General features: G+C 37.8%; 7 protein-coding genes across 7 annotated transcripts; 2 read left to right on the top strand and 5 right to left on the bottom strand.

Moving 5' to 3' along the window:
- Positions 1–19639: 19639 nt before the first annotated feature.
- LOC138876921 (secreted RxLR effector protein 161-like) lies at positions 19640–20330 on the bottom strand. Its single transcript, XM_070156167.1, has 2 exons — positions 20153–20330; positions 19640–20046 (listed from the first exon to the last, which is right to left on the bottom strand). Exons 1-2 carry the CDS (start codon positions 20328–20330, stop codon positions 19640–19642), a joined length of 585 nt encoding a protein of 194 aa, XP_070012268.1.
- A 10606-nt stretch (positions 20331–30936) lies between these two features.
- On the bottom strand, positions 30937–31356 carry LOC138876917 (uncharacterized mitochondrial protein AtMg00710-like). Its single transcript, XM_070156163.1, has one exon. It carries the CDS (start codon positions 31354–31356, stop codon positions 30937–30939), a length of 420 nt encoding a protein of 139 aa, XP_070012264.1.
- A 518-nt stretch (positions 31357–31874) lies between these two features.
- LOC138876916 (uncharacterized) lies at positions 31875–33205 on the bottom strand. Its single transcript, XM_070156152.1, has 2 exons — positions 32702–33205; positions 31875–32297 (listed from the first exon to the last, which is right to left on the bottom strand). Exons 1-2 carry the CDS (start codon positions 33203–33205, stop codon positions 31875–31877), a joined length of 927 nt encoding a protein of 308 aa, XP_070012253.1.
- A 2580-nt stretch (positions 33206–35785) lies between these two features.
- On the top strand, positions 35786–37912 carry LOC138876914 (uncharacterized). The gene is made up of 2 exons (XM_070156147.1): positions 35786–35809; positions 37532–37912. Exons 1-2 carry the CDS (start codon positions 35786–35788, stop codon positions 37910–37912), a joined length of 405 nt encoding a protein of 134 aa, XP_070012248.1.
- A 2815-nt stretch (positions 37913–40727) lies between these two features.
- On the top strand, positions 40728–42136 carry LOC138876913 (uncharacterized). Its single transcript, XM_070156139.1, has 3 exons — positions 40728–41086; positions 41338–41398; positions 41834–42136. The coding sequence occupies exons 1-3, from the start codon at positions 40728–40730 to the stop codon at positions 42134–42136; spliced, it is 723 nt and encodes a 240-aa protein (XP_070012240.1).
- A 16474-nt stretch (positions 42137–58610) lies between these two features.
- On the bottom strand, positions 58611–59918 carry LOC104239110 (uncharacterized). Its single transcript, XM_009793641.2, has 3 exons — positions 59862–59918; positions 59589–59783; positions 58611–59051 (listed from the first exon to the last, which is right to left on the bottom strand). The coding sequence occupies exons 1-3, from the start codon at positions 59916–59918 to the stop codon at positions 58611–58613; spliced, it is 693 nt and encodes a 230-aa protein (XP_009791943.1).
- A 4751-nt stretch (positions 59919–64669) lies between these two features.
- LOC104239109 (probable protein S-acyltransferase 14) lies at positions 64670–70114 on the bottom strand. The gene is made up of 7 exons (XM_009793639.2): positions 69640–70114; positions 68672–68891; positions 68493–68584; positions 67397–67520; positions 67212–67297; positions 66205–66270; positions 64670–65171 (listed from the first exon to the last, which is right to left on the bottom strand). The coding sequence occupies exons 1-7, from the start codon at positions 69853–69855 to the stop codon at positions 65046–65048; spliced, it is 930 nt and encodes a 309-aa protein (XP_009791941.1). The 5' UTR covers positions 69856–70114; the 3' UTR covers positions 64670–65045.
- Between the last annotated feature and the right edge of the window lie 1975 nt (positions 70115–72089).

Below are 72089 nucleotides of genomic sequence, written 5' to 3'. Positions count from 1 at the left end.
ATACAACTCTCAGAACCATTGCACTTACTCACAGCTGCTATCCGCACGCAGTGTCCCCAGTAGACACAGTATCCCCAGCAATCGCAATATCGCAATCCGCTATCAGCTAAGAAAATTCTATTATCATTTGCCCTTTTACTTCTTGCATAAGGCTACCATTCTACCTTCCGAGGTTAAGCTCTATCTCCATCTGCATTTCTTGTATTGCATAAGGCTACCATTCTGCCTTCCGAGACTAAACTCTATCTCCATCTGCATTCTTGCATTGCATAAGGCTACCATTCTGCCTTCCGAGACTAAGCTGTATCTCCATTTGCATTCTTGGATTGCATAAGGCTACTATTCTGCCTTCCGAGAGTAAGCGCTATCTCCATCTGCATTCTTACATTGCATAAGGCTATCGTTCTGCCTTTCGAGTTTAAGCTCTACCTCCATTTGCATTGGCTGAAAGATCGCCCCCTTATTTACATTCGCATCGGTTGAAAGATCGCCACCTTATTTACATTCGTATCGGTTGAAAGATCACCACCTTATTTACATTCGCATCAACTGAAAGATCGCCACCTTATTTACATTTGCATGGCTGAAAGACCGCCACCTTATTTACACTTGCACGGCTGAAAGATCGCCACCTTATTTACACTTGCACGACTGAAAGATCGCCACCTTATTTACATTTGCATTGGCTGAAAGATCGCCACCTACTGCATTGCATAGGCTAAAAGATTGCCAGACACTGCATCTCATGGGCTGAAAGATTGCCAAATTATCCAAAGGTGTCATTGTTCGTAGGCACCATTCTCATAGCCCGAGAATACCATTTTATGGCCTGAGGATCCCTTTTATCTTTTGCATAACATTATTCAAAGGCATCATTCTCATAGCCAGAGAGCATCATTTCATGGCCTGCAAATCCTTTATTATATGCTTCATGGCCTAGGACGTCATGGTCTAAGGACATCATCCTAACCGTCCAAAGTCAACTTTCATGGTCCAACGGGAATTTGCATCATGTTTAAATTTACGCACAATATATTCTTATATCGCTTACTTGTAGGTAAACCAGCAAGAAACGGCCACCTCGTCAGGAGCAATCCCGCTCCAGTTCCTGCAGCCCTGTCAGGTTCCAAACTATGCACCCCAACCTGAATATTGCCTCCGTTCTTGAAAATTTCCGCCGACGGATCCCGAACTACATACGACCCGATTCCTATAAAATCAGGAATATGTAGGCAGATCAGAAACCAATTACGGCCTAAGTCTTCTCGAACCATTTCGTTCGGTCAAAATTGGCCATCATATCTTTACCCGACAACCCTTTCATCCTTCCCGGGTAAAGAAGGGCAGTTTTTGATACCCAATTTTTCCCTGTATATTTTTAATATGCAAAATACTCTCAAAATAGCATGTATGTGCATATATAAGTATGTCCCAAGGTTTTACTATTTTTCTCTTAATTTTTAAAGATTTTTAAATCAATTTATTGCCCTATTTTATCAAGAAAAAACCAGTAATTATCCCCAAAATTATAATTTTGGGTAATTCATTTATTGTATTCTCACATTTATATTAAAATATAGCTAGCATAATTTTTGCATATTTTTACAAATTTATTTAGTATTTTTAAAACTAAATTGTATATAATTGCAATATTAGCCTCTTTCAAGATTTAATTATAATTATATTTATAAAATTGACTCCAGTATTTGTAATTTGATAACTATGTATTATTAATCATTTTAGTACCTTTAATTTATTTCCAAAAATTATTTTAAATTTTTTATAAAATAAATGAAGGAAAATGGCTATTTAAATGATAACCCATGTTCATTTCAATTGTAGCCTGATTTGGCACCCCAATTGAACCCAATTTTTAAACCCAATCACCCTGACCCAATCCCAGTTTGAACCGACCCAAACCCAACCCTGTTAAACCGCCCCACCTACCCGATTAATCCAGGTCGTTGATCAAAATGATCAACGGCCACCAAACAGCCTTTCCTTTTTTTAATCCCGACCTACCCCCTAACCCTAACCATTTCACAACCCCAGCTGCCTCTGAATCCCTTTATCTCTCAATTCTCTCTCAACCCCCTCTCAAACCCTAGCTGCCTTCCTTCGCTTCCACCCTAAAATCGCCATAATCGATGGTTTCCAAAGTCATTAAAGGTCTGTACGTGCCTCCTACGACTCCTACATGCTCGACTACTATGGTTTCAAGGTCAGACCTTGAAGAAGCTTGGCCCAGACTTCGTTTCATTCGATTTCTATGGCTGTCTCCGACCTTGCTCTGGCCAGCCATGGTTATTCAAGCCTGATCTTGACTTCTCCTGCTTAGATCAATGACTTTCCAAGCCTTTCTCACCATATGGGTTCTTCCGAAACCCTAACCTTCGAGGTTCCTCTGATTCTTTTAGATTCTTTGTAGATTTGTGTTCTCTCTAAGATTTTAAACGTTTTCTCAAAGTTTCTTTCAAAACTTTACCTTCAAAACCTTTACCGTTTCCGACTTAGGGTTCTGTTAAGTCATTTCAAAGTTTTTCTGATTTTTAACATGTTCTACTATGTTTCTCGTGTTGACCTTCTACTGTGTTTCTTATGTTGATTCTTCTACCGGGTTTCTTATGTTGTTCTTCTACTGTGTTTCTTATGTTGATTCTTCTACTGTGTTTCTTATGTTGCTCTTCTACTGTGTTTCTTTATGTTAAAAGTCTTGGTTCTTTCTTAAGGTTTCTGATTTTATTTTCTTTGTTAATATTTTATTTTGCCGGATTCTCTTGTCTTTCATCTCTATACTCGATTGATGGTGAAAACCCTAAAATTTGGGGGTTCGTTCGAGTTTTGAGACTATTAGCTATGTGATTTGCTTGTTCCTCATCTCTGAACTTGTTTGGTTTCAAAACCCTAATCTCTTTGGACCTATTCGAGTTTCTGAAGTTGTTTCATCTACTGCTCGACTGAGTTTCAAAATCTTTGTTTCAACTTCTGTTGCTTCATGTGATTTTGATCTCCAGCTATCATTGAAACTCGACTGTATTTTCAGAAAGGTCTTTCTACTGGACCCTTTTGCATGTTTCTGATACTCTCCCTTTTCTCTATTAACCTATGTGACTGTCATGTGATTATTCTCTTTGTCATGAGTTCAGCCTCGCATGCCTAATATTATGCGCTCTTTTATATGCTAAATTTCCCTCTCAAAATAACCCTTTAATTATGGACTGATTTTAAACATCTTTGTGTAATTCTGATTGCACTCTTGTAATTGATTCTTTCCTTGTTGTATTGATTTCCCTGTTTCTTGGACCAATTTGAATGCTTTCCTTTGAACTTTCGACCCCTACCTTTTTTACTCAATTTGATTAATCCCCTTACCTTGATTACATTGGTATTGGATTCTTACAAACCTTTCCTTGATTAGAGTCTGGTGAATCTAGCCTCTATTACCTACTGTGTACTTGAGATACTTCCTTATTGGTCAATATTCAGCCCTATGTGATTTCTTTCCTTATTTAGCACTTGCATGTTACCTTTTGATTTTAACTCCTTAATTAAAGGAAGTTTTTATACTGATTGATTTTAATTGATACACAGTTCCATAATTATTTTCTTGCCTTATTTTTCTGCTTGTTTTCACATTATAAATACCTGGATTTTCATTAACACAACACATACAGACACTCTTAGTTTTCTGAACTCACACTCACTTTCAAAAAGCATTCTCTCTTGTTATTTGTATTGTGGCCTGCTTTCAAGTCCGGCTACTTGCTTTTATTGTACTTTGCCTCTTTGAAACTGGTATGTTCTGATTAAAATTTTCAGCAATCACAACAATGTGTTTACTTAATACTTTTACCTTCTTGTCTGTCCACTGCTTATGTATGTTTCAATACTTACTTTAGCATGCTGTAATTTCATTCTGCTTGTCCTGTTAGTTATCAATTTTGTAGCTATTTCCCAGTACCCTTTTCCCTTTTATTTACTTCCCTAGTTCTTAAAGTCATGTTTTTGCACTTGCACTCTCTCTTAGACTTTAAGTTCTGCCCCCCTCTTGTGATCTTTGCCTTGGGACCCCTTGAGCTCCCTCTAAACTTGGACACTTGAGGGTTGGCCCTTCCACACTGCACTTGTTCCCATTTTGGTGATACAATTTGGGTGTGAGCACTGCCCGGAGTCCCATCGAGGCTCTTACGGAACTCTGACACACTCAAATTAGAAAAAGGCTTTGGATCAATGGCCTTTGAGTTGGTCTATCTTGCAACTCAGCGAGGAAGTCAGAATCAGGCTTCCTCTAGTTGTACTTTCATTTGTATTTTTGATGTAATTTTATTCATTCTGACTTGTAATAAGTTGTAATAAACATTTGGGGTTGGCTAGTGAAAAGGGGTGGGTTACTATGCATGCAAAGGGTAGAAATCATGCCTATAGGTTGTTCTAGTTCTGCATATTCAATTACATATAGAAACCATGCCTATAGGTTGTTCTAATTCTGCATATTCAATTACATATAGAAACCATGCCTATAGGTTGTTCTAATTCTGCATATTCAATTACATATAGAAACCATGCCTATAGGTCATTCTAATTCTGCATATTCAATCACATATAGAAACCATGCCTATAGGATCGTTCTGAATTCTGCATATTCAACTGCATTAGATACCATGTCTATATGTTTTTAAACAGCTTCTGCATTTAGATACCATATCTACAGGTTTTAAACAGCTTCTACATTTAGATAACATGTCTATAGGTTTCAAACAGTTCTGCACTTAGGTACCCCATCTATAAAGGTTTAAAATCAGTAACGCCTAGAAAGCATGTCTATATGAGTTTCTAAATGAATCTGATTCGCTTCACTCAATGTTAGATCTAAAATGAGTAATAATGGTTGTCATCATTTGCAGAACTTGTAATCAATTCGTTTAAATCCTGCTTCTCTTTAGTGATTTGAGTCCATCACTTAACTAGTTTAGCAAGTATGCATATAGGACTTTAAATAATTGACTCCAAGTTTTACTAGCTCGTCACCTTCTGAATTCAGTAGATATCATGCCTATAGGACCCTTGTCCAAACACCTAGGCATGCTTAAGAGTAATTAAACTGAATCTTCTTCTGTTAATAATTACAACCAGCAGGCAGGCCTGATTCAGACTTCTTATCTGAGTTACATGATAAACTGAAACTGTCTCAACAACCTCTTTTCACTCGTCTTTAATACCTTTTAAATCAGACCTAAACAGTATGTGTACGTCATGCTAATTGTATGTTTTCTTTGTTTAAGGAGGTATATCTGAGTCCCTGTTTGTTTATATGCTTTCCCCCAAAATGTGCAATATGTGTTTTGTATGTCGCCTTAGAGTTTTTACCTTTGAAACTACAAACTAAGCCTAATATCCCTCCCTTTGTAGGATTAATAGTCCTAAGTGCCTCCGGGACTGATAGGATTGGGACGGATAATAGCATGCAATAAGTAATCGAGACCAATCCGCACTTTAAATATCTTAACGAGGTGGGAAGGGTAGATATGGATATGATGACCACGCGTTAATGTCACATGTAGCCCCTCATTGAGGAGTGATTACCGTACATTGTGTGGGATGATCCATATTTTTAATAAACCTAGGACCCCTCTCTTTATTCTTTATTTCTTTTCTTTTAGCATTTCAACTCTTTTTTTTAAAATCAGCTTGTTCTTTCAAACTTTGTTCACTTTTAAACCATTATGTGAAATCCCCTCTTATCTGAGCCTTATTTGCTTATATGTTAATTGCACCCAAATTTACGATAATTGTCTAGCCGGGAACCACACTAGTGGATTCTGAGGGGTGCCTAACACCTTCCCCTTAGAATAATTTCAAGCCCTTACCCTATCTCTGGTTATTCAAATCAATCTCTTTTGGTGTCCTAATGCACCTTAAATCATTAGGTGGTGACTCTTCAAATGCAAACCCAATTCTCAAAAGGAATGAGTTGTCCCTAAAAATGTCATAAACCCGATTTCGCTCTAGAAAAAGGGGGCGCGACAGCTGGGTGGCAAAGTAAGCTCATAAGCCACCTCCCCAATACTCTGAAGCACCTCAAAAGGCTCAATGAACCGAGGACTCAATTCCCTTTCTTCCCAAATCTCATAACACCCTTCATGAGTGAAATATTTAATAGAACCTTCTCACCAACCATGTAGGACACATCTCGAAACTTCCTGTCACCATAACTCTTTTACCTCGACTGCGCTATATGAAACCTCTCCTGAATCGCCTTCACCTTTTCTAAAGCATCCTACACCAAATCAGTGTCTAATAGCCTAGCCTCACCGGGCTCGAACCAACCAACTGGAGATCTACACCGCCTCCCATACAAAGCCTCATATAGAGCCATCTGAATACTCGACTGGTAGTTGTTGTTATAAGCAAACTCTACAAGTGGTAGAAACTGATCCCATGACCCTCCGAAATCAATGACATAAGCATGTAACATGTCCTCCAATATTTGAATAGTGCGCTTGGACTGCCCGTCCGTCTGAGGGCAAAAAGTTGTGCTCAACTCAACCAGAGTACCCAACTCTCGCTGCAAAGACCTCCAAAACAGCAAAGTAAACTGAGTGTCCCTATCTGAAATGATGGAAACTGGGACACCATGCAAATGAACAATCTCCAGGATATAGATCTCTGCCAAACTCTCTGAGGAATAGGTAGTACACACAGGAATGAAGTGCACGGACTTGGTCAGCCGATCCACAATCACCCAAATTGCATTGAACTTTCTCAAAGTCTGTGGAAGTCCAACAACAAAGTCCATAGTGATCCTCTCCCACTTCCACTCGGGAATATCCATCCGCTGAAGCAAGCCACTCGGTCTCTAATGCTCATATTTCACCTACTGACAATTGAGACACCGAGCTACAAATCCCACAATGTCTTTCTTCATTCTTCTCCACCAATAATGCTGCCTCAAATCCTGATACATCTTCGCGCACCAGGATGAATGGAATACCGCGAGCTATGGGCCTCCTCCAGAATCAACTCCCGAAACCCATCCACATTGGGCACACAAATCCGGCCATGCATCCTCAATACCCTATCATCGCCAATGGTCATATCTCTAGCATCATCATGCTGAATTCTGTATCTAAGGACTAGCAAATGTGGATCATCATATTGGCGCTCCCTGATGCGATCATATAAGGAAGACCGAGAAACCACACAAGCCAATACCCGACTGGGCTCCGAAATATCTAACCTCACGAACCGATTGGCCAAGGCTTGAACATCAACTGCAAGAGGTCTCTCCCTAACTGGGATATATGCCAAACTCCCCATACTCACTGGCTTCCAGCTCAAAGCATCGGCCAATCCTTAAGCAACTCCAACAATCTCCGCTGCCTCAAATTAAGATCTTTTTGCTTGAACAAATGCTGAAAACTGTGATGATCAGTTAACACCTCACAAGACATGTCATACAAGTAATGCCTCCAAATTTTCAACGCGTGAACTATGGCAGCCAACACCAGATCATTAACGGGGTAGTTCTTCTCATAGGGCTTCAACTGACAAGAAGAATAAGCAATAACTCTACCCTTATGCATCAATACACAACCAATCTCAACTCTCGAATCATCACAATACACGGTATATGAACCTGAAGCTGATGGCAAAACCAACACTAGAGTTGTGGTCAAGGCTGTCTTGAGCTTTTGGAAGCTCTGCTCATACTCGTCCGACCATACAAATGAAGCACCCTTATGAGTCAACTTGGTAAAGGGCGATGCGATAGATGAGAATCCCTGAACAAACCGGCGATAATAACCCGCCAAACCAAGAAAGCTACGAATCTCTATGGATGGGGACGGTCTAGGCCAACTCTGAACCGCCTCTATCTTCTTCGGATCAACCTAAATACCCTCGCTGGACACTACGTGCCCTAAGAAAGCTATTGAACTAAGCCAAAAATCACATTTGGAGAACTTTGCATAAAGCTTCTCCTCTCTCAATCTCTGCAACACAACTCTTAAATGCTCTGCGTGCTCCTCCTGACTGCGTGAATACACCAGAATATCGTCAATGAAGACTATGACAAATGAATCGATATAAGGCCGGAACACGTTGTTCATCAAATGCATGAATGTTGCTGGGGCATTGGTCAGCCCAAAAAACATCACCAAGAACTCATAATGACCATATCGGGTCCTAAAAGTCGTCTTAAGAATATCCGAGTCCATGATTTTCAATTGGTGATAACCTGAACGGAGATCAATCTTGGAGAACACCCTCGCTCCCTGAAACTAGTCGAATAAATCATCAATGCGAGGCAAAGGATACTTGTTCTTAATTGTTACCTCGTTCAATTGCCTATAATCAATGCACATTCTCATTGCGCCATCCTTCTTCTTCACAAACAGAACTGGCACACCCTAAGGTGACACACTAGGCCAAATGAACCCTTTATCAAGGAGTTCCTGAAGCTGTTCTTTTAATTCCTTCAACTCCGCTGGTGCCATACGATACGGCGAAATAGAAATGGGCTGAGTGCCCAGCACCAGGTAATTACCAAAATCAATATCCTTGTCCGGGGGCATGCCCGACAGGTCTGGAGGAAACACATCGGGAAAATCCCTCATAACTGAGACAGAATTAATACTGGGAGCCTCAGCTCCGACATCCCTCACAAACACTAGATATGAAAGACAACCCTTCCCAACTATACACTGGGCTTTCAAGAATGAGATCACTCTACTGGGAACATAATCAGTCACACCTCGCCACTAAATCCGTGGCACACCCGGTATAGCCAATATGACTGTCTTAGCATGATAGTCCAGAATAGCACGATACGGAGATAACCAATCCATGCCCAAAATGACATCAAAATACATCATGCTTAATAGTAATAGATCCACTCGGGTCTCCAGACCCCCAATAGTCACCACACACGACCGGTAGATATGGTCTACAACAATTGTATCGCACACCGGGGTAGATACATGAACAGGTAAAGAAAGAAACTCACGAGGCATACCCAAATAACGAGCAAAGTATGATGACACATAAGAAAAGGTGGAACCGAGATCAAATAATACAGAGGCATCTCTGTGGTAGACCGAAACAATACCTGTAATAACAGCATCTGAAGCAATAGCATCGGGTCTGCTCGGAAGTGCATAGAAACGGGCCTGACCACCACCTGATCGACCTCCCCGTCTGGGGTGACCCCTAGCTAACTGGGCGGGTGGTGGTGAATTAACTGGCGCTAGAGCCAATGACTGATTCACCCGCATGCCTCAAATTGGAACCAACATAGCACATAACCGTGTAATCGACTAATTAATAGTGGACTCCCCCACTTGGCTCGAAGCCATAGACCAAAACATACATAGTAACTCATAATGCATATACTTTATTGCTGCCATAATACCAAAGTGAGATTAAACTCAATCTGTTATAAGCTCGTGAAACACAGACCATCTGGTACTTTATATCTTCTGTAAATCTCGCATTCACTCTCATAGTAGTCAAGCCTACTCTCTTGAGCAACCCAAATTCACATTGTAAAACATATATTTCCCTGGAGAGATCTTACAATAAATGACACAAGGGATTACGCAAACTTCAGAACAATCCGCAGGAGATAATCCCACATGTTTTGCCTCAACCTAACATTTTTGTATACCTTCCACCGTCATAAACATTACGCAGTCACTTAAACTTCCTGAGTCTGAACTCAGACCGCAACATGAAATTTACTCCACTCCCAACTAGGAAACATGGGAAGATTCTTCACATACCCATAACTCGGGGCTATACCTCAAGTCAAGATGAAAATCGAGCACCTAATAGTCCTCTTATCCTCCAACAAACCCTTTTCATCGCTTCCAAATCACATGAATACATCTCGCAGTCACATCACACTCATCACGTAACTATCCAGTCATCACCTCCCTTAATAGGGACACAACAGAATATATGGATCCAGAAACACGTGCTCACGAAATCAATATCTCAGGGCACAAACTATAGGCAAAAATCCGGCCTCGAGTCCTCCAGACTGGCCCAACATCAACGCATAGAGATCACATCTCGCCCCTCGATTAGGGAATCATAAGCCATCGATGCATATCTGATACCAAGCGCTCATGCGCGTATACGAATGCGTGGAAGGGATTTAGAGAGTTACTTTTCAAGCTGAATCAAGGACGCACGATAAGAATTCAAGAATGTGAAATTGTTCCTAAAGGTTCTGCAGCCTCTCGAGGATAAATACAGACGTATCTGTACCGATCCGCAAGACTATACTAAACCTGCTCATGACTCATGAGACCTATGTAACCTAGTCTCTAATACCAACTTTTCACAACCCTAAACCCGAACCCGGTCGTGATGGCACCTCTCGTGAAGACAAGGCCAGCTAACTAGTCCCAATTCAATTTTTAAACAGTTAAACATTAATAAATAGTCTAAGCATGAGTAAATAAACCAAAGACTAAGAAAAAGATTTTATAATGTGCGAAATACAGTCCAAACACAGCCCGATACCGGGGTGTCACAAGTCACGAGCATCTACTAGGGTCTAAATACAACTGAAAAGTCTGAAATGTACAAAATATAGACTAATAAAATAAAGTGGGAGAAAAGCAGTGCTGTGAACGCCGGTAGCTACCCTGCTAAACTCCGATGACTCTGCCTCCGGTCAGCCAGTACCCGTTACGGGGTTCAGAAATACCTGAATCTGCACAAAAGGTGCAGGAAGTAAAGTGAGTACACCAACTCAATGAGTAATAATCATAACTAAAGTCTGAATGGTAAGAAATCACGAAAAGTGCATCAACGTGCTGTATATAAGTAGTACAAAACCAGTAAAAAAGCAGTGAAGCTGAAAAATCTCTTAAAAACATCTTAGCTCAGTTTGACTTCTTTGAAAATGACTTTTCAACAGTTATGCAAATAAATGTCAAACAATTAGTACAAATAAGCACAGAAAATCCACCCCTCGGGCACAAATACATAATTAAACAAGTAAATGACAGGAAAATAAGAAAGATAAGCACATAAGGTTCGCCCCTCGGGCACAGTGTCAACAATCCGCCCCTCGGGCAATATCTCAGAATAATACCAGCCCCTCGGGCAATCACATAGAACAATATCAGCCCATCGGGCTATATCTCACATCACAATGGGTACCCGCGCTCACTGGGGGTGTGCAGACTCCTGAGGAGCCCCTTACAGCCCAAGCGCAATATCAAGCCACCTCGTGGCATCATAAACAGGCTCTCGACCTCATATCAATATCAATAAGCCACCTTGTGGCGTACATATCTCAGGCCCTCGGCCTCATAATCAAATCAGTGTATCACCATTGTGGCGTGCAACCCGACCTAGAAGATATCCTCACAACACAGGCCCTCAGCCTTACTCAGTCAAAAATCACATAATCCTCTCGAGCAACAGTAAAACAGTGTTTCTCAGCCCAAAACATCATTTAAATATCATTTAAGTATTAAAACTGAGTGAACATGGCTGAGTTTTGAAAAACAGTGTAAAATAACATGACTGAGTTCAAGTATAAAGTCAAAATAGTGAGACTATATCAACAAAAATCCACGAAGGGTTCAAATAGTTGGCACGAAGCCCAAATATGGCATTCAGCCCAAATAATGATGATAGCAAATAGATTTCAGTCAAATATACCGTAAAATCATCAATTGGGATGGACCACGTCACAATCCCCAATAGTGCACGATCCAACGCTCGTCATCAAGCGTGTGCCTCACCTCAATATAGAACTACGATGTGCAATCCGGGGTTTCAAACCCCCAGAACATCATTTACAAACATTACTCACCTCGATCCGGTCCAAACTCTAGCCCGCGATGCCTTGCCCGCATGAATCGACCTCCGGATGCTCCAAATCTATCCACAATTAGTACATAATTATTAAAATATGCAAAGGGAACGAAGCCCACTCGAAAATATCCAATTTTACATCAAAATCCCGAAATTGCTCAAACCCGCCCCCCGGGCCCACATCTCGGAATTCGATAAAATTAACATCAATGGAGTCCTCATCCTCACACAGTCTATACATATCAAGAATATCAAAATCGGACTTCAAATGGCCCCTCAAATCTCCACTCAAAGGTTTCTTAATCTCAAGCCCTAATTAACCATTTTTGCTACTGATTTTTCCATGGATTTCAAGCTTACAATGATAGAATTCATCATAGAAACAAGTTTAGGGACCAAAAATCTTACCTCCATGAAATCGTCTTGAATTCCCTCTTCAATTAGCTCTCCCAAGCTTCAAAATCGCGGAATAGCCCTTTTAAATCATTCTGCCCAGGCATAAACATCTTTCTTCGCGAACGCGGTCAAAGCCTCGCGTTCGCGAAGCACAAAATTAATTTGACCAAATTTCCTTCACCGCGAACACGTCCTACCATTTGCGAACGCGAAGACTTGGCTCCTTAACCCAGCGCGAACATGACTCCCTTTCCGCGAAGGCGAAGAACAAATAAATCCTCAAACTCAGCTGCTCATTTCCCCTACGCGAACGCGGAGCATCCCTCGCGAACGCGATGCACGACGAACCCAGACGTTCACGAACGTGGAGCTTCCCTCGCGAATATGAAGGCTAAAATCTCCACCTCACCAGCTAACCCTTCACGAGCGCGAGAGCCTACTCGCAAACGCGAAGGCCAAATGCCTGCAGCACTGAACAGAAATTTTTCTGAAACTTTGCAAAATATCAAATGGTCCGATTGACCACCCGAAACTCACTCGAGGATCTCGGGACCTCAACCAAACATGAAAACATATCCCATAACCTCATTCAAACTTGTTCTAACCTTCGGAATGCTCAATACAATATCAAAACACCAAATTCGCATCGGATTCAAGCCTAAGAATTCCAAAACCTTCTAAATTACGCTTTCGATCAAAAACCCAACCAAACCACGTCCGAATGACCTAAATTTTTGCACACACATCCCAAATGACATAACGAAACTACTGCAACTTTCGTGACCCCTATATCAAAATCTCACCTATCAACCGGAAAACGCCAAAACCTCAATTTTGCCAATTCAAGCCTAAACCTTCCACGGACTTCCAAAATGCATTCCGGTCATGCTCCTAAGTCCCAAATCATCCAACGGATCTAACCAAATCATAAAAATTCTGATCCGAGATCATATACAAACAAGTCAAATCTTGGTCAAACCTTTCAAATTTCAAACTTCAACTGAGGATTGTTTCTTCCAAATTCATTCCGATTACCTTGAAAACCAAAACTAACAATTTACATAAGTCATAATACATCACACAGGACAAGTCACACTCGAGAACTGACGAGCAAAGTGCAAAAGCTCAAAACAATCGGTTGGGTCGTTACATTTTCTAACATAGGGTCTCCACTCCCTAGTTGATTTGATCTTAAATGCAGGGTACACCACTCCCTGATATCATGGCTAACATAGGGAACAACATTCCCTCACCGCATTTCCCCAATATAAGGTACACTAATCCTTAGGTTAGACACCACTTAGACAATCACAGTACACCATTCCCAATGAATCATATTTTCCCAAGGTACACTAATTTCGACCTTTTATTGCTTTAAATAATGAAGTAGTATAGAGTTTTGTTATAAATAACTCAAGAACTTTTCCTATTGAAAACTGGGACAGAAAATTTTGTTTGTTTGTTTGTTTTGGTGTCTGAGTAGGTTTTACCTCGAGGCACGGGGTTCGAGATGACCAAAAGAAGACATCTCCATCAAAACTAAAGAAAAGAAAAGAAAAAGAAGTGAATCTTAAATGCAGAAGTGGATGAAAAGATGTGGACTTCTCAAGACATGACTGAAGTCACGAGCATTGCATGTCCCACATTAATTAGAAGAAGCCATAGAAGAATGAACTAACACATTTGCAGCTAGCAAGCATCAAGGTTCAAATCAAAGTCTGCATGAAGAACCATTCAAGACTCAAGATCAAGCTTCAAAAGACTTATAGATAGGAATCTTGTAACTCATAGTTGATATGCTTGTTTAGTTCCATTAGATTTTGATTTTGATGTAATAACAGGACCACAGACCGAAGCCTCAACGGAACCTAACTCGACTCTCGAACTTACCATTTCATTACTCTCTCAGAATACACTGACCTGATTCCTTTATACCCAAGGATATGTAGGCAACCTCTGAAGCAAGGTCCGGTCAAACTTTTTTTTAAAAAGAATGTGTCTCATGGAGTGTCGGGCATAAACATTTTACCCCACATAGGAAATTACTCCTGAACAATAGTCCAAAAATAATTTTAATTGCTTTTATAGAATTTTAGGAATTGTTTTTATTTGTTTTACATTTATTCACATTGTTCATGCATATTTAAAAATGTTTTAAATTATAAAAATCATCAAAAATATTTTTATCTTTCATTTAGTGTGTTAATTGCATTTAAGAATTAACCATAGCTTAAAAGGATGATTAAAACAAAAATCACAAAAAATACATATTAGCTTTAATAAATTAGTTAAAATGCTAATTAGGTCGTTTTGGCAAAACAAATTCAATTAGATGTAATGTGGCTATTTTTTGAAAGATAAAATAAAAGAGGAATAAGGTCTATCGTTTCTTGTTTCAAATTGGCCCAGTTTCAGCGGTCAAAAAATTACACCAACTCAACCCCCATCTGCTCAACCCTCCTGGCCCAATATCTCTCTCTTCACTTACTTAGTAGACCCTTTCTCTGAAGAAAAACCCTAGAGCTCTATCACCCCAAAAAGTTGCGCTACTCCTTCCTCTAAGAACCAAAAACGCAGCAGCCCTCTTCTTCCTAAAAATGATAGCATTTTCTCATCATTTTTCAGCCACAAAAGACCCAGAAGCTCACATTTTAAAATACCCAAAACCAGCCATCTTTTTCACCACCCCAAACACACTTAAAAATCATGAAAATTTCATGAAACCGTTGACTAAAGCTCCAAAAATACCCTTAAAGTACCTCTAAAAAATAGCTTCATTCTCCTCCTCAAACCCAGCTGATTTTTCATCAATTTTTTCAGCTACAAAAATCAGCCAAAACCTCCATTAAAACACACCTGAAAATTGCTCCAGAAATAGCTCATTTTCTCTACCCAAAACTACATCAAAACTGCCCTTAAACCACCCAAAAATGCCCTAAAATCCATCCTTGAAACAGCCCCAAATGAGCTGCCAATTCCAGCTCAAAATAGCCCCAAAACTCACCAAAACACAGCTTAAATTACTCCCTAAAAGTAGCTCAATAACAGTCCAAAATTCCGTAAAAGCATCTTGAAATTAAGCCCCAAACTCCCCAAAATACAGCTCCAAAAAAACCCCAAAACCACCATGAAACAACAACACAAAACATCACTAACATACTATCAGAAATCATCTTTAAAGTGAGGTGTCGTTCGAAGTTGTCGGGTTCGTCGAAGTCCTAGTCTACAGATTGTTTTAGGATTGTGATTTGGGAGCTCCTCTTTCATTGTGAATGTGATTGTTTATATGGGTCCACCAAGTCTTAGAGTACCTAGTCCTCTACAAGTTTCTGCTGAGAGCACTTAGTAAAGTAGTAAGTAAATAAGGCAGAGGATTTTTACATTGAAAAATCCCGCACAAGGGGATCAAAAAACCACGACCTACACCTGTAGGCTTTTAACTTTACTAACCTGTAATCTTACCTATTATAAGCCACTTTACAATTCTTTTGATTGCAAAGGATTTACTCAACTAACTTGTGGTACCTTTACCACAAGCCACTTTGTGACTATCCTAGTTACAAAGGCTTTTTCTAACTTGTGGTGCTATCACCCCAAGCCACTTTGCAACACTACGATTACAAAGACTTTTCTTTATGACTAAATCGAGTCACAACCTAAACTCAGCGAGTTTGAGGATTTACAAGAGGACTCCTAATCAGTATGCTTCTAAGTAAGCGATTTAGGAGATATACTAAGTACAATAACAAGGTTACAACTCAACTAGGACAACAATCAATCAATCTTTTAGGAACTGGTCCGTAGTGGCGTTCAACCTTGTTCTTCAAGCTTGAGTGGATGATGAGTTTTCTGTTTTTGCAAAAGCTTTAATGAGAAATAGAAACCTTCCAGTGATGTCTTTGTCTGAAGTTTCATCGGGTATATCTTGATCACATCACTTGAGGTGATGTGAGTGCTTTGTTTGGTCAAAGAGTAAGTGGGCTAACAGTGTATTGCAGTGCAGCAGAAACAGTGCCGTCAGTCACTTCAGTTCCAGCGGTGTCCACATGACTTTGTACTGCTACATAGGAACCACAGGAGCACCAGGTCCTTGATTTTTTCTTAGCTCCTGAATCTGTAGTAGTTCATCCTTAGCTGGAATCCGTTTAAGTTTGCAGCAATCCAAGTAGGTCAGGTTCCCTATCTAGTTCTTATCAATAAGTTTGTTAGATCATCAAAATACAAGGCAAGAGTATTTAAGATCTATCAATTTCCCCCTTTTTGATGATGAAAAACGTAAACAGTTATAAGATCAGAATTAAGGCAGCAGAGAGCAGTGTCAAAGAGTTTCCCCTGAGACAATGCCTTTATATATAAAGAACCAGTTCCCCAATGTGATTCCCCATGAGTCCATATTAATCTTCCCCTTTTTGGCATCATTAAAAAGAATAAAAGCACAAAGAAGTCCAGCCAAGCTAATGCATGCCACATATGTGCACACTAGCATGAGAAAGAACAGAATGCAAAGAGAAAGTAATAGACAAAATAAAAGAGGATTTAGATTAATAATAGTTTCATATGCCCCTTCCTTTGAAAAAGAAAGAGGCAGCATTGGGACTTGATCATGGGAGCAGTAGTAGTAGTACATCCCAACCACAACGAAAAAATAATAACAAAAAAATATCCACCGATCATCAACAGAAAAAAAAAGAACACATCCAGATAATTGGTTACTGAGGGGAAACTTAGGGGAACTAGGAGGAAAAGGCTTGGAAGCAGCGGCAAGTGTTAGGAGAACAAGGTCTATTCGAGCATTTCCCGACTTTTGCTAGTTGAGCAGTTCCGCTTTTAGGTTCTCAACTTGCACCCTAAGGTCAGCATTTTCTTGAGTCAAATGGATCACCTCAGCATTCGACATGGGAACCGCTCGATCTTGGTGGCCTTCCAGGATGGTATTCCTGGCCTTCAGTCGACGTATCTCCTCAGCTGCGCTGTTTTGGGAATTGATGAGCTGAGACACAGTTGAAGTGATTCCTACACCTCCTATACTTCTCAATACACTTGCACTCTTCCAAGGTTGTCTGTGAGAATGTCTGCTTGCGGGTCCCTACTTTACATGTTCCCAGTGGAGCCTCAAAGTAATTGAACACTTGCGTGAGCAAGAATCTATAGGGAAGCCCGTGATTGCCATCTTTGAAATCAACCACTTTCTGCATGTGCTCAATCATTATGGCAGGCAAACTCACAGGGTTGAAACAGTCCAATTGCTCCATTAAGAATAAATTAGATATGGAAGTGATAGATCTCCTTTCTGTTCGACGCAACAGGACTTTGTTCACCAGTTCAAACAACAACTGGTAGACGGGAAGCAGTGCTTTCTTATAAACCTGGTCCCCCTTTTGATTAGAGTTATCTTTCACAACTGCATTTCGGAAGTTGTATTGACAAACATCTCTCACACTAGACACCCCAACAGTAGCAACTTGCAGAATTTCCCCAAATAATTTCACGTCAAAGACAATATCTACCCTATTTACTAAAGCACACACATGGTCAGTATCCACTGGAAAGAGACTGGCAAAGAATCTCTTGACCTCCTTCTCATACACTTTAGGAGTGTCAATGTAGAACAGACGCGTTCATTGCTGAAACTCCACCATTTCTAGAAGTTGCTGCATTCCTGCCATCTCAGAGATTGTTGGGTCAAACATGCGACCCATCAAAACCTTTTGATGCCTTAGTCGCTCAGATCCAAGGCAGAAGTCGCTTCTAGCTTTCTTCCCAGAATTGGGTTCTTCAAATGTTTCCCATTTGCGTTTCCTATGTTTTTCTCCACTAACTTTACCTTTCCCCTTGGACTTGACAAGAATATCTTCATCACTCACTGCCTCTTTTGTCTTGGTCTAAGAAGTAGATCCTTTTTCTATGGAGACAGACTCAACCTTTTTCGAGGACCTCCTAACAAAGGAACCAGGTTCCTCAGGGGTTCCTTCCTCCACCACAACGACGGGGATAGCTTCATCACTTACAGGGCCACCATTTTTTACCAACTTTCTCCTTTTCTTTTTACTACTTTTCTTGCTCTTTTGAAGTGCGGAATCGTAGGCTGCTTTGACTTGAAGCCTGGTAGTAGGCCGCTTACTTTCAAACTCAAGAGTGGTAACAACCCTGCGCTGACTCAAGAATGCATCTAGGGCCACATTGTCCAGGTCTTCTTCATCACTAGACCTCATTTCTAATACTTGAATATTTAGGGGCACAACATTGAAAGCAGGTACAACACTATCCTGGGGATGAGAATCCTTACCTAGGTCCTCCGGAGAGGGATGATGTTCCTCATGAAATGCCCCAGTAGTGTATACTTTTGCATCCCCTTCAACAGCCAGAAGGGTCCCTTCTACCCACACGCTATGTGACTCTTGTCTCTAAGAAATAACTTCATGTAGTATGCCATCCGCGGATATGACAAACACAGTCTTTTCTTCCTCAACAGGTGCTTCCACGACCATGGAGTTGACGGTAACGATGGCGGATCCTTCTGTGAAGTCAGTATTTTCACCTTGTTTTCCAGTTAGGGTTTACTGGTGTGGGCATCAGATGACGTTGAGGATGGAATAGTGGTTTCAGGAGTTTCAGAGTAGGGAGGAGGTTGGGAAACTAGGTAAGGAGTGATTGTAGTAGTGGAGGTGATAGAGGGTAACACGAACTCAGTGAAGGGGGGAGGTTCCATGGATGGGTCAGAGGTTTTCTCAGCCATTGGAGGTGTGATTATCCTTCCTTTTTTGGTGAATCTAGAATAGGGCTTATGGTTAGGAAGAGCATATGAGAAGGGTCTTTAAATGGAGAGGACAATTATGAAGTGAGAAGAATAGGTACCGGTTCTGAAACGGCAGTTGGGCATACAGAATCGTGATGTTTTAGAGGGAGATGAAATGTTTTGAATTGAAGAGATGTGACAGTCAGATCTAAAAAGTTAATGACATGGCAGTTGTATTTTGTGCCTTTTAAGACGTGTATTAAAAGATGTACAGAACTACTAACCTTTAGTACAAGAACCTGGTTCTTGTGAAACATTTTCTTCAAGCCCTCCTTCATTAATCCTCTTTTATCAGTCATGTATTGCATCTACTGCTTCTATGCTTATCATGCGTGTTTACCTGCAACGGTATTGAAGTTAGTTAGGCAGGGCCAGAAATCACTTTCAACCTATTATTTCTTAATAACTCTAGCCAACTCTATCAGGTTCTTAGTTTGGCCTAAACAATCCCAACTTTATTCTGTTTCTTTCGAATTGTTCCCTACTTAGTGCCTTGGTAAAAATGTATGCAATTTGATCTTTAGTGCTGCAGAACTTCATGCATATCAAACCTTTCTCCACATTATCTCTCAGAAAATGATGTCTCGCATCAATATGTTTGGTCCTTTTATGTTAGAATGGATTCTTTGCCATGTTGAGTGCACTGGTGTTGTCACGTAGGAGAGGCACACTCTCAGTGAGAACTCCAAAATCCTCCAGTTGCTGCTTGATCCACAGAAGCTGAGCACAGCAGGATGTTGCAGCCACATATTCAGCTTCAGTTGTTGAAAGAGCCACCGAATTTTGCTTCCTTGTACCCCAAAAGATAAGACATGATCCTAAGAAGTGAGCCATCCCAGAAGTACTTTTTCTATCCACAAGATAACCTACATAGTCTGCATCAGTATACCCAATTAGATTAAAATTGTCACCTGATGGATAATATAGCGCCAGGTCCTGCGTGCCTTTGAGATATCTCAATATTCTTTTAGCAGCCTTCAAGTGAGACTCCTTGGGGTTGGATTGAAACCTCGCACACGCTGAAAACAATATCAGGTCGATTGGCAGTGAAATAGAGAAGAGACCCAATGATGCCTCTATATATTGTTTGATTCATAGGAGATCTTGTTTCATCCATGTCCAGACGAGTGGCAGTTGCAATGGGAGTGTCTATCACCTTTGATGCTTCCATGTCAGACCTCTTCAAGAGTTCCTGGATGTATTTTTGCTGACAGATGGAAGTACCTTTTGGGGATTGTTTTACTTTAAGACACAAGAAGAAATTTAATTCCCCCATCATGCTCATTTCAAATTCACTCCCCATAAGTTTTGCAAATTCTTCACATAGAGAGTCAGTTGTTGCTCCAAAGACGATATCATCAACATAGACCTGAACAATGAGTAGGTTCCTTCCTCGTTTCTTTAAGAAAAGAGTGTTGTCAATCTTCCCTCTCTTAAAGACATTTTCTAAGAGAAATTTTGACAATATTTCATACTACGCTCGAGGAGCCTGCTTTAGCCCATACAGGGCTTTGTCCAATTTGAACACATACTCAGGGTGCTCATGACTTTCAAACCCAAGAGGTTGCTTCACATAGACTTCTTCCTTAAGTAGTCCATTCAAGAATGCACTTTTGACATCCATTTGGAATAGAGTGAATTCCATATGAGAAGCAAAGGCGATCAGAATTCTGATGGCTTCCATGCGATCCACTGGAGCAAAAGTTTCATCATAGTGAAACCCTTCCTCCTGATTGTAACCTTGAACCACTAGCCTAGCCTTGTTCCTTGTGGTAATTCCATGCTCATCGAGCTTGTTTCTGAATACCCACCTGGTTCTTATAATGGTTCTATTTGGGGGTCTGGGTACCAGGTGCCACACACCGTTTCTCTCAAACTGATGCAGCTCGTCTTGCATGGCTGTAATCCAATCTGCATCTTTTAGGCTTCCTTGATGATTTTGGGTTCTATCTGGGAGAGAAAAGCTGAGAAGGCAAGTGAATTTCTAGCTCTTGACCTGGTTTGGACTCCGGAATCTAGAGGAGTGATTATGTTGTCTATGGGGTGAGAACTTTGATGTCTCCAGTTAGATGATTGGGGTTCATTCTGAGAAGAAGAAGGTATGTTTGGCTGATTTTCCTCTATCCTTCTCTCAGATGCAAGTGGAGTTCCCTGAACTGCATCAACCACTCTTTCTTCAGCTTCAATGGTTGTAATTGAAGTGCTTGGTTCGGTAGATGATGAGGCAGCGTTGTTTTCATTTGCCTCCTTCATTTGACTCATCATATCTGCCTTTCTGTTTGTCATGTTAATGACTTCACCAGGAACAAGTAAGGGTTCTTGTTACGACCCCGGTTCGCCCTCCGTGAACCATCGCGATGGCACCTAGTCTCTACAACTAGGTAAGCCTAATTTGCGGAAGAAAAAGCCAAAATTTGCAGAAGTAAACAATTTAAAACAGAAATAAAGCAGTAACAATGTTTAAATGTGCCGCTTGGTATACACCATGTTTAACTCTCAATATCAAACATAAATCCAAGACCCAGAAACCAATGAATCACAAGCTAAGAAATGAAATACTACATAGCTCTAACTCTGGAATTTCTAATAAAGAATAGAAAAATACAGAAGGGCTAAATACTAAAGGCGGGAATAGAAAGGGACTCCTTGGTCTGCAGACGTGGCAGATGTACCTCGGAGTCTCTAAGAAGTCGCCTCCCTCAACGATAGTAGGCCTGAGTAGAAGTACCTGGATCTGCACATGAAAAACATGTGCAGAAGAGGAATGAGTACACCACAGCAGTACTCAGTAAGTGCCAAGCCTAACCTCGGTTGGGTAGTGACGAGGAAGGTCAGGACCCTACTGAGGTTAAATAAAATATAAAGATCAACAGTATAGAACGAAATAGTATAAATGAGTACAGCAGTAAAATAACACAGGGATAATAGAACAGCAACAACTATACAGAACAAGGTAAACATGGAAAGGAAATACAGCTTAGCATCGATAGTAACAATCGGGGATCTCCCAAGATACCATCCCGTAGTCCCATCTTTACATATCCAGTGAATCTTCAGGATACCGTCCCGTAGTCCATCAAATATATATGTCCGAAGGATCTCCCCGGATACCGTCCCGTAGTCCAACTCATGCTGCGCGGGATCTACCAAAATCTCATTCTGTAGTCCCAAATGTAAATACCTAATATTGGGGGAATCTACCGGGTGCATTCCCGTAGTTCCATATCACTGTGCAGGGGGATTTACCGGGAATCTAATTCGTAGTCCCAAAGTAAATATGTAGGGAGGATCTACCGGGAATCTAACCCATAGTCCCAAAATAAACAGACAAGGAGGAGCTACCTGAATCCCACATCCGTAGTCCCAAAATAAATACACAACAGCAACAAGAAGATAAACAGAAATAGCAAACTTCATATTAAGGAAATAAGTGATTCTAGCCTAGCATGCTGCACAGAATTTAAGTAAGGCAGGTTGGATCATATAAATCAGTTAAGTCACTTAAACATGTTTTCCTAATCTAACAACAGGCTTAATAGTGCAAGTAATAGAAATAGGAAGGAAACATACTAGTAATTACTTAAAGAAAATCGGATTTCCAATAATTTGCACAAGTACGCACTCATCACCTCACAAACAAGGTATTTCAATTATCAAATATACCAATCCTAAGGGGAAGGTCTCCCACACAAGGTTAGACAAGCCACTTACCTCGAACCAGCTCAAAATCAACCCAACACCACGTCTTTGCCACGAGTACTCGACTCCAAATGGCCCAAATCTATTCAATTAAATTGCATAACTTAAATAACACTTCAATTAACTGATTCTACAATTAAATTCTAAGCTAATACGCAAAATTATGTAAAATGACCGAAATGCCCCTCGGGCCCACGTCTCGGAATCGGGTGAAATTTACATTTTCAAAAACCTCGTACTCTCACGAGTCTATTCATAATAAGAATACTAAAATCGGAGTCCAAATGACCCCTCAAATCTTCATTTAAATGTCTTTTAAACTCAAGCCCTAATTACCCTTTTTTCCCAAATTTCTCACCATTATTTAAGTCTTTAATCATATGAAAACGAGTTATAAAGCCAAGAACGTTACCTCCAAGTGATTCCCCTTTGTTCTCCTCAAAATTCCCTCTTAGAAGATTCAATCCCGGATGAAAATGGTGGAAGAATTGCTTAATTTTGCAAAGGCAACTATTTATATGTTCTGCCCAGCGTTTACCACATTTGCGGCCCTAGGACCGCATCTGCGGACAAAACATCGCATTTGCGACCCTCACTAAAATGCCAGCTTCCGCATCTGCGGACCCTTAACCGTAGGAGCAGTTCCGCTTATGCGAGCCTCACACCGCATCTGTGGTTTCTGAAGAATCAACCCAAAGCCGCTTCTCCGGCCCTTTAGTCGCATCTGCGGTCCCCAAGCCACTGATGCGAAAATACCAGAAGCACCAATGTTACAGCTACTGCAAAACTTCTTCAACCTTCCCGTCAACCATCAGAAATTACCCCGAGGTCCCCGGGACCTCAACCAAAAGCACCAATATCACCTAATATCTTATTCAAACTTGTACTAATCCTTAAAACGCCTAAAACAACATCGAAACCTCGTATTAATCAAGGATTTAAGCCTAAGAACCCCAAATTTCCTCAAAATATGCTTTCGATCAAAAACCCAACCAAATCATCCCGGAATAAACTGAAATTTTGCACGCACATCCCAAATAACATGACGGAACTACTGAAACTCTCGAAATTCCATTCCGACCCTCGGATCAAAATCTCACTATCGGACCGGAAACTCTAAAAACTCAACTTACGGCATTTCAAGCCTAAATTAGCTACGTACCTTCAAAACATACTCTGAACATGCTTCCCACTCTGAAATCACCCAATGGAGCTAACAGAACCATCGGATTTCCATTCCAAGGCCGTCTTCACACTGTTCTGACTACAGTAAATTTTCCAACACTTAAGCTCTCATTTAGGGACTAAGTGTCCCAAAACTCTCCGAAACTTAAAACTGAACATCCCGACAATTCAAATCAACAGAATTAAACTTGGGGAAAAGCAGTTAATAGGGGATCGGGACGTTAATTCTTAAGACGACCGGCCGGGTCATCACATCCTCCTACACTTAAGCATTCGTTCGTCCTCGAATGAGCATAGAGACATACCTGAGGTAGTGAGAAGATGAGGGTAACGGCTGCGCATATCCTGCTCGGTCTCCCAGGTCGCCTCCTCGACTGGATGGCCTCGACATTGAACCTTTACTGTAGCAATGTCATTTGACCTCAGCTTTCTAACCTGCCTATCCAATATTGCTACTGGCTCCTCAACATAAGATAGATCCTTGTCAAACTGGACTGAACTGAAATCCAACACGTGCGACGGATCACTGTGCTACCTCCGGAGCATCCAAATATGAAATACCGGATGAACTCCTTCCAAGCTGGGAGGTAAGGCAAGCGCATAAGCAACCTCCGCAACACGCCTCAATATCTCAAAAGGGTCAATAAACCTCATACTCAACTTCCCGTTCTTCCCAAATCTCATAACACCCTTCATAGGCGAAACCCAAAGCAGAACCCGCTCTCCTACCATATAGGAAACATCACGAACCTTCCGGTCCGCGTAACTCTTCTGCCTGGACTGGGTTGTACGGAGTCTATCCTGAATCACCTTAACCTTCTCCAAAGCATCCTGAACCAAATTTGTGCCCAATAGTCTAGCCTCCCCCAGCTCAAACCAACATACCGGGGATCTACACTGCCTACCATATAAAGCCTCATACGGTGCCATCTGAATGCTGGACTGATAACTATTGTTGTAAGCAAACTCTGCCAATGGCAAGAACTGATCCCAAAACCCTCCAAACTCAATCACACACGCATGGAGCATATCCTTAAGAATCTGAATAGTGCGCTCGGACTATCCTTCCGTCTAAGGGTGAAATGTTGTAATCAACTCTACCCGAGTACCTAACTCACGCTGAACGGCCCTCCAAAATTGTGATGTAAACTGAGTAACTCTATCTGAAATAATGGAAACTGGAATACCATGCAGACGAATAATCTCCCAAATATAAATCTCTGCCAACTACTCCGAAGAATAAGTAGTACACACATGAATAAAATGAGCGGATTTGGTCAGCTGATCCACAATCACCCAAATGGCATCAAACTTCCTCAAGGTCTTTGGGAGCCCAACTACAAAGTCTATTGTGATCTGCTCCCACTTGCAGTCCGGAATCTCTATCTACTGAAGCAACCCACCCAATCTCTGGTGCTCATACTTCACCTGCTGACAGTTGAGACACCGAGCTACGAATCCAACTATATCTTTCTTCATCCGCCTCCACCAATAGTACCGTCTCAAATCCTGATACATCTTTGCAGCACCTGGATGAATGGAATACCGCGAGATATAGGCCTCCTCCAGAATCAACTCTCGTAGCCCATCAACATTAGGTACACAAATCCGACCCTGTATCCATGGGCGAAGCCACCTTTAGCAAAAGGTGGTCAACTGACCACCCTTCACCGAAAAATTATAAAAAATTACACTGTGTAAATAAGTAAAATATCAATTTTAGATATATAAAACCTATATTGAACACCCTTTGTCGAAGTTTTTTTTTAATTCTTTCAAGTTTGAAACCCTTGGAAACATTTCTGGCTTCGCCACTACCTGTATCCTCAATACCCCATCATCCTCAATAGTCACATCCCTAGCATCACCGTGCTGAATCTTGTCCTTGAGGACAAGAAAATGAGGGTCATCATACTGCCGCTCCCTGATACGATCAAATAAGAAAGACCGAGAAACCACGCAAGCTAGAACCTGACTGGGCTCTGAAAGATCCAATCTCACAAACTGGCTGGCTAAGGCCTGAATATCCATCGCCATAGGCCTCTTTGATGTTGGTAAATAAGCCAAACTCCCCAAACTCTCTGCCTGGTGACTCAAAGCATCGGCCACCACATTGGCCTTTCCCGGGTGATACAAAATAGTGATATCATTGTCCTTTAGCAACTCTAACCACCTCCTCTGGCACAAATTTAGATCCTTTTGCTTGAATAGGTGCTGCAAGCTCCGATGGTCAGTATAAATCTCAAAGGGAACCCCGTATAAATAATAGCGCCAAATCTTCAAGGCGTGAACAATGGCAGCTAACTCAAGGTCGTGAACAGGTAGCTCTTCTTATGTATCTTCAATTGTCTGGATGTGTAGGCAATCACCCTAACGTCCTACATCAACACCGCACTGAGGCCAACCCTCGAGGCATCACAATAAGCAGTATAAGACCCCGAACCTGTAGGCAGTATCAAAATTAGGGTTGTGGTCAAAGCTGTCTTGAGCTTCTGAAAGCTCGCCTCACACTCCTTCGTCCACTAAAATGGAGCACCCTTCTGGTTCAACCTAGTCATAGGGGCTGCAATCAATGAAAACCCTTCCATAAAACGACGGTAGTAACCTGCTAAACCAAGAAAATTGTGGATCTTTGTAGCTGAGGATGGTCTGGGCCAACTCTGCACGACCTCTATCTTCTTCGGATCCACCTAAATACCCTCACTCGATATCACGTGACCTAAGAATGCCACTGAATCCAACCAAAACTCATATTTCGAGAATTTAGCATATAACTTTTTCTCTCTCAAAGTCTAAAGCACTGTCCTCAGGTGCTACTCATGATCTTCCCGTTTCCATAAATACACCAGAATGTCATCAATAAAGACAATGACGAATGAATCAAGATACGGCCGGAACACACTGTGCATCAAATGCATAAAGGCTGTTGGGGCATTGGTCAGCCCAAATGACATAACAAGGAACTCGTAATGACCATACCGAGTCCTGAAAGTAGTCTTCGAAATATCTGGCTCCCGAATATTCAACTGATGGTAACCTGAGCGCAAATCAATCATAGAAAACACATGTGTGCCCTGAAGCTGGTCAAACAGATCATCAATACGAGGCAAAGGATAATGGTTCTTCACTGTAACCTTGTTCAACTGGCGATAGTCAATACACATATGCATAGAACCATCCTTTTTCTTCAAACAAAATAGGAGCACCCCAAGGTGAAACACTAGGCCGAATAAAACCCGTATCAAGCAATTCCTGTAACTGATCTTTCAACTCCTTCAACTCAGGAGGAGTCATACGATATGGAGGGATAGGAATGGGTTGAGTGCTCAGCAACAGATCAATGCCATAATCAATATCTCTATCAGGCGACATGCCTGGGAGATCAGTTGGAAACACATCGGGAAAATCTCGTACTACTGGAACTGAATCAACTGAAGGGGTATCAATACTGACATCTCTCACATAAGCTAAATATGCATCACACCCCTTCTCAACCATACCCTGAGTTTTAAGAAAAGAAATAACTCTATTGGGAGTGTAATCTAAAGTACCCCTCCACTCAATATGTAATATACTTGGCATAGCCAGCGTCACGATTTTGGTGTGACAATCAAGAATAGAATAATGGGGCGACAATCAGTCCATGCCCAAGATAATATCGAAGTCAACCATACTGAGTAAAAATAAATCGGCTCTGGTCTCAAAACCACTAAGAGCAACCAAACACGACCGATAAATGCGGTCCACAACGAGAGAATTTCCCATAAGAGTAGAAACATAAATAGGGGAACTCAAAGAATCCCGTGATACACCCAAATGTGGAGAAAATTAAGAAGAGACATAAGAATAAGTAGAGCCTGGATTGAATAGAACCAATGCATCTCTGTAGCAAACCAGTATAATACTTCTGATGACAGAATCGGAGGCAAGAGCCTCGGTACGGGCAGGAAGGGCATAGTATCTGGCCTGGCCTCCCCCTCTAGGGCGACCTCTACCTCTCTGACCTCCACCTCTAGCTGGCTGAGCGGGTGGGGTAGCAACTGGAGCTGTAACCATAGCCTGAGAACTCTACGGGGCACGTTGTGGCTGAGAAGTCTGTGGAGGTGCACCCCTCCCGAGTCTGGGGCAATCTCTCACCATATGGCATGTGTCACCACACTCAAAACAAGCTCTGGGAGGATGTGCTGACTATGACTGGCTAGTGCCAGGTCTGCTGGATTGACCTCTAAAAGACCCCGCACAGGAGGTGCGCTAGATACCAATGATGCATAATAAGGCTCATGAGGTCTAGGAGGAGCTAGAGCACTACTGGCTGCGGGAAGAGCTGAATGAATAGGGCGTCTCATATAACACCTACCATGATGACCTGCAGTTGGTGTACGTGCACCAAAATAATGGCCCGGCTCTCAAGACCTCTTGGCCTCCCTCTCCTCTTTCTCCCTAGCATGCATACCCTCAATCCTCCTAGCAATGCTCACCACCTGCTGATAAGAAATATCCATCTCTAACTCACGAGCCATGCTAGATCTGATGTTTGGAATAAGGACCTCAATAAACCAGCAAACTCTCTCGCGAACAGTAGAAACAAAGGCTGGTGCATGTCTAGCCAAACTGCTATAACAAACAGCATACTCTGAAACAGTCATAGCACCCTGGCGCAAATGCTCAAACTCTGCACGCCATGCGTCCTTGAGGCTCTAAGGAACATACTTCCTCAGGAACAGATCCGAAAATTGAGCCCAAGTCAGTGAAGCAGCCTCATCTGGACTGTCTAACTCATAGGTGTGCCACCACTCATAGGCAGCTCCTTGAAGCTGAAAGATAGTGAAAGAAACCCCGCTCGATCCTAAAATACCCATGGTACGGATAATGCGGTAACACTCATCAAGGAATCCCAGAGCATCCTCCGATGCTAGACCACTGAATACAGGAGGCTTGTACTTCTTGAACCTCTCAAGCCTTAACTACTCATCCTCCGAGGCAACTCATTATATATATATATATATGTGTGTGTGTGTGTCTGAAGGATATCCCGAGATATCGTTCCGTAGTCTAACTCATAGTGCACGGGATCTACCAGAATTCCATTCCGTAGTCCCAAATGTAAATACCCAGTACTGGGGGAATCTACCGGGTGCATTCCCGTAGTTCCATATCACTATGCAGGGGGATCTACCGGAAATCTAACCCGTAGTCACAAAGTAAATATGTAGGGGGGGATCTACCGAGAATCTAACCCGTAGTCCCAAAATAAACAGACAAGAGGAGCTATCGGAATCCCACATCCGTAGTCCCAAAATAAATACACAGCAGCAGCAAGAAAATAAACAGAAATAGCAAACTTCATATTAAGGCAATAAGTGATTCTACCCTAGCATGCTGCACAAAATTCAAGTAAGGCAGGTTGGATCAAATAAATTAGTTAAGTCACTTAAACATGCTTTCCTAAGCTAACAACAGGCTTAATAGTGCAAGTAATAGAAACAGTAAGGAAACATACTAGTAATTACATAAAGAAAACCAGATTTCCAACAATTTTCACAAGTGCACACTCATCACCTCACGTACAAGGCATTTAAATTATCAAATATACCAATCATATGGGGAAGGTCCCCCACACAAGGTTAGACAAGCCACTTACCTCGAACCAGCTCAAAATCAACCCAACACCACATTTTTGCCATGAGTACTCGACTCCAAATGGCCCAAATCTATTTAATTTAGTTGCATAACATAAATAACACTTCAATTAACTGATCTACAATTACATTCTAAGCTAATACACGAAATTATGTAAAATAACCAAAATGCCCCTCGATCCGACATCTCGGAATCGGGTGAAATTTACATTTTTAGAAACCTCATACTCCCACGAGTCTATTCATAACAAGAACACTGAAATCAGAGTCCAAATGACCCCTCAAATCTTCATTTAAAAGTCTATTAAACTAAAGCCCTAATTACCCCTTTTTCCCAAATTTCTCACCAATATTTAAGTCTTTAATCATATGAAAACGAGTTATAACGCCATGAACGTTACCTCCAAGTGATTCCTATTTGTTTTCCTCAAAAATCCCTCTTAGAAGCTTCAAACCCGGATGAAAATGGTGGAAGAATGGCTCAATTTCGCAAAGGCAACTATTTATATGTTCTGCTCAGCGTTTACCGCATTTGCGGCCCGCTTCTGCGGACAAAACATTGCATCTCCGACCCTTACTAAAATGCCAGCTTCCACATCTGCGGACCCTTAACTGCATGAGCGGTTCCGCTTCTGCGAGCCTCACACCGTATCTGCGGTTTTTGAAGAATCAACCCAAAGCCGCTTCTGCGGCCCTTTTGCCGTTTCTGCGTTCTCCAAGCCGCAGATGCGAAATACCAGAAGCAGCAATGCTACAGCTACTGCAACACTTCTTCAACCTTCCCATCAACCATCCAAAATCACCCCGAGGCCCCCGGGACCTCAACCAAAAGCACCAATATCACCTAATACCTTATTCAAACTTGTACCAATCCTTAAAATACCTAAAACAACATCGAAACCTCGGATTAATCAAGGATTTAAGCCTAAGAACCCCAAATTTCCTCAAAATACGCTTTCGATCAAAACCCAACCAAACCATCCCCGAATAACCTGAAATTTTGTACGCACAACCCAAGTTATATGACGAAACTACTGAAACTCTCGGAATTCCATTCCGACCCTCGGATCAAAATCTCACTATCGGACCGGAAACGTCAAAAACTCAACTTTCGGCATCTCAAGCCTAAATTAGCTACGTACCTCCAAAACATGCTCTGAACACGCTCCCCTCCCCGAAATCACCCAATTGAGCTAATGGAACCATCAGATTTCCATTGCGAGGCCGTCTTCACACTATTTTGACTACGGTAAATTTTCCAACACTTAAGCTCTCATTTAGGGACTAAGTGTCCCAAAACTCTCCAAAACTTAAAACTGATCATCCCGGCAATTCAAATCAGTAGAATTAAACTTGGGGGGAAGCAGTTAATAGGGGATAGGGACATTAATTCTTAAGACGATCGGCCGGGTCATCACAGTTCTCCATCTTGATCTTTGTTAGCGTTCTTCTCAAATGATGGGTGAGATTCATCAAAGATAACATGGACGCTTTCTTCAACACATTGAGTCCGCTTGTTATATATCTTGTAAGCCTTGCTTTGAGATGAGTGGACAAGAAATATCCTCTCGTAACTTTTGGCATCGAACTACCAAGCTGATCTCTTCCATTGTTGAGAACATAGTATTTGCATCCAAACGTTCTTAGGTAGGTCAGCTTGGGTTTTCTTCCATTCAGCAGTTCATATGGTGTCTTGTTCAAAATTGATTTGATCATGCACCTGTTCACTAAGTAGAAGGCAGTGTTAATATCTTCAGCCCAAAAGTTCTTTGCAAGTCCAATGTCAATCAGCATTGTTCTTGCCATTTCTTTCACAGCTCTGTTCTTTCTTTCTACTACACCATTTTACTAAGGAGTTATGGGAGCTGAGAAGTTGTGAGAGATACCATTTTCATTGCAGAAATCATCAAATTTGACATTGTCAAATTCTGTCCCATGATCTGATCTAATGCATACAACTCTATACTCCATCTTCACCTGAATGTTTTTCACAAAGGCCACAAATACTTTAGCCATTTCATCTTTTGTTCTGAGAAACAGAGTCCATGTGAATCTGGAATAGTAAACCATGTCACAAAAATATATCTCTTTCCTCCTCTGCTTTGCACCCTCATAGGTCCACACATATCCATATGCAAGAGCTCAAGTGGTTTTGAGGTGCTCACATCTCTTTTTGACTTAAAGGAGGACTTTACATGTTTTCCTCTAGCACAAGCATCGCAGACTTTTTGAGTTTTGAATTGTGACATAGGCAAACCATGGACCAGGTCTTTCTGAATTAGTTTGTTCAGAAGAGAGAAGTTTGTATGGCCCAGTCTTCTATGTCATAGTTCAGCATCATCGTCAACCGCCTTCAGACAAATCAGATCACCACTCTGTAAAGATTCAAAATCAGCAACATAGATGTTCTTGTATCTTTTGGCCACCAGGACTATTTCACCAGTCACAAGGTCAGTGACTGTACATATTTTGGATAAGAACTCCACCTTGTTTCCCTTATCGCAAATTTGAGAGACACTCACGAGACTGTACTTGAGTCCATTGACATAGTACACATTTTCAATAGAGTGAGTGAGTGACTTTCCAACTTTTCCAACTCTAAGAATGTACCCCTTTTTGCCATTGCCAGAGAATACACTCCCTCCCTGCAGGGCTTTTAGTGAAAGAAAGTTTGTGGTATTCCCAGTCATATGTTTCGAACATCCACTATCCATGAACCATTGTTGACCACTTCCTTTCACTGTCCCCTGCACAAGAATTTTAGGAGTTATTTTTAGGAACCCAAACAAGGTTGGGTCCCTTGTAGAAACCAACAGGATGAATAAGAGCTCTTTTAGTCTATGCAGGTAATGTGCGTTTTCTATAAGTGGAACCTGGTCCCTCTTTTGTGATCACAGTTTCAGTAACCACTTTATCTTTTGGTACTGATTGATTTTTGGCCTAGACACCATCCTTTGAGTGCCCAGTGTTCCCATATTGGGTCCGAGGCCAGTTATCAAATGTAGTGGTGCTTTTACTGTGAGGGTTGTAAGGATCCTTTTTCCTTGAAAAAATTGCTCCCCGCCATTTTTCACTATCATTAGTGAACAAGGCAGTGGTAGCCTCTACAAACCAGGTCCACTTTAGAGACTTTTCAAGGTCATTAAATTACTTTTTCTAGATTGGCTTGGAGGAGCTCATTTTTCTCAATTTCAGCGCTTATCCTACTTCTCAAGGCCTTCACCTCATCTTCAAGCCTAACATACTCCTCACTAACTATCTCCTTTCCTCTTTCAGGGTTTTTAGGTTTTGACTTAGTCAAGGGCTCTACTATTTGTTCCCTTTGGTCAGCAGCTTCTACCAAGAGATCACTCTTTTCTTTTCTAAGAGTTTCAATGGCATTCTTTTGATCAGTAATTAGAGCCACTAAGTCTTTCCTAGTATGTTCAAATTCTTCTAGTTCTAAGAACAAGGAATCCCTATCCTCCGCAAGACTACAAAATGCAGTAATTAAAACATCAGCAAAACACATTAGTTTTTTTGGAGAGTAGGATTTTAGATTTTTCTGAGCATCCCTGAAGTTTACCTCTTCATTGTCATTGTCTTCATCATTGTCTGATTGCCCCATCAAAGCAAGCGTTGAGTCATATCCAGTCTCCTCGCCTTCAACTGCCATCGTAGAACTATCGTCAATATTAGTTTTATTTTATTTTACTTGTGTAGTTCCATCATAAGCTATTTCCAAAGCCTCCATATTTCCTTAGCAGTGTCGCATGTAGAGATTCTGTCGTACTCATTAGGTTCCAAACCATATACCAGAATTTTCTTGGCACGAGCATTCTTTTTCAATGCTTTCTTGTCTGCTTTAGTGTATTCTCCACTGGTCTTGGTTGGAACAAACGGACCATCGCAGATAATATCCTAAAGCTCGCAATCCTCAGCCATGATGAAATCATGCATTCTACCTTTCCACCACCAATAGAATTTTCCATCAAACTTGGGTGGGTGGTATATGGATTGACCTTCTTCAAGATTTAGTGGAGCCGTCATGAGGATCATTCCTAGGTGTTAACCTAATAGGAGGAACTCGCTCTGATACCAATTGATAGTTTGTATGGGTCCACCGAGTCTTAGAGTACCTGGTCATCTACAAGGTTTTGCTGAGAGCACTTAGTAAAGCAGTAAGTAAATAAGGCACAAGATTTTTTACGTGGAAAAATCCTGCACAGGGGGATCAAAAAACCACGACCTACATATGTAGACTTTTAACTTTACTAACTTGTAATCTTACCTAATACAAGCCACTTTACAATACTTTTGATTACAAAGGATTTACTCAACTAACTTGTGGTACCTTTACCACAAGCCATTTTGTGACTATCCTAGTTACAAAGGCTTTTTCTAACTTGTGGTGCTATCACCCCATGACACTTTTCAATACTACGATTACAAAGACTTTTCTTTATGACTAAATCTAGTCACAACCTAAACTCAGCAAGTTTGAGGATTTACAAGAGGACTCCTAATCAGTATGCTTCTAAGTAAGTGATTTAGGAGATATAGTAAGTACAACAACAAGGTTACAACTCAATTAGGAAAACAACAATCAATCTTTTAGGAAATGGTCCGTAGTGGCGTTCAACCTTGTTCTTCAAGCTTGAGTGGATGATGAGTTTTCTGTTTTTGCAAAAGCTTTAATGAGAAATAGAAACCTTTCAGTGATGTCTTTGTTTGAAGTTTCATCGGGTATATCTTGATCACATCACTTGAGGTGATGTGAGTGCTTTGTTTGGTCAAAGAGTAAGTGGGATGACAGTGTATTGCAGTGCAGCAGTAAGTGGGAGCACCAAGTCCTTGATTTGTTCCTAGCTCCTGAATCTGTAGCAGTTCATCCTTAGCTGGATTCCGTTTAAGTTTGCAGCAATCTAAGTAGGTCAGGTTCCCTATCTGGTTCTTATCAGTAAGTTTGTTAGATCATCAAAACACAAGGCAAGAGTATTTAAGATTTATTAGAATGTTAGAGCATATGCAACAATAAAGGTCATTTTTCTCCTCTTAGTGTGTTTTCTCTCATGAGTAGTTAATACCATACTCTTCAATAATTTTACAGATTTGTTTGGATTGCTTTGTTTTCTTTAATTTCCTTACTGCTATTATTGTGCTTTATTGGTAAAGTTTGTGATATGCTCCTATTTTCTCTGTGGTTTTAACATTGTTCTCTACTGTTTCATTTGGTATTTAATTAAAATTGCTTGACTTACGAATTTTCAATTGTTTATTTATCAAAAATAAGTTTCAATGTTGTTGATTCACCTTTTTGTTTTGGGTTTACATATTGACATTAGTTATAGTAGATTAATGGCCAGTTGGATTGTGTGGCTAATATGGGCCATATATGATTTTAATAATCTGAAATGAGTTAGTAGTTTAGGTTGCATAATGAGTTTTAACAGAATACAACTTAGTTGTGTTTTAGTGGGGTTCAGGTTTATTGGGTAGAACATGGACCAAATAATTTATTTTTTATCGGGCCAACTTAATAAGAACAAAAGTTGACTCATTTCCCTCAATTGTTCCACATCCTTGTCTCAATACATATCAAATGTAGTTAAAACCTAATGATACATGCGCTAGGTGCTTTAGGCACGATTAATAAATCGTCGTGGCCATGGGTACGGTTCCTACGGCATGGTCACGATACGTAAATCCCAACTCAAGTGCGCGTTTCACGTGACTTGACCACAACTTCAAATAATTAAAATAAATATATTGTAAATCGCAGGTACATTTCACGTGGCATAATTTGCAATATACACAAATGAGTGCGCGACATCGCAAATTATTCAAACAAATTCCATAAATACCAAAAGCGGTTAATATCTAATTAAAAATGGTTAGAAAGTAATAATACACAATAGGTTTTAAACATGTAATAAATCAGATAATTGGGCCAATTATTAATAGTTGAGTGATCGTACTAAAGTCACGAAACTCGGAAGTGCCTCACACCTTATCTCGGGTTAACAGAATTCCTTATCCCGACTTCTGTGTTTGCGGACCATAAATAAGAGTCAATTTGCTCGATTTGGGATTTTAAAATAAATTGGTAACTTGGGACACCATCATAATTATTCCAAATGGTGACTCTGACTAAATAAATAATCTCATTTTGAATAATATTACTTTAATTGGAAAAACTTCACATCCCATAAGGAAAAAGAGGTGTGACACAATCAAGAGTTGCAATGTGTCTAAAATGGTATGTCTTGTCCAATCACCGGTAAGTTTATCACATAGCTTATGTGATAAATTTGATGACTCGCATGAGCCAATCAGAATCAAGCAAGAGAGTTCACATGTAGCTAGATTGTCCTCCTCTACCATTATAAATAGAGGGGTTACATAACTCGCTGAGGATATTGAGAATTGGATAAGAGCATTCCGCAATTGGTGATGGCATCCACAAACAGAGAGATCAATCATCAAATGTGTAGTTCATCAACAAAGGAGTGATCAACGGAGTTCTTCCCGGATATCAACCCGAAATAACAAAGTGTTGCTTGACATTCTTGGTGATTAAATACATCACAATGAGGTCTACATCATCCTACATTTGAGAAAGACGCTTCTCAAGCCCTCAAAACACAGAGAATTACAGAGTTACACAGTTGTAGCTTCTAGAAGCTGATACGATGGTCCAGATGTTGCAGGGTCAATAAAGATCAATGTCTCTGATGAAATCAACACAATTAATCCAATGTTAATTAGGCCTCCATGTATAGCTCTTTAGTCCAGTCTAGAGACTAATATATTCACTTCTTTACTTTGTTTATTTGGAAGACAACTTTGTAGCTTCTCTAGATTTGCTTTGTTCTTCAGCCATCTTCTTCAAATCATTTGCTCCATGTTAGCCCAAGTAAATGTGAAGTTTTGAAGACTGACAAAAGAACTCATACATGAACCAGGTCCATCTTGTGAAGCACAGTCGTGATCAACCCAATCATGTGAGATATACATGAATGAGATAAATCTAACTTATCAGAAGTAATATCTCCTGACCTGATCAAAAAGGTTTCATATTGGATAAGGAGAGAAAGACTCATTACACAAAGAGAACACAGTTTAGGAAGAGGATAGAGTTAGAGTATGAGATCAACTAGAACTCTTCTACCATAGAAGAGTAGCATTTGTATTCCAGTCAATCTCTAATTACTAACACCTTAAATATTAGTGTTGTTCTCTTTTACAGGTAATGCACATAAGCAGAAGTTAAATGTGAATTGAGAGCAAAATAGCAAGGCAATTTTGCAAGCAATTTATGTGTGATTCAAGCGTGCAATCCTGAAGCTACTTGAACCAGATAGAAGAACCAGTTCCAAGTGTCTATCTTTTATTCTAGTTCAATTATAGTAGATGATTTTACATTGTACCTTTCAACTTTTATAAAATCACTTGTATTAGGTACTTAGAGTTAACTTGAAGTTGTCGCAATAGTTAAGGCTGTGTGCCACAACGAGATTAGAGTTAATCCTAGGTTTACAAAAGAGTTTTTGTAAATGCAATTTTTGGCTCAGTGATTTTAGTGGAGAGTTTAGGAAAATCCTACTGGAAGGTAGGTCGTGTTTTTTCACCTTTTGAGCTAGGTGTTTTCCACGTAAAATCTCTATGTTCTTTATTTTATGTACTTATCATTCCACAACAGTAGTAGTTGGTGGTTCTTCTATAATCAAGATAAGCGAAAATTGGGTACCACACGAATCCCCCCCCCCCTCTTGTGTGGTATTGAAGTCTAAAACATCAATTGGTATTAGATCAGGTTATCCTTGAAGAGTCTAACACCTTAGGAACATATCAAGATGAGTGTATCACCTAGAAACTGGGAAGGGCAATCCATTGCTAGGCCTCCACTCTTTAACGGCAAGTACTATTCCTGGTGGAAGAACAGGATGAGGGACCACATCATAGGAGAAGACTATTAATTCTGAGACATAGTTACTGATAGCCCCTTACTACAAAGAAGAATGCTGATGGAGTGGGCGTGCCAAAGACAAGAGCTGACTGTACTGCTGAAGATTTGAAGAAATGGGAAAAGAATGTCAAGGCCAAGAAATGGCTTGTGTGTGGACTAGGTCCAGACGAGTATAGTAGGATTCAAAGTCGTACCACTGCTAAGGAGATATGGGACACCCTACAAGTAGCCCATGAAGGAACTCCTCAAATAAAAAGATCAAGAGGAACACTGCTATATTTTCAATATGAGAATTTCACTGTGAAGGAAGGAGAAACCATCCAAGAGATGTACACAAGATTCACAGCACTAACAAATGAACTTAAGTCTCTTGGAAGAATTATCCTTGAAGAAGATAAGGTTAAGAAATCCTGACAAGGGTCTTGCTAGTAACTAGGGAAAGCAAAATCACGGCTATTCAGGAATCAAAAAACATTGCTACCCACAAATTGGATGAACTGATTGGAAATATCACTACCTATGAACTAAGAAGGAAAACTATGAAGATGGATGCTCCCAAGAATCAAAGAAGACTGGCTCTCATAATAGCTGAAGGTGAATACTTAGAGGATAATGAAATGACTATGATCACAAGGGATTTCAAGAAGTACCTAATGAGAGGAAAGGATTCTTCAAGTGATGCAACCTTCAACAAACCAAGGGATCCTAAAAACAGACCAACGAGGGCTGCTACAAATGTGGTAAGACTGACCACATGATCAAAAATTGTCCCCAATGGGAAATTGAATGGAAAAAGGAAAGGGCTAAACGAAGAAACGGGAAGAAGGAATAGGTTCAACCCAAAAGGAACAAAGGATAAATAAAGGCTATGGTTGCTGCTTGGGGAGAAACCTCATATGAGGATTCAGAAGATGAAGCTGGAGATGAACAAGCATTTATGGCCATTGGAGAATCAGACGATGAACAAGAGGTATGTGTTATTCATCTCAAAGACAAGATTAAGTTTTTGTCTAAACAAAGGGTATATGAATTATTACTAGACGGCATTGATGAGTCTGAGGTCATAAACAATGAGAAAGAATAGTTGTCTAGGGAATGTGTGATCCTAAAAGCCAAGTGAAAAAATCTGGAATTTAGGGCTAGTGAAAGTGAGTAAAAATATTGAGTTAAAGAACCAGGTTCTTGAACTTGACACCATTGTCTTAGAACTTAGGTCTGAAAATTTAAAACTGAAATTAGGAACAGGTAAGAAGAAAGTTGATCACACGCATCTCACCTTAGAAGAAAATCTAGGGAAATGAAGGATGAGTTGTACAAGAAAAATGAGAAGATAAGAGTCCTAAAAGAAGATCTAGGCAAGGTGAAGCATGAACTAGATAGAACTTGCAAATGGAATAAGTCCTCTGATGCACTATCCTGGCTTCAAGAGCACCACGGTAGCAACAAGATAGGACTTGGCTATGGCACCCCAGCACCTAAGTGGGATCCCAAAAGCAAATATATCACATATCCTGAAATTAAAATCTGCACACATTGTGGCAACACTGGTCATTACAAAAATGATTGTAATGCAAAAGAAAAGGCTAGTCAAAAGAACAAAACATTTGTTCAAGAGAAAAGTAGGTTGCATGGATGGGCCAAAAGGAATTTAATTTACCCATTTGCCTATAGAAAGGGACCCAAACTAGTTTGGGTTCCTAAGACTAACCCCTGATTTTGTTTTGCAAGTCCAAGTGAAGGGAAGTAGCCAAATATGGTACATGGATAGTGGCTGCTCAAAGCATATGACTGGAAGCAAGAACCAGTTCCTTTCACTTGAGGATCTAAAAGAAGGTAATGTCTCCTTTGGCAATGGGAAGAAAGGTGAGATCATTAGGGTTGGAAAGGTAGGTAAGACAGATTCACATTCCATTGAGAATGTGTACTTGATAGATGGCTTAAAATATAGCCTAATCAGTGTATCACAACTGTGTGATAGAGGTAATCTGGTAGCATTCACCTCTACCAAATGTTTTGTGATTAATCTTACCACTGACAAGATTGTTTTGCAGGGAAAAAGAGTTAACAATATTTACATTGTAGATTTGTCCACTCTTTCAGAAAATGAACTCACTTGCTTGTGTGTGTTGGACAGTAATCCCCTCCTGTGGCACAAAAGACTTGGTCATGCAAGTCTGAATAACTCAACAAATTAGTCTCCAAGGACCTGGTAATAGGGTTACCTAACATCAAGTTCAAGGAAGACAGAGTTTGTGAGGCATGTGCAAGGGGAAAGCAGGTAAGATCATCTTTTAAAAGTAAGAAAATGGTAAGCACAACCAAGACGATGGAACTGGTTCATATGGGATCTCTATGGTTCAATGAGAACATTGAGTAGAGGTGGTAAGAAATATGTGATGGTACTTGTTAATGACTATTCTAGGTTTAACAAGGTATTGTTTTTAACATCTAAGGATGAAGCATTTGACATGTTTACTGCCTTTGTTAGAAAAACTCAGAAACAACTAGGTAATCAACTTGCATCAATTAGGTCTGATCAGGGAACTGAATTTGAAAATACTAAGTTTGCTGAATTTTGTGATGAGCATGGTATAGATCATAATTTCTCTGCCCCTAGGACTCCTCAACAAAATTGAGTAGTTAAAAGAAAGAATAGGACTCTTGAAGATATGGCCAGGACTATGCTTCTTTCTAGTAAACTGCCCTATAGCTTCTAGGTAGATGCTGTAAATACTGCATGTTACATCATTAATAGATGCATGACTAGACCTCTTATAGAGAAGACTCCCTATGAGTTACTTAAAGAGAGAAAACCAAATATATCACATCTTAGGGCATTTTGATGCAAGTTCTTTGTGCATAATAATAGAAAGTACTCCCTAGATAAGTTTGATCCCAAAAGTGATGAGGGAGTATTCTTGGGATATTCTTTACATAGCAAAGCCAAGTGTACAACAAAAGAACTTTGTGTGTAAAAGAAAGTGTACATATAGTTTTTGATAAAACTAACATTCTTTCTGAGAGACAGGAACATGAAGATGAAGCTATTGGGCTAGTAAAAGAATTGAGTGAAGTCACAGCTCAAGCTGAAGATGCACCAAAAGAAAGAACAGGTGATGGAACAGGTGATTCCATCCAGGGCAACCTAATAGGGGGAACTGAACAAAGAAGAACTTAAACCAATCCCCAAATGAAACCTGTCCATGAGCCTATTCCTCAGCAATAAAACATGGGAGAAACTTCAAACATAACACAATTGGTTGTGAAACCTTACAATTATCAAAGTTCCCATCCCATTGAGAACATAATTATTGATCCAACATCTGGAGTTAAAACTAGATCACAATTAATGAATCTGTGTGCTTTTAATGCTTTCTTATCTCTTATTGAACCTAAAAATGTTGCTGAGGCTTTACAGGATGAAGATTGGGTAAATGCAATGCAAGATGAACTTAATCAGTTTGAGAGAAGTCAAGTTTGGCATCTAGTTCCAAGACACAAGGACATATCAGTAATTGTCACTAAATGGGTCTTCAAAAACAAGCTTGATAAAAATGGAACAGTTACAAGCAAGACTGGTGGTCCAAGGTTATACCCAAGAGAAGGGCATAGATTATGATGAGACCTTTGCTCCAGCTGCATGACTGGAGGCAATAAGACTCCTTATAGCCTTTGCAGCACACGTGGAATTCACTCTTCATTAGATGGATGTCAAAAGTGCCTTCCTGAATGGCTACCTAAAAGAAGAAGTGTTTGTCAAACAACCTCTAGGGTTTGAGAGCAAGGAGTGTCCGGAACATGTGTACAAATTAGACAAGGCTCTTTATGGACTCAAGCAGGCTCCTAGAGCATGGTATGAATGATTGTCCAAATTCCTGCCTGAACATGTCTACAAGAGAGGTAAAATTGACAGTACTCTATTCCTGAGGGAAAAAGGTAAGGATTTTCTTGTAGTACAAATATATGTTGATGACATCATCTTTGGGGAAACCACTGACAAAATGAGTAAGGACTTTGCCAAATTAATGGGGAGTGAGTTTGAAATGAGTATGGCGGGTGAGTTTAACTTTTTCTTTGGCTTACAGATCAAACAAAACCCAAATGGAATCATGATTCATCAGCAGAAATATGCAAAAGAGTTGATTGAGAAGTTTAAAATGGATAAATCAAAGGAAATAGACACACCCATTTCAACAGCTACTAAATTAGACATAGATGAACCAGGTTCATCTGTTGATCAGAAGTTCTATAGGGGTATGATTGGTTCACTTTTATATCTTACTGATAGCAGACCTGACATAGTTTTCAGTGTAGGGCTTTTTTGCAAGTTTTCAGGCAAATCCTAAGGAATCTCACTTGACTGCTGTCAAGAGGATACTGAGATATTTAAAAGGCATTACTTATCTTTGTCTTTGGTACCCTAAAGGTAGTAACTTTAATCTAGTTGGATATGCTGATGCTGACTACGCAGGTTTTCTTGTGGATAGGAAGAGAACCTCAGGTATGGCTCATTTTCTTGGTTCATGTCTTGCATCATGGGCAACTAAAAAGCAGAATTCAGCGTCCTTATCCATTGTTGAGGCTGAATATGTTGTTGATGCCTCTTGTTATGCTCAATTGCTATGGATCAAACAATAGCTGATAGATTTTGGCATTGAAGTTGGTTGTATTCCTATCTTTTGTGATAACACTAGTGCTATAAGTATGACAAAGAACCCAGTTCATCATAAGATGATTAAGCACATAGATGTTAGACATCACTTCTTAAGGGACAACTAGGAGAAAGGATTGATTACCATAGAATTTTGTGCTATTGATAAACAAATTGTTGATATCATTACTAAAGCACTAAGTAGAGAAAGCTTTGAAAGGAACAGGTTAGAATTAAGGATGATTAATATCACCTAATAGGACCATCTCTGAATGTACGATGAAAAAAATTGAGAAAACAAATTTGGCTAGGAAATCTGGAACTTGTGTAAATATCTAGATTAATTTTTACTTAGCTTCATACTGTAAATAGTATACTCATGTGACATGTGTTAATATGACTCACTAATCTCAAAAAAAAAAATCTATTGTGGTAAATTAAGGCATGATCAAGAGAATTCTAAATGAAGAACCTGGTTCATCAGTATTGGTTCATCTGAATGATAAGGTATGTTTTCTATACTCTGCATAATTAGAAATATAAATATTTAAATCATGAGCAGAGTCCTACCATTTTTCAACACATTAGAAAATCCTATCCGTTTGTTTTGAACCAGTTCCATCCTTATTAGAATCATTGCCACAAAAAATGCCTAAAATCTAGGGAAGCATAACCGTTTGTTCGACCTGTAATTTTAGGTTGATTAGACCTCTAATTGACGGCTAAAGCTACCGTTATCCATTAAATGACTCTTTCTCTTTAAATACTCATTATTACTTTCTGCCACCCTCATTATTCTAAACCGTCAAAAATCTTTTTTCACTATAAATTATTTTCTTCTCCAAAAGCCTAATTCACAAACTCTCTGAAGCCATTAGCTACAATATCGAACCCTCAAGATAACCCAGGGACTCCTCCACTACCATCCCCTTGTGGTTCCTTCACGCCGCCTCCAACCAGTACAAACCCCTAGCCTAAGAAAAGACATATTAAAATGCTAGCCCGAAAAACTGTAGCCTTAGGTGCATTGTCAAAGAAATTAAACGCACAATTGAAGGCTACCCAAGCCCAAGATTCTGAGAACTCGACGATTCGTTCAAATCTGCTAGTGAGGGGGAAGAACCTGGGTCTTTTGACTCTGAGAAAACTCAAAACTCCCATTCTAACGTAAGTTCTGCTTTGGCTGAAAATTTAGAAAATAGGTTTATTTTGGTTGGGCCTATTAGGGGTGTGGAAATGCTTGAATTGGGAAGGTGTGGAGGTAAAAAGAAAATTGAAAAAGAAAAAAAGAGAGAGGGTGTATGTGGTGATGTGAGGGGAAAAGGGAAAGGAGTGGTTGGTTCTTTACCCAGTTCTGAATTGCCGTTACTAGCTATCTGTGGGATTGCACAGGCAACTGTGGAAGAAAGTGGCAAGAAATCAGGGGAGGCTACTGAAGGGTTGGTTAATCTAAGTTCACAGGCAGATGAACCTGGTTCATCTATTGAGGAGACCCTAGCAGACCTTCTGAAGAAAGTAGGTGCCAGTTATGATCCAAAGAAAAGGAGAACTCCAACACCAAAAGCCCTCAGTACAGCTAAACCTTCAGAGAAACGAAAGGCTTCCTCCCCAAAAACTACTGAAACTCCCTTGCCAAAGGGAAGAGCCATAAGAAGCAGGGTGAAACAGAGTGAGAGTGACCTATAAAAGGCTTTGGCTGAAAGTAACAAGAAAAGGATGGATAAAGGAAAAGGTAAGGTTGCAGAGTCCTTTGAAGCTGTTGATGTTGAGGAGATGGAACAGGTCCATCAGGAGGACCATACAATAGAGGTTCAGACCCCCAAGCCCAAAAAGACCAAGACTTCTTCCAAGAAGTCTTCATCTGTGTCTAAGGCTGTTGAACCTTCATTGGCCAAGAGGACAAGGTCTGCAATGAAAAGCAAACAAGTTAGAGTTTTTGAAGATGAGGAATGGAGTGGTGAAGAAAAAAAGTAAGTATGATGATAAACAAGACAAGCTGGCCCAGTTTGGCAAAAGAAAAATTTTGAAGGCATACTGCTAACTATATGGACTTAGTTTGTCAACAAGTGTCTACTACCCAGGCAGGAAAGAAGGCATACTGCTAACTATATGGACTTAGTTCTGATGGATTGCCTTGAAAATGGAAGGCAAATCAACTGGCTTGCATTCATCATCAATCTACTGGACAGGGTTATCATTGGCTCCAAGGCCCATGCCACCCCCTATAGTTTTATTCTGACTATTGTTCTGGATCGATGCAAGGTGCCTCTGAAGTAATGGGAAATGGCAACAAGCAAGGACTACTTTGGAATTAATACTCTGATTGCTTGTGACTATCTAGTCAATGACATTCCAAATGAACCTGGTTCATCCAAGAAGACACCTATCAATAGTAAAGTTAGGGCTTTAGTTCAGGAAAGTGAGGCCAGGGATGCTGAGATAGCTAGGCTGAAGGCTCTCTTAGCAGAGGTTGAATCTGAGAGGGATGCTCTCAGAACTGAGCTTACCAAAGAAAATGAGAAGAATGATGGGATTCTTCACAATATGTTGAATCTTCTCCAAGCCCAAAACCAACCCTCTAGCTCCCCCAAGCCTTAGGAATTCGAGCCTTTATCTCCTGAACCTGTCTAGTACCATCAGTGACCCGGATTAGGGATTTTTCTTTCTTTTTCCTCATGTTTTGAATATTTTTTATTTCTGGTTGTAGATTATGGTAGCAACATATCTTCTATCAATGATATCTACTGTTTTTGCTTTTGTTGACTGTTAATATTTCCTTGATAGTTTAAATATGTTTGCTTGATTACTGATAATTAATCCATGATTGCACTTGTAGTTGCCCCAGTGGCCATGAGTACTTATTAAAATCTGGGACTCACACTCTGTTTATGCAACTTTTTGATGATGCCAAAAGGGGGAAGAGATATTGTGCTTTATATATTCTGAATATGTGATATTTATAACCTAATTAACCTGGTCCTTGATGATAAGTGAATTTTTCTAAACTTTGTATTGATGATTAAGCTAAGTTGTTATAGGGTCTAAATGAGTAAAAAGCATAGAGTTTGTCATCATCAAAAAAGGAGGAATTTATTGGCCCAAGTAAATGTGAAGTTTTGAAGACTAACGAAAGAATTCAGACATGGACTAGGTCCATCTTGTGAAGCACAGTCCTGATCAACCCAAACATGTGAGATACATATGAAGGAGATAAATCTAACTTGTCAGAAGTAATATCTCCTGATCTGATCGAAAAGGTTGCATATTGGATAAGGAGAGAAAGACTCCTTACACAAAGAGAACACAGTTTAGGAAGAGGATAGAGTTAGAGTATGAGATCAACTAGAACTCTTCTACCATAGAAGAGTGGCATCTATATCCCAGTCAATCTTTAATTACTAACCCTTTAAATATCAGTATTGTTCTCTTTTACAGGTAATGCATATAAGCAGAAATTAAACGTGAATTGAGAGCAAAATAGCAAGGCAATTTTGCAAGCAATTTATGTGTGATTCAAGCGTGCAATCCTGAAGCTACTTGAACCAGATAGAAGAACCAATTCCAAGTGTCTATCTTTTATTCTAGTTCAATTGTAGTAGGTGATTTTACATTGTACCTTTCAGCTTTTCTAGAAGCAATTGTATTAGTTACTTAGAGTTTTCAAGTTAGAGTTAACTTGAAGTTGTCGCAATAGTTGAGGTTGTGTGCCACAACAGGATTAGAGTTAATCCTAGGTTTACAAAAGAGTTTTTTGTAAATGCAGTTTTTGGCTCAGTGATTTTAGTGGAGAGTTTGGGAAAATCCTACTAGAAGGTAGGTCATGATTTTTTCACCTTTTGAGCCAGGTGTTTTCCACGTAAAATCTCTGTGTTCTTTATTTTTTGTACTTATCATTCCGTAATAGTTGTAGTTGGAACACATAGAAGAACCATGTCCTTTTATAATCAAGTTAAGCGAAAATTGAATACCACACAAATCACCCCCCCCTTCTTGTGTGGTATTGAAGTCTAAAATATCAATTGGTATCAAAGCAGGTTATCCTTAAAGAGGCTAACACCTTAGGAACAGATCAAGATGAGTGCATCACCTGGAAACTAGGAAGGGCAATCCACTGCTAGGCCTCCACTCTTTAATTAGTACTATTCCTAATGGAAGAGCAGGATGAGGGACCACATCGTAGGAGAATACTATGAACTCGGGGAAATAGTTATTGATGGTCCCCTGGCTACTACAAAGAAGAATGTTGAAGGAGTGGACGTGCCAAAGACAAGAGCTGACTATACTACTGAATATTTGAAAAAATGGGAAAAGAATGTCAAGGCCAAGAAATGGCTTGTGTGTGGACTAGGTCCAGACGAGTATAGCAGGATTCAAAGTCGTACCACTGCTAAGGAGATATGGGACACCTTACAAGTGGCCCATGAAGGAACTTCTCAAGTAAAGAGATCAAGAGGAACACTGTTATATTTTCAATATAAGAATTTCACCATGAAGGAAGGAGAAACCATCTAAGATATGTACACAAGGTTCACAGTACTAACAAATGAACTTAAGTCTCTTAGAATAATTACCCTTGAAGAAAACAAAGTTGAGAAAATCCTGACAAGGGTCTTGCCAGTAAGTTAGGAAAGCAAAATCATGGCTATTTAGGAATCAACGGACATTGCAACCCTCAAGTTGGATGAACTGATTGGGAATCTCACTGCCTATGAACTGAGAAGGCAAACTATGAATATGGATGTTCCCAAGAAGGAAAGAAGTTTGGCTCTCAGAATAGTTGAAGGTACAGACGTAGAGGATGATGAAATGGCTATGATCACGAGGGATTTCAAGAAGTACCTAATGAGAGGAAAGGGTTATTCAAAAGGTGAAACCTTCAACAAACCAAGGGCTCCTAAAAAATAGACCAACGAGGGTTGCTAAAAATGTGGTAAGGCTTACCACATGATCAAAAATTGTCCCTAGTGGAAAATTAAATAGAAAAAGGAAAGGGTTGAACGAAGAAATAGGAAGAAGGAAAAGGTTCAACCCAAAAGGAACAAAGGATCAACAAAGGCTATGGTTGCTGCTTGGGAAGAAACCTCATATGAGGATTCAGAAGATGAAGCTGGAGATGAACATGCACTTACGGCCATTGGCGAATCAGACGATGAACAAGAGGTAAGTGTTATTCATCTCAAAGAAAAGATTAAATTTTTGTCTTAAAGAAAGGCTATTTGAATTATTGCTAGACTTCATTGATGAGTCTGAGGTCATAAACAATGAGAAGGAACAGCTGTCTAGGGAATGTGTGATCCTAAAAGCCAAGTGCAAAAATTTGGAATTTAGGGCTAGTGAAAGTGATAGTAAAAATGTTGAGTTGAAGAACCAGGTTCTTGAACTTGACACCAGTGTCTTAGAACTTAGGTCTGAAAATTTAAAACTGAAATTAGGAATAGGTAAGAAGAAAGTTAATCACACACATCTCACCTTAAAAGAAAATCTAGGGAAGATGAAGGATGAGTTGTACAAGAAAGATGAGCAGATAAGATTCCTAAAAGAAGATCTAGGCAAAGTGAAGCATGAACTAGATAGAACTTGCAAATGGAATAAGTCCTCTAATGCACTATCCTGGCTACAAGAGCACCATAGTAGCAACATGACAAGACTTGGCTATGGGACCCCAGCACCTAAATAGGATCCCAAAAGTAAATACATCACACTTCCTGAAATTAAAATCTGCATACACTGTGGCAAGACTGGTCATTACAAAAGTGAATGTAATGCAAAAGAAAAGGCTAGTCAAAAGAACAAAACCTTTGTTCAAGAGAAAAATAGACTATCTCGATGGGCCAAAAGGAATTTAATTCACCCCTTTGCCTATAGAAAAGGACCCAAACTAGTTTGGGTTCCTAAGACTAACCCCTGATTTCATTTTACAAGTCCAAGTGAAGGAAAGTAGCCAAATATGGTACATGGATTGTGGCTGCTTAAAGCATATGACTGGAAGCAAGAACCAGTTCCTTTCACTTGAGGATCTAAAAGGAGGTAATGTCTCCTTTGAAAATGGGAAGAAAGGTGAGATCATTGGGGTTTGAAAGGTAGGTAAGATGGACTCACATTTCATTGAGAATGTCTACTTGATAGATGGTTTGAAATATAGCCTAATCAGTGTATCATAACTGTGTGACAGAGGTAACCTGGTAGCATTCACTTCTATCAAATATTTTGTGATTAATCTTACCACTAACAAGATTGTTTTGCAGGGAAAAAGAGTTAACAATATTTACATTGTAGATTTGTCCACTCTTTCAGAAAATGAACTCACTTGCTTGAGTGTGTTGGACAATGATCCCCTCTTGTGGCACAAAAGACTTGGTCATGCAAGTCTGAATCAACTTAACAAATTAGTCTCCAAGGATCTAGTAACAGGGTTACCTAACATCAAGTTCAATGAAGACAAAGTTTGTGAGGCCTGTGCAAGGGGGAAGCAGGTAAGATCATCTTTTAAAAGTAAGAAAATTGTAATCACAACCAGGACGATGGAACTGGTTCATATAGATCTCTATGGTCCAATGAGAACATTGAGCAGAGGTGGTAAGAAATATGTGATGGTACTTGTTGATGATTATTCTAGGTTTACATGGGTACTATTTTTAACATCTAAGGATGAAGCATTTGACATATTTACTGCCTTTGTTAGAAAAATTCATAAACAACTAGGTAATCAACTTGCATCAATTAGGTCTGATCATGGAACTGAATTTGAAAATGCTAAGTTTGCTGAATTTTGTGATGGGCATGGTATAGATAATAATTTCTCTGCCCCTAGGACTCCTCAACAAAATGGAGTAGTTGAAATAAAGAATAGGACTCTTGAAGATATGGCTAGGACTATACTTCTTTCTAGTAAACTTCCCCATAGCTTCTGGACAGAGGCTGTATACTGCATGTTACATCATTAATAGATGCATGACTAGACTTCTTGTAGAGAAGACTCCCTATGAGTTACTTAAAGGGAGAAAACCAAATATATCCCATATTAGGGCATTTGGATGCAAGTGCTTTGTGCACAATAATGGAAAGGACTCCCTAGGTAAGTTTGATCTCAGAAGTGATGATGGAGTATTCTTGGGATATTCTTCACATTGCAAAGCTTATAACGTGTACAACAAAAGAACTTTGTGTGTAAAAGAAAGTGTACATGTAGTTTTTGATGAAACTAACATTCTTTCTGAGAGACAGGAACATGAAGATGAAGCTATTGGGCTGGTAAAAGAATTGAGTGAAGTCACAGCTCAAGCTGAAGATGCACCAAACGAAGGAACAGGTGAATTCGAGCCTTTATCTCCTGAACCTGTCTAGTACCATCAGTGACCCGGATTAGGGATTTTTCTTTCTTTTTCCTCATGTTTTGAATATTTTTGCTTTCTGGTTGTGGATTGTGGTAGCAACATATCTTCTATCAATGATATCTACTATTTTTGCTCTTGTTGACTATTAATATTTCCTTGATAGTTTAAATATGTTTGCTTGATTACTGATGATTAATCCATGATTGCACTTGCATTTGCCCCAGCGGCCATGAGTACTCATTAAAATCTGGGACTCACACTCTGTTTATGCAACTTTTTGATGATGCCAAAAGGGGGAAGAGATATTGTGCTTTACATATTCTAAAATGTGATATTTATAACCTAATTAACCTGGTCCTTAATGATAAGTGAATTTTTCTAAACTTTGTATTGATGATTAAGCTGAGTTCTTACAGGGTTTAAGTGAGTAAAAAGCACAAAGTTTGTCATCATTAAAAAGGGGGAATTTATTGGCCCAAGTAAATGTGAAGTTTTGAAGACTGACAAAAGAACCCAGACATGGACTAGGTCCATCTTGTGAAGCACAGTCGTGATCAACCCAAACATGTGAGATACACGTAAAGGGGATAAATCTAACTTATCAGAAGTAATATCTCCTGATCTGATCGAAAAGGTTGCATATTGAATAAGGAGAGAAAGACTCCTTACACAAAGAGAACACAGTTTAGGAAGAGGATAGAGTTAGAGTATGAGATCAACTAGAACCCTTCTACCATAGAAGAGTAACATATGTATCCCAGTCAATCTCTAATTACTAACCCTTTAATATCAGTGTTGTTCTCTTTTACAAGTAATGCAGATAAGCAGAAGTTAAACGTGAATTGAGATCAAAATAGCAAGGCAATTTTGCAAGCAATTCATGTGTGATTCTAGCGTGCAATCCTGAAGCTACTTGAACCAGATAGAAGAACCAGTTCCAATTGTCTATCTTTTATTCTAGTTCAATTATAGTAGGTGATTTTATATTGTACCTTTCAGCTTTTATAAAAGCAATTGTATTAGGTACTTAGAGTTTTCAAGTTAGAGTTAACTTGAAGTTGTCGCAACAGTTGAGGCTATGTGATACAACGGGATTAGAGTTAATCCTAGGTTTACAAAAGAGTTTTTATAAATGCAGTTTTTGGCTCAGTGATTTTAGTGGAGAATTTGGAAAAATCCTACTGGAAGGTAGGTCGTGGTTTTTTCACCTTTTGAGTCAGGTGTTTTCCACGTAAAATCTCTGTGTTCTTTATTTTCTGTACTTTTCATTCCGCAACAGTAGTAGTTGGAACACATAGAAGAACCGGGTCCTTCTATAATTAAGTTAAGCGAAAATTGGGTACCACACAAATCACCCATGTGTGGTATTGAAGTCTAAAACATCACTCCATACAAATTATCTCCATTATTTGTGCCAACAATTTTCTTCCGAATGTTTAAGAGCATTAAAGAGATTGGAATTTTGTATTACTAATAGAACGGAAATTTATCGGCACATTAATAGTTAAATAGTCTGAAAGGGAAAATCACTGAAGCCAGCAATAACTAAAATCTAGAATCACATTAGTTCAATTAGCACATCTGCAACAACTATTCAGAGCCTAGACAATATTAAATATAAAGGAAAAGAGAGACTCCAACTGCATTTATTATTTGTAGATAAAGCCCTATTTAAATGTAATATGATGCTAGCCACCTTCATCTAACTGTTCTGCAAATTCTTCCAATCACATGATTTCTTAAAAAAATAATCTGAACACGCCCCACACTGTATTACACCGCACTTGCAAATGCCCTAACCCGCCCCGTACCGCAAGCCCTGAAACCCGCTCCACCACGTCCCATTGTCATCCCTAGTGATTGATAAGTTATTTCTGGAGATTTCAAGATACACCTGTTCGACGCTCGCATGTCTTGAAGTCACTTTCTGCTTTTAGTTGTATTACTGTTCATTTCCTATTCAAAATAGTGTTATATTTTGATATTTTTAGTACACTATCTGTAGAGCTTATGACTCGTTTCCACCGGGTTTTGGAGAGTTATTTGACAGTTGTATCTTTTTGATTTTATTATGATAGGTTACTAGTTTAAGTTGATATTTAATCTTTATTTTTGCTAATCTTGATGTATGTTAGGCTTACCTAGTCTTAGAAACTAGGTGCCATCACGACATCTTAAGGTGAAAATTTGGAGTCGTGACAATGCTAAGTGTGTTGGGGGCGATATATATGCATAGTGACGAATGTATAAGCATTTGTCATGGTTTAAGCACGCGGGTAGAATTAGCCAAACCCAAGAAGTTCATTTAATGCATATACCGCTACGCTTGCCCATTACCATTCTTAGGTCTAGAAGTACTTATTTATATGAATTTTTACCTCCTATAGCAAAGGTTAACCCCCTATTTATTTAAAATAGATACCATTTAAATAAATTACCTCTTATAGATACCTTTTATGGGTTATAGCAAATTTTCTAATTTTGGTTATATCCTACACTTAAGCCACTTAATACGCTATGTTTTATTTTTCTCTCTCCATCCTCCGATTTTTCTCTCGCAGACTTACTGATTTTCATACAACTTCTAAATACACGTTCAAAATCATGCTCAAAATCAGAGAAACCTCCTCACCCACACCGTTGCTTCCTCCTTCCCCCAATCTCGGCAAAAACCCTAATCTCCTCTAGATTCTACTAATTTGTTTCTATATTTAGTGTGGTAAGTATTTAATTTTTTTGATTTTCGCTGTGTTTGATTTTTCACAACATCTCTACTCACCAAATTTTCTCTAATCAACAGTATCCAAGCGTATTCTCACAATGTCTGAGAATACACCTAGCAAGTTGATTACTATAGGTATACCTACTAAAATTCTTAATTTCGATGGGCCATATTTCTCATTGCAAATCACTCAAGGGGAATTGGATGCAGGTATAGCCAAAAATTTGGCATTGGAGAGGAGAACAAAATCTCGACATGACAATATCCACAAACCCAAGTCGAGACATCATTGAAGGAAACAAGACTTCCCGTTGCGGAAAAAAGGAAAAAACATATTTCTCCAGCTTCATCTGTCAAGGGGAAGGAGGTTGAAGCAAGTAAAAGCTCGGATACACTTGAAGAAAAGGTATTTTATGATGTATTCATCTGTATTATTGATGTATTCACATGTATTTATATGTATACAACGGTTGAGTTCTCTATTCAAAAAGGATATTTAATGTATTTTTGTACTTATAGAAATTAATAATACAAATTTGTCAGTTGTATTCTGATGTATTCTTATAGTTATATTTATAAGGATTTTCATGTTAGTTGTATTCATATGTATTTATAGTTGTCAGTTGTATTCATATGTATTTATAGTTGTCAGTTGTATTTATATGTATTTATAGTTATCAATTGTATTCATATGTATTTATAGTTGTCAGTTATATTTATAGTTGTTAGTTATATTCATATGTATTTATAGTTGTCAGTTGTATTCATATGTATTCATGTCAGTTGGCTTATGTGTTGTATTCAGTTGTATTCATTTCAGTTGTATTATGACATATGTGTTGTATTCAGTTTACTATGAAAATATGTGTTATATTAAGTTGATTTTAGTTTTATTCATATCTATTCATGTCAGTTGTATTTATGAAATATGTGTTGTATTTAGTTGTATTTATATGTATTTTACATTTGTTAAATGCAGGGAATTAAGTTGTTTGTGAAAAAATAGCCTATATTTGCACCTCATATCAGTGTATATACTAACACTAACATATTCTCTGAGCTAAAAGAAAATCTTTCTCCAGAGCAGTACAACCAACTGGGTAATACTTGTTTTGGAAATTTCCTTCAAATGAAGCGTTGTGAAGTCCAACATCAACTCTTTAGATGCTTCATGGCTCTCCAGTTAGAAGGAACTCCTGACAATGTATTTGCTATACACGTCAATGGTACTCCATTATCTTTCTCAATAAGGGAGTCTGCGCTTGTGACTGGCCTCAAATGTGTTGGTAACGATGCTGATTTTGAGTTCAGTGAAAATGTTCCTAACCGGCTTATTGAGACTTACTTTGGAGGTGCCAATCTTGTCAAGAAGAAACATTTGATGAAATGCTTTGCTAACAAGAACTGGGGTCACGACAACGATGGTGATGCATTGAATATAGCTTTATTGTATTTCATACACACCTTCATTTTTTCATCCGAGAAGAACAGCACAACCATATCCAGGCTACATTTTGACTTGGTCAAGAGTGGGTGCTATTCTGAATATCCATGGGGTTTAAAAGCATTTAAAACGCTGACAAAATCTATTAGCAAGAAGATGGATGCTCAGAAGAAGTATTACAGGAAAGCTGGGATGCCCCTAGCTATGCAAGTGTGGTTTTACTGTTCAAATGTTGATCCCAAAATCGCACTTCGAGTTGATAACGTAGTCCTAGAATACTCAATTGGAGAACCACCGGAAATCAACCAAACTTTGCTTATCTAATGAACAGCATGTTCAATGACAAGGGAAACATGGTAATATACAATTTGTATCGTAGCTACTTTACAAAAATTACTAATCATTAATGTTGTATACAGTTGCATACAGTTGTTGCATACAGTTGCTGCTATTCTCATTAGTACTGCTGCATATTTGGTTAATTGAAACTTCAATACAGTTGTTGCTGCCTTCATTAATACAGTTGAATACAGTTGCATATGATTTACTAATTAGTATTGCTGCCTTCATTTGAATACAAATTACATTTTGATTCCAGTATTAAAATACACCCATTGTAGTAAGACTTTGATTGTATTTCGTTTTTCAGATTGTTTACAAGGACATCCATCCAAACGATATAGAACTTGCCGTTATTCAGATTCCTCCAGTAGGCGTTGATGTTGAGAGCAATCCTACTCATACTCATTCAGACAAGTCGGCAGAGGATTCGGATGACTTTTCTCCTACACCTGATCTCCAGTGTAAGAAGAAACATGCTGCAAGTGTTGGTCCATATTCATCACCGCCCCATAAAAAGTGCAAGGAACAGAATATTTATCCTTCAAATACATCTCTAATTGGTGTGTCTAAAATTGCACAAAATGTTTTGCATCACAATCAGCTGGCAGATTCCAAAAATGATGAAGTATCTTCTTTGAGGAAAGACCTAAATTCATTTAAAGAATACGTGAGCTTTTTATCACATTAAACATTACAGTTTAGTGCTTAACATTCGTATGTATACAAATGCACCTATAATTATTTCTGTTTTGCTAAGGTTGTGGTCGAGTTCAAGTCTCTGAGATCATTGATCAATGATAAATTTAAAATGCTTGCTGGCCATCTTCAACACAATCAGCAAAAAGAAAGCTTACACCAGAGAAAGGAAACCACAGGGACATGTGATGATGGTATTGAAATGCCATATGAAGCGAACTTGCAAGATATTCCAAAAGGTCACAGACAGACTGATACACTAGTCGGCGATAATATTGAGGTTTAACATTTTTTAACCTCTTTAGTATATTTTTAGATCTCTTGTTTGCTCTTGTTCTGATTAATCATATATAAAACAATTTTATTACATTGTAAAATACAAGTCTATACAGAATAATTCAGTATTTTAAATTATATTAATCTATATGCATCTCTATTTCTGTTGTAACTCTTAAGGAGATTCATTGAACATACTTCTAACATGTATTCATATGTATTCGTAAGACATGTATTCAGATGTATTCATTGAACATACTTCTAAGTTATCTAAGTAAGACATGTATTCAGATGTATCTAAGTAAGACATGTATTCAAATGTATTCTGCTGTATTTTCAAGTTATTAGTAGTTTGTAACTAACATATGTATTACAGTAATATGTATTTAATTGACTCATTAGTTTTGAATAACATGTATTTAACTGAATCTCTATGATGTACTTAATTGCCTCTTTATTCATGAATTTCTGTTGTAGTACAGCAATTTCAAATGTATTTTTCTGTATTCAGTTGTATTCAGTTGTCTTTGAACATACTTCTAACAATGATGCATACGACTAACAGAATGCAGTGGTTAATGCTCCTTGTGTTGAGACAAGAGTGGAGGGGAATACTACATCAGAGGTGCCGTGCAACTTACCACCTATAGGCCAAGAGGGTGTATCCACAGATTACTATGTATCTCAATTTGAGCTAGACGACAAGTTTCTTCCCAGTCAAATTTCAGAAACTAGAATTGTGATACACAACAGTGCCAAAAAGGTTGCATTAACCCCAGTACCATCTCATAGGAATCGGCGACCAAGTAAATGGTATTCTTCGCCTTATGAGTCTAACTTCGACTCTGTAGGTTAGTGTTTTATAAACTAATTATCTATTTCACCATGGTTTTTATAATTAAAACTCTATATACATGAATTCAATGAACAACAGGTACCTCAGTAAAGTTGACCCCTATTTTTGAAAAAAGACACTCATTTGAGGATGATTCAATAATGGGGCCGCACCCTACATTAATCATTCAGGAATACGACAAATGGGTTTGTGATGGTCTTCTTGCTAGACATGAGCAGAAGTGAGTTTTTTCCTAGTATGTCTATTATGTATTTATATTTTTAAAAATGGATATAATTCCTTTTTTATATCATACTTGTAGAAGTAATTTGGAAGACCATTACAAGAAGAACAAGTCAACACTTCATATACCATTGGATTTTGGAATTGATCAAGTTAATTCAAAAAATTGCTTTTACCTTCTATCTTTTGACGGTAAACTATGGGATGACAATGTAAGTTTTACCCCTTCCAAATCCACTATAATTCATTTCTTTAGTATTGGTTTGTCTAATTGTATAATTAACAAATTGAGCTCTAACCCAAATTTGTCTTACATTACTTTGATGTACTCAATTGTATGCATATGTTACTAATAAATTTGTTGTATTTAATTGTATTCTGATGTATTTTAACATTTTTTATTAGCTGAAAATGCAACATGTTTTTAACTGAATCTTTATGATGTATTTAGTGGCATCATTATTCCTGAAGTACTGCTATATTTTAATGTATTCTGCTGTATTTTCAAAGTTATCATTAGTTTGTAACTAACATATGTATTACAGTAATATGTATTTAATTGACTCATTAGTTTTGAATAACATGTATTTAACTGAATTTCTATGATGTACTTAATTGCCTCTTTATTCATGAATTTATGCTGTAATAAAGCAAATTTAGATGTATTTTTCTGTATTCAGCTGTATCCAGTTGTATTCAGCTATATTATTCGGTTGTATTCTTTAATATGTATCTTTATGTATTCAGCTGTATTTTTCTATATTCAACTGTATTATTCTTTAATATGTGTGATGTATTGGACTAACACTACGTAATTAAATTTGTGTATAGCATATTGACGTCATATTCTACAATCTGAGAAAGAAGGGAAAGTACAACCAAACAAGCAACTTCAAATATACAACTGTTGATTGTATATTCAAGACAAGAATCGCTGAAATCTTCGACATGTATGCTGATACAGATAGTAATGCCAATGTAGCCAAAGAAGAGGATGTGGTATGTGAGTACATAAGGGGCTACAGTTTGCTAGCTAATGTACCTTGGCATACTATTGACAATCTCTTGATACCAGTCAACTTGAAGGATAAACTACACTGGATATTGGTTGTTGTCTCATTCAAGGAGAGGTGTATCAAAGTGTATGACTCGTATAGATCTGCAGGTCATGATGCCTATGTAGCTTTTGATATAGATAAGCTAGCTAAGCTTGTACCTCTGTATCTATCAATCAGTGGCTTTTACAGAGATAGTCAAGGCATAGATTGGTCTACTTACTCAGCATACACTGACAAGCCATATACTGATTCCTTTGAAGTTGTTTTCATATCAAATCTACCTCAACAGAAAGCTGGGAGCATGTATGTATTCAATCATCATTCTTGTATCATTTTAAAAATCTAATTTTATGAATTATTTTTAATTGTTTCAATCAACATTTTTCGGGGATTGTGGGGTGCATGTTGCGGCATACACAGAGTTTCTGAGCACTCTTGGTGAGATTCCACAAGCAACATTTGATTCCAATCTACTCCGTCAAATATATGGTGATCTCCTCTAGGACTATGCTATGCGGAAGATAGATGTTGATGCAATAACCGAGAATGAAGCACCCTCAAAGATTGTTAGGCAAATTACAGAGTCAGATTCAAAGTTGCAGATAGTGTAAGAGTAGCTTTAGGTGAATGTTGTTTTTAGGTGAATACTTTTTTTTTGAATAGTTTTTTGATGAAGATGGTATTCAGTTAGAAAAAATCATCACTTTATCAACAGTGTTCGTGTATGACAATTGCAATTTTTCAATCGATGTTTCATTGTTTTGTTCATAAGTATTCATACTTAATCTTTAGTTTATATTCATATGTATACTTACAGGATATAAGTATGTATTAATATTCAGTAACTTGGCTTGAACAGGTTATACGTATTGAACAAGTTAATATCAAAGTCAGAAACTTTAGGTATATTGAACAGGTTATATTAAAGAATTTAGATGTATTTTTCTGTATTCAGCTATATTATTCAGCTGTATTCTTTAATATGTATCTTTCAAATTCAGTTAATGCATATTAAAGAATACAAATTCATATGTATTAAACAAGTTATACGTATTTATTGAAATTGTTATATTATAGCTGAGTATATAGATGTATTCTGACTAGTTATGTATATTTTTAACTCAAACACTGTCTATGATTGTATGTCTAAGTATATGTGGACAAGGTTGTATTCGATTGTATTCAACACAATACTGCAACTAAATGTATACAGAATCTAATCATGTTATATGTATTTATTGAATTTGTTATATTATAGCTGAGTATATAGTTGTATTCCGATGTATTTTGACTAGTTATATATATAACTCAGGCACTGTCTATAAAAAATTGTCAAAGTATATGTGGACAAGGTTGTATTCGAATGTATCCAACACAATACTACAACTAAATGTATCCAGAATCTATTCACGAAAGGCATTTCAAAATTTATTACTTGACAATGAAAATTTATTACTTGACAATGTCATCATAAGTATTGACAAATCGTTAGAGCACTAATACATGGTTAACTAAATGCTACGTGGATCATTTCTACACGTTCGCTTGTTATGTCCTCCATGCCCACATATGCTACATGAATGTTGATTTTTCGGTTGCAGCAATTCACTTAAAGGTTTATCGTGCTTCTTCTTTGGCCTTCCAAGAGGTCTTTTCCATTTGGGTGGTAATACAACCTCCTCTACAACATGTGCTGGTATATTCCAATCATTTCTATCTGGTAGTGGGTACACAGGCACATCGTATGTCATTACAACAGAATTTGATTTGTAATAGTTAGAGCAATATTCTTCTGGCATTAGAAACTTGCTCTTCAATACAGCCCAAGCATGTGGGAATGGTAATTCATCAACTTGGAACCTCCCACAAATACATTTTCTCTCTAACAGGCAGACGGTGTAATGCCTCCCTCCATCGTTAATCGTATGTAAGTATTCAGTTGATGGTACCACCTACATTTAAACATAGAACTATAAGTTTTGAGCACATATAACTGAATTACCATATGTATAATGCTGAATTACTCAGTTATATACAACTAAAATGATTGCATACAGAAGAATACATCATATATTTAGACCGGCAGACTATAAACTATAATTACGTCTTAGCTTATGAATACAATGACATACATCAAAAATTTGTTGTACTTTAGGCAACTAAAGTGTAACAAAAACATTAGAAGGCTACGGTATGACAATACGTCTATATAAAAAAATTATGTATTATACAGATTTTTTAGTTGTATTCTGATGTATTCGAATAGTTTATTTTTGCAACATGTATTTATTTGTATTCATATGTATTCAACTCAGATCTTCGATAAACTATATGTTGTATGTAGTTGAATTTAGTTGTATTTATATGTATTCATGGCAGTTGTATTATAAAAAATATGTTGTATTCATGTCAGTTATTTCAGAAAATAATTAAGCTATATAATACAATGACATTAAAATAAAACTTACAGTCATGCATGTAGACATTACCTCATTCAAAGTCAACATCTCCTGGTATATTTTTCCAAGCGTTGTGTATGTCTGTGTAGCTTCTTTGCGGTTACTACAATTCCAACGTCCAAACATCTTCCTAACTTCTTCGAGGAAGTCGTATATTGGCAATTCCCTTGTTGACACTAGTGCGGCATTGATTGACTCGCAATATTTGACGTCATTGCCCATCCCCTGTTAACAGGTGCATACAACCTAGCCCACTTTTCGTATCCAGCTAACTCCAAGTATTCTTTCACCCCTAATATCTACCTTCTCCACCTTCTCCATCAGACTGTCAAATTCATCTTGTGTGTATGCTTTTGCCATCGAGAAGTATATCTCGCTCAACTTGGCATGGTTCTTTTTGAATTTCTTATATATGTTGTTCCATAAATGTCATATACAAGCAAAATGCGGCACATCTGGATATACTCTCGATACAGATTTAATGATACTCTCATTTCTATCTGAAACGATGCACATGTTTTACCTGTCACCGTATGCTATCTTGAATTGCTCAAAGAACCACATCCAAGCAGCATCGTTCTCTGAATCAATAACACCATATGCTAGTGGCAATATATGACCTGTAAAGACAGTTGAATACATATTTTTAAAACATATATTTCATTCTTTAAAATATTAACAGATTTTATTATAATTCACGTACTCACATACACCATCCAACGTGCTTGCCGAAACGAATGTCCCGGTGTAGTAAGATTTTAGGTGACTTCCATCCACAACAACAATGGGTCTACAATGATCAAACCCCTTTATAAAGGCATACAAAGATATATACACGTACATGAATTCATTTTTGGGCGATTTTACAATTCTGATGTGGGAACCTGGATATGTTATATCCATTGTATATAAGTATCCTGGTAATTTTTTGTATGAATCAGCCGGTTCACCTCTCAAAAAATTCATTGCCTTTTCTTTAGCCCTCACGCCAACATGTAGCTAACATCTACACCTAAATCTGATTTTACATCATCAATAATATCCTTTGTGGTGTATTTCCTCTTATGATTAGTAAGCTTAGGCATAATCATACCACCTATAAGGCTGCTACTTGCCTGCCGCTGTTCATACACCTTGTCCTTCAGCGGATATGTATGGTTATCAATGAACTCTCTCACTTTGAATAGTTCTGATTTGTTAATGTTTGAAGCCTTAAACCTCCATTCACAATCTTTTGAAATACATAATAATGCATAGCTGCAAAGAATTAATCATTGTACATATGATTAGTATAAATGTTTACAAAAAATGCACTCATATACACACGAATACAATCTGACATGAATATATTCTGACATCTATATATATAAATTATTATACAACTGAATTCAATTATAATTATATGTATTTAAATACAATGAATATAACTGAATACAATTATTACTATTATTATTATTATTATTATTATTATTATTATTATTATTATTATTATATGCATACACTTAAAAAGTACAGTAAACAAAATACGAAAATAATTAGAGACATTGTAATGTAATTATACCAGTAAAATACATATGAATACATGTATTTAAAGACCATGAACAAACATATGTTAAACACATCAGTGATGATCAAGTGGAAATCCACAAATACGCATAAATACATCAATGTTTAACTTGAAGCTCGAACCAATAATACAGAATACAAAAAAAAAATTAAATGCACGCAAACCTGACAGCATTAGACCTATCAACCCGGAATTGAAACCTTTGAGATATAGCATAATTCTTCATCACCTCTTTCAATGTAGCCTTATCCTTATATACTTGTCCAATAATAACATCCCTTTGATTAGTTTTTGGAATTATCAAATCCTTGTTCAGTTCAAACACCCCAATTGCTTCTCCTGAATTGACAAGATCTAGAGCAAGCGTATCATATGTACCGGAATCATACCTTTGTAGAGATTCGCCTATTTGCACAATATCTCCTTCACTTAAAGTACCATAGGATACAAATTCTTTTTCAATCATTGTTATGCACAAAGGATACATCCCGAATTCTCTGTTCTCTTTTTTTTAACTCTACATAAACCTTGTAACCCATGTCATTTTGTATTTTCATTGGCGTGCTATTCCCTTCTACTTTGTATTGAATTTTAATGGACTTTGTGCTCAAATCTATGCCCAGTTGATTAGAAATTGAAGCAACCAAATCATAATACGACGCATACTCCTTTATCAGTATTCCCTCAATTGAAAAATCGATGTAATTGCCCTCATCATTCCACTTGCCAGAATGACGCAACAACACTGTTAAACTTGCCATATGTATAATGGAACTATACCGCATTTTGAATACAATTGTATCAATCGTAATTTTTCGTGGTTGAATTGAGAACTGCGAACAGAGAAAAGGGAGAAGTGAATGGAAGAACTGCGGACAGTTTGCTCTTGTTTTCGTTAATTTTTTTGTTGAATCGTGAATGGAAGAATACAGATTAATGGGTAATAGTTTTTGTTCGTTGAGTTAAATTAGGAGAATATCAGGTAATTTGATTTCCTTTCCGTTTTTAACTAGTTCAACCTTCCAGATTTTACGCAAATACGTTACTGTATTCACGATAAGGTCGCATGAATACAATCAAATACATATCAACCTTAGCTGGAATTCCCTTTTTAACGCCTATTTTTGCTATTGTATTAATGAATACAATAGCCTAAATACATCAAATACATTGTATAACCACATAAAAGGTATCTATAACACGTAATATAGCAAAAGGTATCTATAAATGGCTAATTAGACCTAAAAGATGGTATTTTATGAAAAATTCTCTTATTTATATTGGTAAAGATTAACTCAAGCTAATAAGATGTTAGCTATGTATTTGTAATACATTGGGTCTTATTGTAAAAAAGTTTATTTACTAAGAAAAAGATATGAGTAGTTTAATTCAAAATTCTATAATATTTATTCTGTTAAAAGTTTGAGACATTCAAATTAATTGAATACTTGAAAACAAAAGTTACTGCATTCTTAGTGTCACCATACAAGGAAATAATATAAATTATTTTTATTAGTTAGAAGGTCAAATAATGAATAGTGGATTTTTAAAAATACTGATTGTGACCTTTTAATAGATATTGTAATTTTCTATGGTTAAAAAGGCATATCCGGATAACCAAATTAATTGTAAATTGAAAAATTAAAACTTGAAAACTTGGAAATAAAATTTATTACATTCCTATGATATTCTACGAAATTATGTATTTAATTAAAAATGCTAGTTAAATGGTATTTACAACCTCATAACGTTACTATAAAAGAAGATAATACCTTTTTATTAAACTTACCGCATTTTCCACCATTTTAAGAATCATGCACTCTTCATATCACCGTACAACAACAACAACAATAACATACTCAGTATTTATCCGTGTAGGAGAATTAAAAATTAATTGCAACTTAAGAAATTGAATAAAAAAAAACTGAAAGGAAAACTACTGCATTTTTAATGTTATTTTACCAGAAGATAATTTTGTATCAAGTAAAAGGCCAAATAATAAATACAAAAAATATTAGATTTTTTAATTAATACGAAAAAATGTTAATTTTTCTGTATGATTAACTATAGTTATAATTTCATCCAACATGGAATGCACCTATGAGGATAAAAATGTCGACTAACATTTGATGTTAGAGTTTCATGCTTTTTCTTCCAATAATTTTTTATAAAAAATAAATAATATAAAAACTCGATTCATTTAATATTTTGGGATACATTGTTGATCTTAGATAAGCTTTTGTTAATTTAATTTTAAAAAAAAAACTCTCAAATTTTCAAAAATTGTTAATATTATCTATAAGTGATATAGCCATTTTGAAAGAAAAAAAATACGTAAGCTATTTTTATTGAATATAAATATCATTTAAAGCATTATGTTCTAATTATATTATTTCTCTTAGAATTTTTAATTTTAAACGTAAGCTTAACCGTCATTATCAATTTGATTATTAAAATTATTAATCCTATATTTTAAGAAACATTAAGGTTAAGACAATATTATCTTTTTAAATTCTCGTGTCTCCTTTTTCTTCGGAGTCGTTTTCAGTCACCATCAGTTACACGCAGTATTCTTTTCTTTCTTTTTTATATAGAGATAGATTCATATTTCCTATAAACTTCCAATATGTTTAAGCAAAAATAAAATAAAGAGAAATTTCCTCTATTAAAAAATTTTGGGCCTCAAAATTTTGGGGCCTTTGCTACACGACACAGATCGGGGAGAAATTAAAAAATAGCCAGATTTATAACTGGTCGTTCAAAAATAGCTCAGTTTCAAGTAATCGAAATTTAGCCACTTTTCATGTAAAAATAAATCTGAGCGAAAACACTGTTCAAAACCCGGAAAATACGCCAGTATATTATACTGGAGTTCCAGCATAAGTATGTTTGAACTCCAGCATATTATACTGGAGTTCCAGGATAAGTATGTTGGAACTCCAGCATAATATGATGGAGTTTCAGCATAAGTACACTAGAACTCCAGCATAATATACTGGTGTTCCAGCAAGTATAATTGTCCAGTATAATATACTGGAGTTTGGAGCACCGGTGCTCCAGTCTCCAGTATATTATACTGGAGTCAGCAAAGTATATCGGTTCAGCATAATATGCTGGAGTTCATACACAGGTGCACCGAACTCCAGTATATTATGCTGGACCAGTCTCTGTTTCAGCAAAATAGTGACTATTTTTCATTGACTTTGCAAACACTGGATATTTTTGAATGACCAGTCCGAAAACTGGCTATTTCGTACTATTTTCGTCAGACTAATTGATTGATGTGTCTCTTCCATTCTATATCCCTAACCTTTGACTAATTTGAGTACTTGACAAATACGTTACCATGGTACGTAATTGACTCTTTGCTAACTAACTTAATATAAGTTGAAAAAACTTAGACCCTTTGAAAACAGTATAACGTCAAGAAAGCACAATAAAAAGTAAAAACAATATTCCAATTCTTTCTAATTAAATAATTTTATTAGTGGAATATCATCGGTGTGTCCAACTTAAACTCATTATTTTCGATTCAAACGGTATCTAAGAGATGAACAATCGAATTACATATACACTTCACTGTGGAAGAGTCATCAAAGATCAATCCACATTTCTAATCAAGCAGTTGATCTTACAACAACACCGGTCTATAAGCAAAGCTTCTATCTTACATTTCCCTAACGGATACTCGAACGAAATGGACATATCATTACATCCTTTGGCTGCTCAGGCCTCTACTATATCTTTGTGTAGTTTCTGCACAGCACCAGTAGATGCACAGGCCACGTCTCAAATAGCTACACCAAATTTCATCAGTTGAATGGCGCGATGGGCATCAATTAGGTACTACTCTATAATTGTTACATAAAGGAGGGGAAAAAAGGAAAAACAAACTCAACGTGGTAATGTACTTGCGATTCCTAGAAATCTTGGGATTCAAGTTCGGGCTTTGACGGGTATTCAAGACCATGAAGGGCAGGTATCCTTCTTAAATCTTCTTCTGAGTAAGCTGGGATGAACCAATACCGCTTGTCTAGGCCAAAAACCTGATGCATAGAATTACAGCATTAGAAAGGTGAAATAAGATGGATATATCATAGAAGACAGACCAAGGTAACACCACAAACTCAATAAGGGGACTCTAGCCAAAGAAGACATCAAGCTACTGTACATGGACTAGAGCAGTCAGAAACACACAGGCTCACACCCTATGTTGGAAAAGCTTGAGATTTTGCTGTGTCCAACCCTTTCTTTTCAAGAAAAACATCATACCCTTGACAATTGACATGCATTTGAATCATCCGAGGACCATAATGCATTAGAAAAATAACACTACATAGCCGCTGTAAAAATAATAGCCGAAAAATTGTATAAAATTTGTATAGTTTTTGTATAAATATTATGTATATTATATACAAAAAATTATACAAGTTTTATACACTTTTTCGGCTACCAAATGTAAATAGTTTCTGGCGTGGGCTAAAAGTGATAATACCCCTAATGCATTCATTAAGTCCCACTAAGAAAACAAGGGGTCATCACAGAGTACAAATTTCTGAAAACTTCTTGCTCTGGCTTCCTTAATTCCAGAGTTAAATTTACTAGGAATCAGGGTTCTTATTCACTCCACGCTTTCCTATCTTAAAAACACATTCATACATCAATTCTATATGGGATTTTTCAGAATTTGATTAAAACCCAGGTAATATGCATGTGGGTCTATCCACGTCCTAAGTTGGCGCTAACTGCTTCCTAGTCCCATATAAAGAAGTATTCCTCTTTTCCCTCTTTTCAGTTATACATATACATAAAATACCAAAATGCAATTGAAAGTGTTTAACCCAGTTTCAAACACAGAGACTCCAAGAAACGGGAGAAAAATGGTTAGCTCCAGACACAACAGATTCCTTCTACAGGTTGAAACTGCTCACCTTGATCTCGTACCTTTTTACACGAGTTTTGACTATAATTTAGCTCATATTGCTACATGAGATGCATCAATTTTCCTATTGCAACTGAGAGCAACCATCATTGAAAACAAGGAAATGACAATCTCAATCTCTTCCAAAGTTAACTAACCTGTTCAAAGTTCCTCTTCCGACCAAGATCATAACGCCATTTTGGAGTGGTCTTCTTCTCATATGCCTGAAGCAAGACAGGTGTATTAGTGTGGCAAAGAATACTAACATCCCATCGGTAAAGTGGGCAAACGAGCTGTGGATACTACAAATTCAAATGTCTCAAAGTGACTCTTATTTCTCGAATGAATTTTCATATGCAATTTATTGGATTCCAAGAGGAGCACAAGCAGTGGCCTCAAAGGAGCAGTTGGTTCATGAGACCTAGAATTCAAATAACAGAGTTTGAGCTTTGAAAAGCTTATCATCAGAAGATGTAAATAAGCCGTGGTCTCTTTGGGTTAACCCTGTAGTTTAGCCCAACAGTTACTGTAAAGATATCTTCCACAATTATTATATGGTGTTTGAAGGGCCAATGTCAAAGCCAGCGGCAAGAGAAGGATTCTATGCAAGGAGGCCACCTCTAGTAATGGGGACCATAGTGATCAATAAGAAAACACAACGAATATAAAATGAGAATGTTAAAAGATAACCAACTGTTTATTTTCTCTGCTATTCTTGCCAAGTCTGGCTGAGGAAGAGTTACAGGGTCATTTTCATTTTTCTCCTGTGGGAATCCACCACTTTTAGATTCTCAGTAACTTTGAGTTTTAAGAAATCACATTTGGAAAAGCAAAATGAATGTGAAAACTCTCTACTTCAATTTTGTTTGTTTCTTTCTTTCTTTTCGTGGGGTGGGAAATATGAAGAGTGTGACTTTCATGATTTTGCACGAAAGAAAACTTTTACAAGGTGGTCCAATCAAAACGGACCAAACTAAACATGCTTAGATAATTTTTTTGAAAATGATAAAGTTCATACACACGATTAGATAATTCATCTAGCAAAGAACACTTTCCTAAACCCACGACACAAAGAAACAACAAATTGTAGCAATAGTTTGCCCCTTAAAATCAGAGAGCAGTTCGCCAGTTAAACATTCAACCAAAAGTAAGGAAGGTGTAATACCTCGATGGTTGTGGTATTACCAGCTACCAATGATATGTGCATGATCAGAAATCCCAATACACTCAAAGCAAAAGCAAGGTTGAAAACTGCAATGCACAAGAATGGTGTAAATTAATAGGAAATAATACGCCTAGGAAAAAAATCACAGGAGGGGAAGTTTGGGAAGCAGGGTTTCTAAACCTTACCAAAAGCAAGGAAAGTGGTAGCGAGAGTGCTTGGAGTCCCAGGTATCTCTCCATCACTGAAGAATGCAATAAACTGCGGCAGTAATGCTAGAGTCACAACAGTGGTTTCAAGGAACGTGTAGAACTGCATAAAGAAAGGACGTAATTAGTTCGCGAAAAAAGGTTCAATAAAGTATTTATTGTCAAGAAATGCAACATCAATTGTGGATGTATCTTCATTGAATATTGAGAATACAAATGTCAGTTGACAGGCATAACAAGCAGGACGATTGAACATATTAACTCAATATCACATGCAAGTCAATTGATAAATCAATTAAACCTCAATCACAAACTAGTACGGGTCGGCTGCATCATGATATGACTATTTTTATGCTGCCCAACAACCTCCAAAATCCTCCTTTATCCAGTCTTGGTACCAACTATGTAAGCTCAGATAGGCAGAATTGTACACTAACATAAAAGAAGAAGCAAATTTTGTCAAAGAACAAGACTACACAATACAGAAATTTCAAAATTAGAACTGTGTTCACAGTATGTTCAAATAAGATAGTGCTAATGGCCAAATCTTAATGCAATTTTAAGTGGTCTTGCAGCTAGTCATACTTGTACGACTAGCAGCATAAAAGTATGGAGAAGTAAGTCATAAATTAAGATCCTAGGATGATTGTGCTTAGGATCAAGAACTTGCAGCTACTCATGATTGTGCACTACGGAACAATACGAGAATATGATTTTCAACTCGGATCACGAATGACAACAAAATATGGTCTTCAGCTCTTTCGTAGTGTCTGTTTAACATAAGGAGTTGGTATAAAATAAAATGTTTGAAGCTTTGTGGTGTACGATGTACCCATTGAAATCCAGAAGGTGCAACTAAATGTAACAGCCAATACATTAAATTAAATAGAGAAAGGGCCTTAGCTATTAGAACAGAAAGCTAACAACCAAGGCTGACAGCAATCAGCGCAGAAAAGCCGCCGCGAAATTTCATATTCGCTGGTACATATTAATATTTTTTAGGATTTTGATAGTTAGAATCTTGCTAACAACTACACATGAATACTTTTCAACGTTTAAGAATAATGAAACTTACCAGAAAAAGAAGGAAATACTTGTAGTTTAGTGCTCCAACACAATTGACAACCCACACGCAGTGATGGTCCATCTTTAGCACACACCTTCCACCTAAACACGCAAACATGCACAACTCAATCTCGAACCAAAAAAAAATAAAAACAAAAAGCATCACAAACATGCATAACAAGAACTCACAAACAGAACAGTGATGGCATCGAGGTGGTTTCAACTGGTTGCATTTTTTACAAATCCGTATTCTTGGGTTTGCTGGATCAGCTGGTGAAGCCCCAAATTCTGATGCAGTTAATGGATCAGTGTCACCTCTTTCTTCATCCAGGACTGGATTCCAACTTTGAGGTACACTACCAGGATCCGTGAAAATGACAGAGAAGTAACTCCACAAAAGCATCACCAACTGCAATGATTAATGAACAACACATCCTTTAGCTACATACTACAAAGAATAGCTTATTGTGCATCCAGAGACTCATTTGGCTTTCGTATAAACATAAAACAAGAAGAATACAAAATCTCTAAGAGGAGAGTAAGATTTTTCATTATGGGAAATGAATACTATTTTCCCCAACTAAACCATCTGCTCCATTTGGAATATGTAAATCTCACACATAACTAGGAACGGATTTATAGCCCAATATATGGCCGTGAACCCATTGTCTCTCCGCCAAATTAGGTATTTTATGTACATATTTTCTTGAATTGATCTAATATTATCTGCTAGTAGTCATGCTCCAAAGAGCCTAAATAGTGCACTTCATTGAATGCTGAGTTATTTACCTAGAGGAGTAGGGATCAATTCCCACTTAACAGTTTCTTTTTTCTCTTTTCTTTAGTGGTGCACCTATACTATAAAAATACTGGATCCCCCTCTGCACATAACCCTGAACTATCATCAATTCCTAACCAAGCTAAAAACAGTCATGTCAAATTCAAGTGTGCATGATGCATAAACATGTTCTTCTAATATTCTCAAACACCTAACTTTTAACAAAGATCCCAAGAATAAAAATAAAATAAGTAAAAGCACCAAAAAAGAATATTTTCACAATTACTTCGCAAACCCCACACATGTCTAAATTCCTAGCAACCCATTAAAACAAATGATCAATCAGGAATCCCAATACCAGAAAAGTCAAGAAATTTACCAAACAATGAAATATGGCAAGTACGGCAACAGCGATGAAGGCATCAAGAATTCCACCACCACTGACGAGGGATGGGCCATAGTTGGTCAAAACGACGGCGTAGTATGTAACGCCCACAACGCCTAGGACCAACAAGATCATGATTGAGCCCAGCCCTCTTAGGGCCGTACAGAATCTGAATACGTTCCAAGCCATTACAGTTCCAGATCTATACATAATTTAAATCCCTCAAGAAAAAAAATTATGCAAAAATAAGAACCACAGGGGTATAATTTTATTTTGTTCTTGAGAGTGTTTATTTGATTATTTTGTTTGAAATTATTTTTTGGGTTCATGGATTCCAAGCAGAAGTGGAATCCATGGTTAAGAGGAGTGAAATGCTGAGGAAGAAGGGAAACTCAGAAGCGGAAAGGGTAATATTGGAATTACAGCACCCATTGTATTGGGATGGTCAAGCTTGGCATGTTTCCAACTCCTGTTGAAAAATTGTGTACTAAGCCTAGAGTTTTATTAATTGTTTAATGTGAAAAAATAATATAATTAATTAATTAATTAATTCGAAGGTTCTTTTTCTTTGGTCATCGGTGATTGCAAAATCCAGAAGGTCTTCTCATATTGGCTTTTATAAGGTGCATAAGATTATTTATTTATAGATATGAACGATTTGATTTGTTTCGTTATGTTTCTATTTAATCTAGATTGAAGAACTTTACTTGAGCATGACTAGATAAAATAGGAAAAATGATACGGTATAGCCTCTCTCAAAATAATAGTAAAAAAATGTATAGTTTTGTATTTATTTATTTATTGTATATATATGCATTTATGTACGTTATATACAAAAAAAATAAGTAAATTTTATATATTTTGCGGTTATTAAATATAAATATTTTTTGTCACGTGCTAAAAATGATATTTGCCCGATAAAATATCAATATGATTTCAACTTGGAATGCTATGGTTCAATTTGTAACATATGTCATTTGGTCACTAAATTGCTCTACTAAAGATGGTTTGGATTTGTAATATATAATGTCTTATCCTTAATCTATTATAATCACCCCAAACAAATACTTGGGACTTATTATAATGACACAAACAAATAAATTGTTGCCTAACTTACTTAATAGCATATTAATCACATATGCTAAAAATAATAAAATCGTAATTGTTGCCCAACTTGCTTAATTTAGGATCTCTTCTAACATAGACTACCAAAGGGAAAACCTTAATCGTCAAGTGCATTACTGGACAATACTGGAGGGGATCACAATAACATAAAAGTTTAATTATTTTTTGAAATTTGTTCTTCCTTAAAGTGTAGTTAGGAAATAGCCTGGAAAATGATATCGAGTTATAGATAAACAACTGATAGGACATGGTTGCTTTACTTCTTTAATTTGCAACTTGTTGACATGAAACAAATCTTTGTTTATCCTTAATCTTAATGAACATAAAGTTGTACTAGATTATATTAATGTATATTTATATTTTATTAAGCCAAAAAAAAAAGATAATTTCATATATCTGTCTTGTTGGTTTGCTACTCAATTTCCTGATGTGCAATGTCACATTTGCCTCCTTTATTTTACTTTTTTAAATAATTTTTTAACTTATTTATCATCAATAAAAATAATAATTGTAATTTGACCAATTTAGTCTTTTTAATATTTTCTGTGTTACTCCTCAATCCAGATTAATCTTAATATTTATATTTATATTTATATCTATATCTATCTACATTATATTAAAAGCATGAAAGCCCTTAGCGAAATGTCATTCGCATTTTTAATGCTTTTGAAATAGAGTTCACATTGGATAAAATAGTTATTTGATTATTTTGTTAATATTTAGAAATAATTATTTTCTTAATATTTAGGCCTTTGAAATAATTAGATTTTATATGTTAAATTTTGCCTAATTTGCACTATGTGATATGCCATATTTGTAAAGAAAAGTAACACTAAAAAAGATCAAAGTAGGAAACTTTCCACTTCGGATCGGAGAACTAATGACTTCTTGAGTAGTCAAGATATTGAACAATGAATATTTGGCACAAGGTAAAGAATAAAAAGCGAAAAATAAAAAATGAGTGGTTTTATCACTTATTTTTTCTTGTTTGGTTGGTGAGTGAAAAACTTTTTTCAGGAAATATTTTCTAATGTTTGGTTGGAGACTAGAAATTCATACAAACCGAAATAAACTAACGTGCTGCTTTACTTTCTTACACAAACCAACATTGAAATTTATCCTCCATAACTATAAAGAAAATACTCTTTTTGATTGATAAAGAAAGTACTCTTTCTACAACATGAAAATAAAGTAACCATTTTATTAAAATAAAAGAAAATACATTTTCTACAGCATGAAAAGAAAATACTCACTTTATTGAAATGAAAAAAATACTTTTTCTACATCATGAAAAGAAAATACTTTTTTTGTTTAAATAA

Source organism: Nicotiana sylvestris, chromosome 1 (assembly GCF_000393655.2).
Source record: "Nicotiana sylvestris chromosome 1, ASM39365v2, whole genome shotgun sequence".
NCBI classification, from domain to species: domain Eukaryota; kingdom Viridiplantae; phylum Streptophyta; class Magnoliopsida; order Solanales; family Solanaceae; genus Nicotiana; species Nicotiana sylvestris.
The sequence above is the reverse complement of the archived record's forward strand: the minus strand, read 5'-3'. Positions and strand labels throughout refer to the sequence as shown.

Excerpts from the sequence above, each read along its gene's own strand:
- LOC138876921 (XM_070156167.1), bottom strand. The coding sequence starts at position 20,330 with ATGGGGAGTGAATTTGAAATGAGCATGATGGGGGAATTAAATTTCTTC. Across the intron at positions 20,047-20,152 it reads TCCCATTGCAACTGCCACTC|CGTGTGCGAGGTTTCAATCC; the intron begins GTCTGGACATGG and ends TATTGTTTTCAG.
- LOC138876917 (XM_070156163.1), bottom strand. The coding sequence starts at position 31,356 with ATGGCAAGAACAATGCTGATTGACATTGGACTTGCAAAGAACTTTTGG.
- LOC138876916 (XM_070156152.1), bottom strand. The coding sequence starts at position 33,205 with ATGGCAGTTGAAGGCGAGGAGACTGGATATGACTCAACGCTTGCTTTG. Across the intron at positions 32,298-32,701 it reads TCCAAGCCAATCTAGAAAAA|GGGACAGTGAAAGGAAGTGG; the intron begins GTAATTTAATGA and ends ATTCTTGTGCAG.
- LOC138876914 (XM_070156147.1), top strand. The coding sequence starts at position 35,786 with ATGGTATGTCTTGTCCAATCACCG. Across the intron at positions 35,810-37,531 it reads TATGTCTTGTCCAATCACCG|CCCCTTACTACAAAGAAGAA; the intron begins GTAAGTTTATCA and ends AGTTACTGATAG.
- LOC138876913 (XM_070156139.1), top strand. The coding sequence starts at position 40,728 with ATGGGAGAAACTTCAAACATAACACAATTGGTTGTGAAACCTTACAAT. Across the intron at positions 41,087-41,337 it reads AGCAAGACTGGTGGTCCAAG|GCTCCTAGAGCATGGTATGA; the intron begins GTTATACCCAAG and ends GGACTCAAGCAG. Across the intron at positions 41,399-41,833 it reads TGAACATGTCTACAAGAGAG|GCAAATCCTAAGGAATCTCA; the intron begins GTAAAATTGACA and ends GCAAGTTTTCAG.
- LOC104239110 (XM_009793641.2), bottom strand. The coding sequence starts at position 59,918 with ATGGCAAAAGCATACACACAAGATGAATTTGACAGTCTGATGGAGAAG. Across the intron at positions 59,784-59,861 it reads TGATGGAGAAGGTGGAGAAG|GGGATGGGCAATGACGTCAA; the intron begins GTAGATATTAGG and ends ACCTGTTAACAG. Across the intron at positions 59,052-59,588 it reads AGATGTTGACTTTGAATGAG|GTGGTACCATCAACTGAATA; the intron begins GTAATGTCTACA and ends GTTTAAATGTAG.
- LOC104239109 (XM_009793639.2), bottom strand. The coding sequence starts at position 69,855 with ATGTATAGATCTGGAACTGTAATGGCTTGGAACGTATTCAGATTCTGT. Across the intron at positions 68,585-68,671 it reads ATGCCATCACTGTTCTGTTT|GTGGAAGGTGTGTGCTAAAG; the intron begins GTGAGTTCTTGT and ends TTGCGTGTTTAG. Across the intron at positions 66,271-67,211 it reads GTAATACCACAACCATCGAG|GCATATGAGAAGAAGACCAC; the intron begins GTATTACACCTT and ends GTCTTGCTTCAG.